The 71915-nt window shown below is 45.6% G+C and overlaps 3 protein-coding genes across 3 annotated transcripts; all 3 read left to right on the top strand.

Annotated features, from left to right (window-relative positions):
* Nucleotides 1–24002: 24002 nt before the first annotated feature.
* On the top strand, nucleotides 24003–24551 carry LOC122526162. The gene has a single exon (XM_043649373.1). It carries the CDS (start codon nucleotides 24003–24005, stop codon nucleotides 24549–24551), a length of 549 nt encoding a protein of 182 aa, XP_043505308.1.
* Nucleotide 24552: 1 nt separating this feature from the next.
* Nucleotides 24553–25323, top strand: LOC122526161. Its single transcript, XM_043649372.1, has one exon. The coding sequence runs from the start codon at nucleotides 24553–24555 to the stop codon at nucleotides 25321–25323; it is 771 nt and encodes a 256-aa protein (XP_043505307.1).
* Nucleotides 25324–35675: 10352 nt separating this feature from the next.
* LOC122526160 lies at nucleotides 35676–52816 on the top strand. The gene is made up of 6 exons (XM_043649370.1): nucleotides 35676–35782; nucleotides 41642–43314; nucleotides 43449–43737; nucleotides 43848–43872; nucleotides 49018–49508; nucleotides 52398–52816. The coding sequence occupies exons 2-6, from the start codon at nucleotides 41647–41649 to the stop codon at nucleotides 52814–52816; spliced, it is 2892 nt and encodes a 963-aa protein (XP_043505305.1). The 5' UTR covers nucleotides 35676–35782; nucleotides 41642–41646.
* The last annotated feature ends 19099 nt before the right edge of the window (nucleotides 52817–71915 follow it).

Raw genomic sequence — 71915 nt, 5'->3', positions numbered from 1 at the left:
GTTCCACGCGTTGTGTTGTGAGAAGTAAGATTCCCTGATGCTGAAGATGTAGGGGATTTTGACATGATACAATTGCGAAAGAGAAGTTAGAAGAAATGATAAGCATTTACTGGAGGAAGAATTGAAACTCGTACGACGTGAGTTAGAATTGGTTAGAAGTCTTCGCGGTGCAAGTATTAGTACAGAGCGACGACAATTGGTTGAAACGCAAGAACAAAGTTACAGTAATCCAGATTTTAGAGAAAGGGTTGATATAAGGCTTGTTGCTGACCTTTTGAATGTTTTTAAGGGAGAAATGGGTGAATACGAAAATTGGGAAAGACAGCTGAGAATGTTACGAGCAAAATAGTCTCAACGATAATCAAGTGCGTATGTTAATCAGCATGAGATTAAAAGAGAAGGCACTTGAATGGTTCTATTCAAAATCAGATTATGTCACAATACCCATTGAGGAATTGCTAGCCGATTTAAGAAGCACATTTTGTCATCGGCAAATCGTATAGTTCTACGAAAAATTTTTGAAGAGCTGTTTGGAGAAAAGATGAGTCATTTCGTGAGTACGTTCACAACAAGGTGATACTCGGAAACAAAGTTCCGATTCATGAAGATGAAATTGTAGATTATATCATCGAAGGTATTCCAGATGCAAATCTTAAAAAACAAGCTAAGATAAATAGGTTACGAACGAAGGCAGATATCCTAGAAGCTTTCGAAGGAGTGACCTTGCAGGAAAAGAATCGAATTCCGGGTGATACGAGATTCGTTAGAAGACCTTACAACTGAAGAATTGGAATACGGGAGGGTGAAATCTACGAAGCAGACAAGAAGTTGTTTTACTTGTGGATCATTTGACCATATGGCTGATAGTTGTCCAAAGAAGAAGGAAGGACCAACGTGCTACAATTGCAAAGAGCGAGGACACATTGCATCGAATTGTCCGAAGAAATATCCCGTAGTAAAAGAAAGTTTAAACACATTTAGAATTCAAGAAAAGAAGTGCGTTATTGACGTTCGAGTGAATAATTGTTGCATCAAGGCATTGATTGATACAGGTAGCGATATTGTCTTATGCGTTTTGATCAATACATAGAGTTAGGATCTCCACGGTTAATGGATAGAGAATTGAAATTTAGTGGTGTAGGTGGAGGCACAAATACAACAATAGGTGAATACTATGCACGGTTAACAATTGACAATAATTTATATGTAGTTCTAATGCGTGTAGTACCGAATACAGTTATGAGTCAAAAGTTGATATTAGGAATCGATTTTCTCAGTACGGTCGATGTAGCAATTAAAGACGGAAACGCTATTATTACACCGAAAGCAGGTAACGATTTAGATCGCTCAGAAATATTTAAAATAGATCTTATTGAAAAGTCTCTGGAAATAGAAGTAGATCATGTAAACGATGTTAAATGTCAACAAGAAATTAAGAATTTAGTTGCTGATATAATCCTAGGAAAACAAAAGATCGGTGTTAAAATGTCTATCGTAGTTAAGGATAACGAACCGGTATATCAAAGGGCGAGACGGCTTTCCCAATCCCAAAAAGATATTGTAAATCAACAGATACAAGAGTGGATGGAAGAAGGTATCGTACAACCATCTCTTTCTGAATATGCAAGTCCGATAGTTTTAGTGGAAAAACGAGACGGTTCATTTAGATTGTGTGTTGATTATAGAAAATTAAATCAAAAGATAGTTAAAGATCGTTATCCTTTGCCTCTTATAGAAGATCAGTTAGATCAGTTGCAGGGCGCTAATTACTTTAGTACTCTTGATTTAAAGAATGGATTCTTTCACGTGTCGATAGAAGAAGAAAGTCGAAAATACACCGCGTTTATAGTTCCTGATGGACACTATGAATTTTTAAAAGTTCCTTTTGGACTTTGTAATTCGCCATCCGTATTTCAAAAATATATAAATGCAGTTTTTAGAGATTTGACTCGCCAGAAAATAGTATTAACATATTTAGATGATTTGATTATACCATCAATTAATAGTGATGACGGATTAGAAAGATTGAAAATCGTGTTAGATACTGCTAGTCAAGCAGGTTTGCAGATAAACTGGAAGAAGTGTTCCTTTTTACAAAGTAGGGTCGAATTTCTAGGCCATATAATAGAGAATGGAAGGATACGACCATCTGAACGTAAGACTGAGGCTGTTAAAAATTTTCCCACGCCAACGAACATTCGACAGGTTCAAAGTTTTTTAGGTCTAAGTGGCTACTTTAGGAAATTTATACCACATTATTCGTTAATAGCTAGACCGTTGACAGATTTGTTGAAATTGGATGCTAAGTTTACGTTTGGTGAGGAACAAGAGAACGCATTCATTCAATTGAAAGAAATATTAGTCGAGAAACCGGTGTTGAGTTTGTATAGGGTTGGTGCAGAGACACAGTTACACACTGACGCGAGTATGCATGGGTATGGAGCGATATTGTTACAAAAGAGCGAGAAAGATAACGCGTGGCACCCTATTTTTTATGCTAGTGGTAAGACTACACCGGCAGAAAAGAAATACACAAGTTACGAGTTGGAAGTACTTGCAATAATTAAAGCGCTTAAGAAATTTAGAGTTTACCTATTGGGAATTTCTTTTAAAATTATTACGGATTGTCGCGCTTTTGCTCTTACGATGGGAAAAAAAGATTTATGCGTGCGAATTGCTAGGTGGGTTTTCTTTTTACAAGATTTTAATTATGTTATCGAGCATCGTCCAGGAAAAAATATGCTGCATGTAGATGCTTTAAGTCGTCAGCCGTTACCATCTTGTATGATTATTGAAGAAAGTAAAAATGGATTAATGAATCGCTTAAGACAGGCTCAGCGGAGCGATAGTGATGTACAAAAAATAATAGATTTAACTAAAGACGGAAAAATTAATGGATACGAAATGCGAGGAGATTTGTTGTTCAAAGAAGTTGATGATGATTTTAAATTAGTAGTTCCGAAACAGATGTGTTTACAAATAATTCGTCAAGCGCATGAGGTTGGTCATTTTTCTGTAAGTAAAACAGAGGCATTAATTCGAAAAGATTATTGGATTCCAAATGTTAAAATGAAAATAGAAAATGTTATTCGAAACTGTGTTGCGTGTATTAGCCGAAAGTAAACAAGGTAGAAAGAAGGATATCTGAATCCCATAGATAAAGGGGAAGTGCCCCTTGATACCTATCACATAGACCATCTAGGACCGCTGCCTTCTACAAAGAAGAGTTATCGACATATATTTGTAGTTTAGATGCTTTCTCAAAGTTTACCTGGCTTTATTCAACAAAAAGTACTAGTTCGTCTGAAGTAGTGATGAGACTGCGAAAACAAGCTGCGATTTTTGGCAACCCACGGCGTATTATTTCCGACAGAGGAACTGCGTTTACCTCTGCCGAATTTAAAAACTATTGCACTGAAGAACGCATTGTACATTCTCTTATTACGACTGGTGTGCCGAGAGCAAACGGACAAGTAGAGCGTGTTAACCGAACATTAATACCACTGTTAACAAAATTATCTGATACATCGAAAGAAGAATGGTATAAATATTTAGATACGGCTCAACAGTTTTTGAATATAACTTTACATAGGAGTATTGGTATGTCTCCATTTCAGTTATTGTTCGGAACAAACCCGTTTTAAAGAAGATTTGCAGATAAAAGAAATGATAGAATCAGAATTGATTAGTATGTTTGAGGATGAGCGTAATGAACTACGAGAGCGTGCGAAAGAAAGTATTAGTAAAGTACAGAGGGAAAATCGCAAAACGTTTAATAAAAAAAGAGTCGAAGCTAGGGTTTATCGCGACGGAGATTTGGTTGCAATAAAGCGTATGCAACAAGGACCAGGCCTGAAGTTAGCGAATAAGTTTTTAGGACCGTATACGATAATAAAAGAAATGCGTAACAATCGTTATTTAGTACGAAGAGTTGGAGAGCATGAAGGTCCGTTGCAAACATCCACAGCAGCCGATTATATGAAACCGTGGATTAGTGAAGAAGGTGATATGTCTGACAGTGAGAGTGAGAGTGATATATCCGATAACGAGCGTGTGTGTGAAAATTACAATGTAGTATGTATGCATGTTCTGTAATGTTCAATGTAGTATGCATATATGTTCTGTAATGTTCTATTCGGAGAGGGAACATTCGTTTTCAATAAAATCCTGTATGTATGAGCTTGTTCGAGGGACGAAACAAAATTTTCAGAATGGCCGAGTGAAGGATAGGAAAGAAAGAAAGAATACTCTCGCCGGCATTCGTTTGTGGGCAATATCGGGAGAAATGCGGTTCATGTTTCGGTCGCATGGAAACCACTCGATGTTCTCGGGATGTAAATAGAGATATTCGAGAAGGACCGAGGGTTTCTTAGAGCGATAAGAGGAATTTTTCATAGTTTCGTTCGGTTCGAACCGAGTTCAGTGTAAGGCCAGCTACGGTATAATCAAGAGTTAGTGGTATATTAATAAAATGTGAGTCTGATCGCACTCCTCACGATGTTGAATAAAACAGCCTACATATAGAGAAAATATAGATAGTAGATTATATGATATTGTCTATATGTGTGTATAAATTTATAGTATAAAGGTACCATACTCAACATGCTTCCTTACCGTTATACGATAGCCCACTATCAGTTATATCATTTCAAATACAACTTTTTTTAATTAACTTTTTCTAAATTTTTCAAATTCTCTACATAACGCTTTGTAAACACATATCTGCCTAGATTTTTTCAGATTCTACTTTGAGTACCTCGATAATCTTTTGTTCGACACTCTCATGTACATCGTGATAGTGAATTTCAATGTGTTTTGAGTTATCGTAAATTACCGTATTGCTAATTTATTACCCTGAATTATCTTCGTCTATTTTAATCGGTTTTTCCATTTTAATTTCAAATACTTTTATCGTTCCTTGATATTTATACTGCAGTTACCAATTCCGATAGCTACATATTCGGCATCTGTTGACGCGTTGGTAATGCACTTGCCTGTTTTCGCGATTTCCAAATAAAGGTTCCAAAAATCGATATCGCATATCCTGGGGTTGACGTTTCTATCTGAACGTAGCCACCTGCCCAATCAGCGTCTACATAACAATCAACAGCTCATAGGCTCAAATGAGTGTAACTAACTTTAAAGCTTGGGTACCATAGAAATATTTCAAGATTCGCAAAGCATATCTAAATGTGTACTCGGACAACGGGGGAAATCGGCTAAGGTAGTTACACTAAACGCCTATATCTGGCCGTGTGCCCGAACGACTAACAACAAGGCCCCTAGTAGGTTTTTATACAAATATGTCATGGCAACAACGGTTTGCTACAAATCGGGGCTATTGGAGTAGAAACACTACTAACGACACATATTATCGCTAGCTTTTCTATATGATGTACTTGACTGAATTTGCATTGCATGCTCTCTATATTATAGTCTATCTCTACCTAAGTATTCTACTTCTCCTATGTCTTTTGAATTTTAAATTTTCCCCTAATAATCTTTTAAGTAACTTTAATTTATTATTACAACATATTATTATCGTCAACATAATTCATTAAGTAGACTTATTATCTCCTGTACCGTGTACATATAAAATAATTCTATACCATTTGTCCTAAATCCTAAGCTTTCTACATACTTATTAAAACATCTATACCAATCTCGTGGACTCTACTTAGACCATACATTGACTTTACTAATTTCATAACTCTATCTGTGCCATCACTAAAACCTTTAGGCTGTTCAATGTATACCTCTGAGATTACATCTCCATACAAGAAGGCTGAATCTACGTCTACTACTTCAATTGTCAATCCATTAATGCAACAGAAAGATAACAAAAACTTTATAGCCTGATTGCTCGCTACAGGAGCATAAATATCATCAATTGCATTTTTTGTTTAAACCCTCTGGCAACCAATCTTGCCCTAAATCTACCATTCACCTTTTTAGTATATACCCATTTGGTATCAATATATTCTTACTATTTTTCCTATTTACTAAAACCCAGGTTTTGTTTTCATTTATATTCTTAATTTCGTCTTTCATCGCTACTTCCCATTTCTCATGTTCCTCGCAATTTAATGCTTCCTCAAATGATTGAGGTACATTTATATCCATATAGTTTACAGAGATGCAATACGTTGTAGGATCTCCAAATCTTTTTACCTTATTTCTTGTTCTCTGTGATACACTCTCTGGGTCTCTATTGCTTTCATTTTTCCACTCATTACTTCCAATTTTCTCATTAGTGTTTTCTACTTCATTATTCTTCATCACTATCTCTAAGTTCCTCCTTGGTTTGCACAGAAATAGGAGTACCATTTTCTAAATTTACAAAATTAAATTTTTCATTTTCATTCTTTTCGTTTCTGTCTTTGGTTCCATTTTCACCATAAATCAAATCATTCTCATTTTCAATTACTTCAACATGTCTTGCATCTAAAACTTTATTATCGACTAGAACTCTGTAACTATCATGATTGTACCCAACCAAAATCCCTAATTTTGATTTATCATCCCATTTTCCTTTTCTTAAAACTTCTGGGACTCTTACAAAAACCTTACTTCCGTATATTTTTAAATGTTTAATATTTGGTTTTGTACCAAAGAAAATCTCATAAGGAGTTTTATTTTCCAGCGTATTGGCTATCGTACGATTTTTCAAATACGCTACCGTTTTCATTATTTCAGGCCAATACTTAATATTAACTTTTGCTTCTCTTGCTAAGCATCTGCCCATGTCCATTGCTGACCTATTGTACCTTTCTGCTACTCCATTGAGTTCATGAACATATGGGGGACAATTTAATATCTCAATACCCTTACTTTTTACGAAATCATAAATTCTCTTATTTAAGTACTCTGTACCATTATCACACCTTAATTTTTTATACCTTTACCGAATTGGTTTTCTACTAAGTTTACAAATTCAATTAGACAATCAGCTGTCATCTTTACTTTTAATACATATATCTTAGTACATCTACTATAATCATCAATGAAACTTAAAATATCTTTCTCCTTTGTAACCAGGAGTCCTATGAGGCCCATTTAAGTCTGTGTGAATTACCTCTAATATTTCTTTTGACCTAGTCCGCTTATTTTCAAATGGTACATTAGCCATTTTGCTTTGCTTACAATTTATACATTTCTTTCTATCTTATCTGGTAACCCATCGAGCATTTATCCCTTACTAGTTTAATACTACCTAAAATTTCATATGGCCAAGTGCCTCTATGCCATTTTTCTTACTTGTTATTTTTAACAGAATTGGGTAAACATTATCCTTATTATTCTTACGTATAAAGCTAGTCATATGATACAAACCATCAGTCTTTTCTGCTACTGCTGTTAATTTATGATAATTATTATAAATTTTTGCATATTTACCAGATGCTACTACTTTATTCTTCTCGGTTATTTTCGATATGCTTAATAAATTTCTTTATCCCTTCTACAAAAATACATTTTTTAATTCAACATTTGTTTCATAGTTATACGTTTTGAACACCGTATTTACGCTTCCTATCTTAGTAGCTTTTAACTTTTTATCATTTGGGAGGATAACTTCTATTGGGTTTCTCAAATCTGTTATATCACATAGATATTTCTGATCATTTACGATATGATCTGTGCAACCACTATCAAGTAACCATTCTATAATGTTCTCATTCTCGTTTTCACTCTCACTACACTGGTTTACATTTCCTTGAACTACCTGTGTTGCCCAGGATTCGTGCGATGATTTCTGTTGTTGTTCATGACCTCTTCCTCGACCTCTGTACGTGTTGCCTCTGCGAGACCCCATTTGTCCTCTCGATGACTTCTGATATTGTCTTTGTTTGTTATGCCAGCAATCTTTTATATGATGTCCTGTTTTGCCACAGTTAAAACATTGACCTTTAGTTTTAACATTAAATGTACTCGTATTTATTTTATTTTCACTATCATTGGCATTTATCTTCTTTTCTCGAATCTTAGATTTTATTAAATCAACAGTCTTTTGATCTTCTGGCACCAAATCATAAAATCTCCAATATGTGCATAACTAGATGGAAGTGCTTTTATAATATATCTCATTTTCTCTTCTTCTAATAATTTTCCGCCAGCCTGTTTAAACTCATTACAGGCTTTTTCAAATTCAATGAAAAATTCATCTACTGTGTGATAGTTTTCCAATTTTATTTTATCTAACTTATTCCGATTGATTATTTGCAGTGCAGTTGATTTACTTGTGTATAAAGTTTCTAATTTATTTATCATTTCAAACGTCGTCGTACACTCACTAAGATATTCTAATTGTTTATCTGATACAGAACTAATTAATATCGTTTTCGCTTTTAGATCTAACTTTTTCCAACTAGCTTCATTTCTGTATCCAACCTTTTCCTTATTGCAGGCTTATCACATTCTTTATACTCTAATAAAGTCAAAAATCTAAATTTCCATGCACTATAATTAACTCCATCAAATATTGGAATACGAATATCATCAATTCTTGCTTGATCAGCCATTTATTCTTCCTTTTATTATCTTTAATTTTTAATTAATCTCTTTAGCCATATGTTAATTAAACACTTACTTTTATATCGTAACCACGCTCTGCTACCATGTTGTTGTTAGGTGGATTAAATAAAATAGTTGTGGGTTAATAAACTCTAAAAATAACTCTTTATTATAATCCTAGATTAATTTCTTACATTCTAAGTGTTACGACTAGCCGCTTGCTCTCTACCAACTGAACGTGCACACGCATGCTGGCTACAATTGTAGCTCCCTACCATAGGCTCTCGACACACACTCATATATATATATATATGTGTGTATAAATTATAGTATAAAGGTACCATACTCAACAAAGCGTACTTATTTATTTTTCTCAGCGTTTGAGGTTCTATGCCAACTTTTTAATGCTCACCGCCCGGCTACTACCTGCCACAGATTTGCATTAAAAAGTTGACATAGAACCTTAACAGCTGAAAAAAATTAATAACTGCTTTTAATTGTTTGCTATTTGCTAACTAATAATCCTATAATTTGCTAACTTTACTAATTAATTATTTAATTTATATCTTTATATAATTTTTTTCTGTATATATTTAAACATTATTCTTATAGAAAAACAATTTTGTTTTATCTCTCTTATTTTGAATTTTTCAAGTTTTTAAAGTCAGATGTATTTTTAATAGATTTCTACAACGTGAACTAATATAATTTTACCAAATGAAAGATAGAAAATATAAAAGAGTGTATTGATTTGAATCATGTTGTACATTTAAAGACTGTCACAAAATCGCAAACAAAAGGCTCAGAAAGTTTTAAGTATTGTATCAAAAAATTAAATATAAATGTTCAAAAAAAGCCAATGCTCATGCTTGCAAATAAAGGTAATTAAAGTGTAGTATATACTATTTTTAAGATTTATTCGAATTAATAGTTTGTTAGTGTATTTTATGAGTAGAATAATGTACTGTCTCAATTAATTAATGAGCTAAAATTAAAATGTGCAGAAGTAAAAACTGAAAGAACTCGAACAAGCAATAGCTGACCTATTGAAAATCCAACAAAAAGTCGTTCTAGCCAGTTTCGATTCCGCTAAAGTTACAAATTTTAAGACAGCAAAGATACGATATAGAATTGATATATAAGTATCTTCTAATAAGAATTAAAAGCCTCGCAATATATGACCATCTTTGAAAAAGATAAATTTTAGTCCTTCCTTGCAAATAAACTTCAAATTCTTACATTCAAAAATTAGATAGTGTTTTCGGTTGCCTAAATTATTCTTCATGTAACTATCGAGTTGCTGTTGTCTCTTCCTCTTTTAGCTCTATCTCTTCTGTAGATTTGCTTGAGTGGCTTTCTTCTTATCAACTTTCCATTCGTTTTCAAATAATTACTTTTTTATTCTTTGTAATAATGTTTGAATATAATTTATTTATCTTATTGAAAAAAGTAACTTAAGTACTATACAATTGGATGGCATTGTTAATTTGAAAGCTTATATGCCATAGCTTTTAATGAACACTAGAGCTGCTCAAGATTTAGTTTTCATGTTACCGTCTTTCCAAGGTGGATAGGTACAAGTTATTGAAAGTTTCTTAAATAAAAATGCAGTGACTAATGATATTCTACTCAAGCTACTTATAGAATGGGTACTTTTACTTTAAAAATCAGGATTTAATGTTGATTAAATAACTTACGATGGTGCACAATGGAACCACAGAGTATGGAAACTGTTTGGATTAGATCATAAATTTAGTTGTACGCATCCTTTTGATTTTATTAAATACTTATGGTTTGTGCTTGAATTTTCACATTTGCTGAAAAGTTTGAGAAATAAAGTCATTGATACTCCATCTTTATGAGTAAGTAATTGAATAAATAACTAAAAAATCGCTTTTAAATTCTTAATAAATTCTTAACCCTTAATTGCATATAAATTCTCTTCCTATCATTTAAGGCTCGAAGGTTTTCAAAAAATGAATGTACTTCTTGCAAATACAAATATGTTGTACATTGTTATCAGTAACTGATGATTTATTTTTATATTTTTCATTCGTAAAATTCCATGTTTGAATTGCTTGTTATTTATATTTCTTAGCTCATACAAATTAATCCATCTTATTAAATTTTTATTTAAGTTGTTATTACGCCAATTAAGAGTTACAATGTCTATGTATAAAGACGATTTTTATGAATTGCATGACTGTAACACAACAGTTGCATTTATGGAAAAAATTGACAATTCAATTTCAGCTATGAATTCTCGAAACTCTAAAACTGCTTTACGTTTGGATATAAATTGTCAAATGCAAGAAAATAATTGTAGATTAAATAAATTGAGTTAAAATAATTCCATATTTTCAGTCAATTAACACGTTAAAGGTCACGCTGTCTGAATTCGGATGATAGCAAAAGTTCTCATCATGTCACACACGTACTAACACACGTCCTTTACTATATTCTATATGACACTTTTCTCCATCTTCGGTTCGGAAATATGATGGCACACGCGAGCACACATCCAAACAACGCTTAGTAGAAAAGAGTAGGAAGGCTACGAACCACCGCTTAAAGAGGAGATCGAGATAATAGAAAGCCCAGTATACTGTATTCTATCTCATTCTCTCGAAAGCTAAATCCTATAGTTATAAGTATATGTTTGTCTCCTTTTAATGTCAGTACGTCATTCTCGTTTAATCGGCTGCGTCTCAGGTATGTATTACTATTTATTAGTTTTAATTTGTTTCATTATTTCTCTACAGTGATCATCAATTTAGGTTTAAAATTAATAAACTGGATAACATGCTGTGCGATTTTTTATGCCTTGACAACTCAATGACAATTTACTGAATAAAATCTAAGAATACAGATGAGAAAAACAATGATTCTCTTTATCCTGATATTATAACAAACAATTGTAGGTAGAATAGTAATATTCTGTTCAATTAAAATACTTTACCGAGTAAAATATATGTATTATATTATTTTTTTATTCAATTTATGGGTGCTCTACTTCTCTTTTTATATTTTTGATATTTCATACGAAAACTGCTTTCTTAAATAGTTTTATCTAATTATGCAGTTGTACATTTTTTATTCCAATCAAAGACCGTAACACACCCAAGAAAAAGACTTTATTGCATTATCGGATCTATGCATATAAATTTTATTTTTCAATGGTGGTTAATGATATAAAAATTTCTGTTAACAATTTTTTCCTTCGTGGAGATTTCATGTGAATTATTATGCGAATAGAAGACATGAATCTGTTAAAAGAAGAAAATAATAATCTTACTTCTAAAATAAACATAAAATATGTTATATTTTATGTGCATTATTATTTTATCAAAAGAATAAAGGATCTCTTAGCTATTTATAAATTATTTTCTACAATAATTCTTATTAAACAATAATCCCTTGTAACTATTTGACTAGTGTCAATCACATTTAAATTTCTTTTTCAGTTTTTGAGATTTTTGAAACTAATACAGAAAAGTGTAATGCCTATTTCTATGGTTACAAAAATGTATCTAATAGAATGTATCAATCACAAACAAACGCGGAACGTTGTAAGGCGTATAGGCTGCGAAGAAAAATGTTTTGTTATGCAAAAGAAGTATAACCTCTTACATGCGTACTTGAGTAAGTACACCAGTTTTTTATCTTTTCTAACTTCCCTGTGATACATTTATTTATAATTTTATTTTAAGACGTAATAAACAACTAGTTTTTTAGATTTATATACTAATATTATTATTAGTAGCTATATTTCGTTACCTTTAGTAATTATTTAAACTTGCTGCTGTCTTAAAGTTAGGACACACATGCGTATTAGAGTGAGCGAGACATAGAAAGATTTTGGAATGCTGATAATAGGACAGGATACATAGAAACTTTTAGCAGTTCCCTAACAGAATTCGTTAAGCAGAGTTCGAATTGCGAAACCTGTAGAAATAAGTACAATTACCTGAAGTAATAAGACAATTAAACGAGAGTGAAATATTAGCTGTAAATGTTGTTTCTTTTATTTGCAGGTAATGTAAACTAATGTAAATAGTGTAGTTTTAAGGGTAATTTTTATTTACAGAATGTAAAGCATAGCGGATAATGTAGTTTTTATTGTAAAAAATATTTAAAAAAAAATTGACTTTTATTTTTGCAGAAACTCAATGCAGTTATTTAATAGAATATAAATCCTTATAAGAATCATTTAAAAAATATATCTTATATATATGTAAGTTTAGGGATAAATCCAAACTGTAAGGCGACTCGCTAGAGGGAGCCGCTTGACACTCAGACCAAGCTTAAGTCGTCTGGCCGTGGCACTTGAGAGTCGTAACTACGTGAGACGAGAAGTAAACTCGTAGAGATATTTTTGTTATAACCTATGTGTATTGATTTAGGTTATATTTGTTTTAATCATAATAAAAGGAAGCTGTACATATTGTTGATTCAGTTTCAACTTAGCATCAACCGTTGTACTAATTATTCAACCGTAGTTACCATCATTACCAAGACAAAGAAATTGTCTTATAAATCAACAATACAAAAAATGGCTGTTGTTCGAGCAAGATTCTGCTATGTCTCTGAGGCATTAGACATTAAAACTACCATTTTGAGAGTTTGTTCGATTCAATTGGAAGAAGAGGACATAACCTATGAATTTCCGGAAAATTTTTCAACGAAAGAGAAACATCAAGACCTTTTCGAAACCGGAATCGTGGAAAACATAGGCAAGAGTTTAAAAACACGGGGAAAGTTCCGGAAGGTGTGGATTTCTCTTATAGATGATCTTAAAAGTCGATACTTGGATGAAGAGGGTAACGTATGTTACGACGGTATTTATTTGGATGAGTGTCGGGCATATGTTGATCCTAGTTCCGTTTCTCCCAATAACCTCGAAACCTTCCCGTATGAAAATATCACGTCGCGAATAAAGAACATGGTTCTTGATAAATATTCTGGAAAAAATCAGAACGCGGATACATTTATAGATCAATTTGTGAGTGAGTGCACTCGCATAAATTGTAGAGAAGAGAATTACGCTGAGACGTTGCGTTTTTTTTAGGGGGACCGGCTCTTGACTGGTTCCAAAGTTTTCTGAAGACTAATAAGATTACACTACCATGGGAGCATTGTAATAATTCCTTTCTAGATACTTTTGCTGTGATTGGGTGGCCAGAAATAAAGTATGCATACGATTTTCGATATTTAAACGGATCACTATTAGAATACGCGCTAAAAAAAAGAAACCTACTTTTAGGCACAGACCCGAAAATATTAGAAAATACTCGAATAAGCCTAATCGTTTTGGGCTTACCAGAAAAAATACTACCGCACATATCCAGGAAGGAATTGAATACAATTGATAACCTTATGTCACGCATAAATCACTTAGAAGGTCTTATAGAGATAGAAAAGAAAAGAAAAACAAGAATTCCAGAGGAAATTAAATCAGATTGGAAACCTTGCTCTTACTGCATAAAAAAGGGTTTTCCAAACAGATATCATCCAGAAGAGGTGTGTAGGCTAAAACGATCAGATAAAGAAAAAACGAGAAATGACAAAATAAAAATAATAAATAACACTAGTATGGAAGAGAGCGTAGCGTTTTCGGACGAGTCAAAAAACGGAGTGCGATCCCACTTATTAGATTAAAAATATGCATCGAGAATAATCCAGTCACTGCGGTATATGACTCGGGAGCAAATGTATCAATTATAAATTACAATACAGTTGTAAATTTAAAATTAAGCAAAAAGATAAGTTGGGTAAATAAACTTAACACATTCGCAGGAACTACGAATACGTTAAGCTCAATATAGCTAGAAACTAAAGTCATGAGTATTTCTAAGACAATATGTTTTTATATTGTAAAAAGTGACTCTTTTCAGGATGACATTTTGCTGGGTCTAGATTCAATTAAAGAGTTTAAACTTTGTCAGGACGAAAATTTGAAAATTTTTCAAAAAAATACAAAGAAAGATCGGTTAAATGGGAATATGAAAACAGAGTCAACATCAACAAACATAATTATAAGCAAGGAAAGCTCGTTGGAAGAGATAATAAATAAACACAAAGAGTTGTTCACGGAAGATAAGTTTGAAGTAGGAAAAATAAACGGTTATGAGGCATCACTAAAGCTTTCGGTAAATAAATATATTGCACGCACGCCGTAGAAATGCTCTATAGCAGATAACGAAGAAATAAAATTACAAATAAAATCGTTATTGAGAGTAGGCTTAATTGAACGCTCTACTAGTCCTTTCGCAGCTCCGGTAACTCTTGTTTTAAAGAAGGAAGAAGGAAGAAAGTCACGATTGTGCGTAGACTATAGTGAACTAAATAAAATTATCATACCAGAATGCCATCCATTCCCAATGATTGATGATATGTTAATGCGAGTACGAGACTGCAAATTGTTTTTAAAACTGGATATAAACTCGGCCTTCTGGTCAATCCCGATTAGGGAAAAAGATAGATTTAAAACCGCGTTTATTACCCAAAACGGGCATTGGCAATGGAAATGCTTGCCTTTTGGCTTAAAGTCTGCTCCAGCGATTTTTCAGAGAATTTTGAGCGACGTTTGAGCGAAAAATAATCTCGAATCTTTCGCGATGAATTATATTGATGATATTCTGATTTTCTCAGAAAATTATTCAGATCATGTACGTCATATTAACGAAGTTCTTATTGCCATGGGAAAAGCGGGTTTAAAGTTAAACAAGAAAAAATGCGCTTTCGCAAAAAAATCAATTACCTATTTAGGACACGAAATCAAAGAAAATATGATAAAACTCGTAAATTACAATTTAATAGCAATCAAAGACTTTCCTACACCGCGAAATCAGAAAAATGTTAGACAACTTTTGGGGAAGATAAATTTTTATTTAAAATATATACCACAAGCTTCAATAGAGTTAGAACCACTGCATAAATTACTCAGAAAAAATGTAAAATTTGAATGGACACAAGAATGTGAAGACAGTCTAAGGAAGATAAAAAACTACCTCTGCTCGGAACCAATATTAAAAATTTTCGACCCGAAACTTCCTATTTACATTTTACAGATGCATCTAAAAAAGGAGTAGCAGCAATTTTAAAACAACCTAAAAAGACAACTCTATAAAACCAGTCTTCTACTTTTCAAAAAAATTAACAAAATCACAAGAATATAAACGCGCTATTTTCTTGGAAATTCTGGCAATAAAAGAGTGTATCTTATATTGGCAATACAAGCTTATAGGAAACAAATTAACGATTTTTACAGACCACAAACCACTGGAAAATTTTAATGTAAAAAAGAGTAAAGATCCTGAACTTTTAGAGTTATTACACTACATCTCAAATTTTGATTTCGAAATAAAGTACAACCCGGGAAAAAATAATGCAGAAGCAGATAGCTTTTCTAGAAACCCAGTGTTAGATGAAAGCATGAGCAGTGAAACAGCTATAGAAATAGCAAACTTCTTGTCAATGGAGGAATTGTTGAAAGATCAAAAACAATTAAATATAAAAAAAGAGGATAAATTAGTAAGAAAAAATAACATTTGTTATAAAATTCTAAATAACAAAGAAAAGATATGGGTCTCGGAAAATTTGGGAATTCAAATGATAAAAAATGTTCACAATAAAAGTCAGATTGGAGTCAAGCAGTTAAATCTAACATTAACTCAAAAATACTATTTTAAAAACATGCATAAACATATAAAACTTATTTGTCGAACATGTGACACATGCATAAGAAACAAATCGAGATTTGGTAATTTTACTCAACCCCTCTCGCAATTGGGTCCAGCGTCTGAACCTTATGAAATAATTTCCATAGATACAATAGGAGGGTTCAGTGGAAACAGGTCACCAAAAAAATACTTACATTTAGTCGTAGACCATTTCACAAAGTACGCCTTTATAGTGACCTCAAAAACACAAACAGCAAAAAATTTTATTAACTTGATAAAGAAAGTTCAGAAAAAGGGGAAAATAAAGTTACTCCTAACAGATCAGTACGCTGGAATAAATTTAAGAGAGTTTAGGAATTTTCTAAGAGCAGAAAACATAACAAACATTTTCACTGCAGTAGACTGCTTTTTCTCAAACGGGCAAAACGAACGGACAAATCAAACTTTGGTAAATTCAATGAGGTGTAAAATTTTTGAAAATAAAGACAGGCCGTGGTCAGTCATAGCGGAACAGTGTGTAGAAAACTACAACAATACAATACACACCACAACAAAGTTTACACCAAATTATTTATTAAACGGAATAGACAGATCTTTCTATCCCTCAGAACTTAACGAAAATAATTTAGTAAATCTAGAAGAAAACAGAAAAATAGCATTTTTAAATACGGAGAAAATTCATAATCAAAATAAAGTTTATTATGATAAAAATAAACGTGAGATTACATACAGAGTAGGGGACCTAGTTTATATTCAGAACGGAAATCGCTTAAATCGGAAGAAACTGGATCCAGTCAGGGTAGGTCCTTTTAGAATAAAGAAGAAAATCTCCGATCTGATTTATGTTGTCGACTCGGGATTTAAAACACCAGAGTCAAACATCTACCATGCGAGTAAGATGATTTCCTATTTCCAGTCTCCTGACATATGTCTGGGGGGGGAGGGGGATGTAAGTTTGGGGGTAAATCCAAACTATAAGGCGACTCGCTAGATGGAGCCGCTTGACACTCAGACCAAGCTCAAGTCGTCTGGCCGTGGCACTTGAGAGTCGTAACTACGTGAGACGAGAAGTAAACTCGTAGAGATATTTTTGTTATAACCTATGTGTATTGATTTAAGTTATATTTGTTATAATCATAATAAAAGGAAGCTGAACATATTGTTGATTCAGTTTCATCTTAGCATCAACCGTTGTACTAATTATTCAACCGTAGTTACCATCATTACCAAGACAAAGAAATTGTCTTATATATATATATGTTACCGTCAAAGCTGGAAATCCGCCATTGGTAGCAGTTCCTAGGCACAGTCAACAATGCAAAGACCTTTTAGACAAAGTCGGAAACATGAGAATTCCTACAGCTTTTCCTCAGCATTGAACATAATATTTTGGTATCCTATAGAATATCAAATTACTATTTAAGCAACGTTGAAGGAATGCATTATCGGGTACTGGCACAGCAACATACGGAATAAACAACCCATTATTCGCACCCATACACACACCCATACACTGATTTTCAAACACAAAATTTATTATAAAAAAATAGGAAAAAAAGAAAAAATTATTCTTTCAGAAAGCTTCAGTAAAGAATTTATAAAGAAAATACACTCGCTCTACTGTCATATAGGAATAAAACAAATGAGAGCAAAAATCAAACCATTTTATGTAGCAAAGAATCTGGATCAAAATATAAAAAGAATTTGTGAAAATTGTGAAATCTGCATAAAGAACAAATCGAGAGGAGGATATAAAATTGGATTGATGTCACATTTGGGTCCGGCTACTTATCCGTATGAGATAGTTTCTATAGACACGATTGGAGGATTCGGGGGCTCCCGTTCAACAAAGAAATATTTACATTTTCTGGTAGACCATTTCACGAGATATGCTCATATTCTGACATCAAAAACTCAAAATGCAAACGATATCATACGATTAATACAAAATATAACAGCAGACAACAAAATAGGTATGATCTTGTCAGACCAATATCCGGGCATTAATTCGGAAGAATTTAAAAACTTCTTAAACAGGAAAAACATTATATTAACATTCACGGCAGTGACCGCACCCTTTTCGAATGGATTAAATGAGAGGTTAAATCAAACCATAATAAACAAAATTAGATGTAAGATAAATGAGAAAAGAGGAAAAACTGCTTGGACTACAACAGCACATGAATGTGTAGCAAAATATAATAAAACCGAACACACAGTGACAGGATTCTCCCCACAATACTTACTAGAAGGCACAAATACAGCAATAATTTTTGAAGAACTAAAATACACAAAAACGCATAATGATCTACTCAGAGATAGGAAAATTGCCCTAAAAAACACGATAAAATCGCATGAACATAATAAAAAGATATTTGATAAGAACAGAAGACATCACGAATTTAATATAGGAGATTTAGTATATGTAGAAAATAATCATAGGTTAAACAGAAAAAAATTAGATAAATTAAAAATAGAACCGTACAAAATTATAGAAAAGATTTCAAATACTATTTATAAAGTACAAACGGACCGAAAAAAATCAGAGTCATTGTTTCACATCACGAAACTAGTACCATTTATGTGTGATGATCAAGAAAGCTAGTATATTGTCTTTCGTTTTTCCTTCCCCGGGGAGGGGTGATGTAACGAAATATTACTATTTATATTTCGTCCCCTTTACTATTTAAATTTCCCGTCGTCCTACAGTTAAGACACGCAGGCGTATTAGGCTTAGAAGATTCGGGAACGTTAACAAAGAGACCGAAAGAATAGAAACGGTTAGGAGTTCGCTAAGCAGAGACGGTTAGAATTCAAATTGCGTAGCTAGAAATAAGACAATAAAATAAGAGTTAATATTAGCTGTAAATGTTGTTTCTCTTATTTGCAGGTAATGCAACTAGTGTATATAGTGTAGTTTAAAGTGTAATTTGTATTTATACAAGGTATCGCAATGCAGATAATGTAGGTTAGTGTGAATAATATTAATAAAATAATCGAGAGAATCTCTTAATTGCAGAAACTGAAGGCAGTTATATTTCCAAGACATTATCCCTATAAGAACCATATAGAATATACCTTATATATATATATATACAAATCGCACGACACTTGATGGCCAAAACGTAAAATGCTCGCTACCGAGAATAAAAAAATAAAAAGAGAGAAATATCGGTATTTTGTCTCACTCGCACTCGTATACAGGACGCTCAACAATCGACGGCTAAGACAAAAATACTCGCTATCGCCTAAACATATAGAAAGTGAGAAATATCGGTTTCTTCTTTCAGTCGCACTTGCACTTAAGGCCGAAAGACCCGAAGATTACCGAAGATAGTTCGTTTGTGTATTAGTACACACGGACGCTCGCACTTACACTAGCCCGCTCGCGTGTAAAAGCCGACTGAGAGGCGGAACTTGCTTCCCCACTCTTACAATTATTTTAACCATTTTTTTCCAATATTTCTCGCTTATTTATGCAAATACGAAGATAAACCATACAACAATTTTTATTTATTTTTTAATTCTCCGCATTTTTCGTTTGAAACTTTTTTTGATTAAATGCCTAGATTCTAAGAAAAGGCTATTTTTTACCAATTTTAACCTTTTTTACCCTTTTTTTTAAAGCTTACACATTAAGTTGCAAAAATAATTGTACCATTCGAATTAGCGTCGTCAAGTTTTCTTTAGTTCAAATTCGCAGGCTGATAAGAAATTTTCGAAGTTTGGCTCTTTTTGACTGGCTTAAAAGGGAACTTCTATTTTTAATTTTTGGGCTTCCTCTAAATGATAAGGAGAAACAGAAAGCAAGCTAAGGGTATCGGTATCGGAGTCTACGTATCACTACATATATTCTCTTCGTTTTTTACATTATTTCACATAATTTGTATTCAGTATAAAGTAACTACTTTTTTTCTCAATCAGTCAATCAATCATACAAAAATAGCATCAGATTCTTATTATCCATATTATCACTAGATTGTGGCTTAACTTGCTGCGAATTCGTGTGTATTATTATTTAAATAAAATTTCTTGAATAAATACTGCGACTTCGCACAGTTATCTCATACAGCTATAGTACGAAAGATGGTCCCGATAGGGATATTATATAAAAAAATGTGCATTACTCCATAATATAAATTTTATTCTGAAAATATAATGAAAGTTTTTAAAAACGAATCGGAGATGTATTTTTTACCTTATCGATTTCTCATTTGTCCTTCGACAGAAGTTTAGTTTTATGGTGAATTCACTTCTACCGCGTATGAACTGCACGCATGAATTTTTTTTGGATTTATTATCGTTACTTCGAAGTAGGAAAGCGGTTACGTAAAGCCGTAACGAAAGGAATGGATCGAATCGAGCAGTGTATTTTTTGAAACCGTTCGGACAGTGAGAATCAAACTCGAAGATGCAGAGAAAAGACTTACTCTAAACTAATAACTTTATATTAATTTTAAAAATTACCATACGATAAAAAATTTGACTTCTATGAATAAAATCAAATATCCTCAATATACCCAAATTATCGATAAAAGCAACTTGAGTATCTCTTGAGTTATTCTGTAAAATACTTACTTTTTAATTTAATGTGTTTATTTTTCAGTCTATTTGTGATATTGTATACTTTGCTACTAAGAATACGAATACCGATATACTTAATAAAAACTGGATAATCACATAGTTTTTAAAAATTAGTTTTTATTTGTACAGTAAATTAATACAGTTATTTTATTGGAAAAATAGTATCGACAATTATGATAAATATTATCGCTTGTTAAATCTCAAGAATTTAGTTTCAGTTGGTTGTGTCAGGGTTGCGTCAGGGTCCCCCCCGTGGGTAGGGGGTCGAAGAATTCTCCCACAGTATTCCCTGTTTGTCGTAAGATGCGACTAAAAGGGATGGTATGAATGGTGTGTGATTGCTCTTTGTGTGGCTATTCCTCTCTGTAATTCTTTCTATCCCCTCTTTTTCTACTCTTTTCTTCGTCTCTTGCTTCTTTCATTTCTTTTCCTTTCTGCTAGCTTGTGCCATCCAAAAAATTATTAATTATGATGATGAGTACAAGTTCAGCAATTACACTGTGGGGAAGGGATATCCACACAACGGCGGTGTCTAGTGGTGAGAGAGCAGGCCATCCACCGTCGACAACCTGCAACTGCTATGAATCGAGGTTAGGCGACCCGGCCCCGATTCTGGATAGAGCTACGGGAAGTTGTTCGCGGGTAGGCGACCTGGCCCGCGAATTGACCAATGCGTCAGGAAGTCAAGGGTGCTCCTTAGAGAGGCTGACGTGTACGACCAGGTGCACAAGGGATAGCGAATCTCCTGAGTTGAATGTTCCGGCCAGAGCAGAGAAGAGGGCGAGCCCATTAATCTTCACCTCGTCCTCAGATGAGGAAGGTATGGATCTAACTAATGCAGAAGCAGTTATCCCGGAGGGTCTGTTGGTCTCCAGTTTAGAAACTGGCAGACTGATTGAGAGGATTCTGGAGCATGCGTTCGAGTCTGAAACCAAAAGGAAAATATGTGGAAATCTTAAGGGGGATATATCTGGCAAGATGAAGAGCTGCAATTTGGGAATAATAGAACTGGCCAGAGAATTGCAGGCTCGTAATAGACCCAATTGCGGCCCTGACGTGCAAGTTTTGCTTGAGCAGCTCAGGGCAGAGACTAGGGCTACAAAAGACAGGTTGAAGCAGGTGGAGGAGGAGTGCTCACGCCTCAAAAAAGAACCAAGGCGGAAGAATGCGCTCCTTGAAAAGCGTACAATTGACAGTGTTGTAAGCGCCCCGACAAGGGTAGCCGTAGCAAATCAAAACCGATCTCTCGGTGAAGAGAGAATAGCTGCGGCTAGAAAAGAGGAGGGTATGGACAGAAGGGCAATTTGAAAAGTCCTCTTAGAGTTGTCTAGGTCTATTACCAAGTTGCAGGAAGACGTGAACGATTTCAAAAAAGGACAGGGTTCATACGCCCAAGTGGCAGCCCGACCGCGGGTTGCTCCACCGCCGGTGATGCCGACGCTACTAGCCCATGTCTTAGAATAGGACAGGTTTATATCCCCCCCCGTGGGTAGGGGGTAGTAGAATACTCCCACAGTATTCCCTGCTTGTCGTAAGAGGCGACTAAAAGGGATGGTATGAATGGTGTGTGATTGCTCTCTGCGTGGCTATTCCTATCTTTAATTCTTTCTATCCCCTTTTTTCTACTCTTTTCTTTGCCTCTTGCTTCTTTCTTCTCCTTTCCTTTCCTACTGGCTTGTGCCGAAAAAAATTTAATTAAATATGAAAGGTACAAAGTCAGTCGATAACCTGTGTGGGAGGGAGACCTACACGCCGGCGATGACAGGTGGTGCGAGAGCAGGCAACCCATCGTCGTTAATATGCAACTGCTATGAGTCTGGGGTAGGTGACCCGGCCCCGACTCCGGAAAGAGCTACGGGCAGCTGTTCGCGGGTAGGCGACCTGGCCCGCGAACTGACTAATTCGTCAGGAAGACAAGGGTGCTCCTCAGAGGAGGGGCCAGGGTGCACTTTAGAATGCACCGCGGAGATGGAGACTGGCATACTAACAGCCAGAACACATAAGAGGGCGAGGCCGTTATATTCCTCATCCTCAGAAGAAGAGGTCATTGATTTGACCAATGCGGAAGTGGTCTTCCCGGAGGGGCCATCGATCTCCAGCATTGAGACTGGTAGGCTGGTCGAACGAATCTTGGACAATGCAATGGAGGCTGAGTCCAAGAGGAAGACATGTGATAATATTAAGGGTGAAATTTCAGGTCGCATGAAGCGTTGCAACCTGGGAATTATGGAGTTAGCAAAAGAATTGAAGGCAAGAATTAGGGCGAATTGTGGCCCTGATCTCCAAGCCGTATTGGAACAGTTAAGGGCGGAAAATAAAGCCACCAACGACCGGCTGAGGCATGTGGAAGAGGAATGCTCGCGCCTTAGAAAGGAGCTAAGGAAAAAGGATGCGCTCCTCGAAAGAAAGGCGACGGCAAAGGATGTGGCGAATGCTCCAGTAAGAGCATCCGGGACGAGCTAAACTCGATCCATTGGGGAGGAGAGATTGGCTATGGCTAGAAGGGGGGAGGATTCGGACAGCGGGGCGACCACAAGGATCCTCGCTGAGCTGTCCAAGGCGATTGTTGGAATTCAACAGGAGTTTAAAGAGATGAAGGAGGGGCGGGGCTCATATGCCCAAGTTGCGGCCCGACCGCGGGTTGCCCCCTCACCGGTGACACCGACGCCACTAGCCCCCATATCAGACGGGGATGGGTTTGTGGAGGTCAGAAGGAGGGGCAGGGCTCCTGCGCCTGCTGGGAGACTCCTCCCTGTGCGAGCGGGAGTTGGAGGGATAGCTCCTTCTGCTCGACCTCGCGTGAGGGAGGGGGTGTCTGCCACGGGAGAACAGAAGAAAAAGAAGAAGAAGAACAAAAAGAGTAAGGCAAGAAGAATCAGGGAGACGGCGGCAGTCTCCCTGACCTTTGAGGGAGGGGCCTTATATCTAAAGGCCCTCCAGAAGATCGAAGAAAAAGTGAGGCTTGATGACATTGGCGTCAGCAGCCTATCATATAGGAGGGGCCTGACGGGCTCCTTCATTTGGGAAGTCCGAGGGAAGGACGCCAATGCTAAAGCGGACAGAATAGCAAAGGCGATGAGGGGGGTCCTCCCTGAGGCAAAAATTGCGAGGCCTCAGAGGACTGCCCCAATTAGATTAGTGGGGGTCTACACGACTACCACCCTGACAGCGGTCAGGTGCGGGTTGCTGGGGGGTAGGTCGGGGGTGGACCCCAATTTAATCTCCATGGGAGAAATTCGCCTGGGCAGGGGCGGCCGTTACGAGGCCACTGTTGTGGCTCCGACGGCTCTAGCCCAGGCAGCCATAGAGAAAGGAACAATCGTAGTGGGGTGGGGGAAGGTGCGAGTTTTCCCCATTAGGCCTAGGCCTTTAAGGTGCCAAAGATGCCTGGCAAGGGGTCATGTAGCGGCCTCTTGCCCGGCTCCCAGTGCGAGACTTAGTCTTTGCTTCAAGTGCGGAGAACCGGGACATGTGGCGCGAGTGTGCGAGGACAAACCAAGGTGTCCGGTCTGTGCGGAAGCGGGGCGTTCCCAGACGTCGCATAGGGCGGGCTCCTGGGGGTGCCCACTGGTGCCTCCTATTAGGGGAAAGGACAAAATTTTGGAGGCAGCCAGCCGGCGGGTCGGCGATACGGGTAGTGCGGGAGCCGGGGCCGACTCAGGCGCTGCCTCGTTTGTAAATATTGTAAATACGTGTGTAAATAACAATAACGGTATGAAGGTGGAGCAGGCGGACCCTGCCCCTCAATGCAACCTCGATATAGTTCTAGGTTAATATGGCGATGATCCAAATTAACCTCAATCACGCGCGTAGGGCCCAGGATTTGCTGGGCCAGCGAATGAGGGAGGTTAAGGCGGACATCGCCATAGTATCAGAGCCGTGGTGGGTCCCCCCTGGGGATGAGAAATGGCTCTCATCCCTGGGGGGGTCGCCCCTCGCTGCGATTCTCGTGAGCAAAGGTGGAAGAACCTGTAGCCTAGTGCGCAGGGGTTTGTTTTTTGTGGCCGCTAAATGGGGGGACTCGCTGGTAGTTTCAGTCTACTTTCCCCCCAGCGAGGATATTAGCAAATTCTGTAGACTCCTTGATGAGCTCGAAGAGCTCTTAGGAACATTTCCTACTCTTCAAGCGTTGGTTGCCGGAGACTTCAATGCCCGGTCCCAAAGATGGGATCCGGAAGGCAGGAGTAACCTAAGGGGTGAGTTGCTCTGCATGTGGGCCAATAGGTTGAACCTAAGCCTGGGCAACCAGGTTGGCCAACCCACGTGCGTTCGGCCGCAAGGGTCGAGCGTTATAGACCTTACGTGGGGATCTCCGACAGCCATCGTCCGCTTATCGGATTGGAGAGTGGATGAGGCCGAGTCCCTTTCGGACCATATGTACGTTATATTTAATTATAGGCGTGAGGCTACAGGCTTCCGAAGCCTTTGCTCTAGGTATAGAATTTTCCCTAGGTGGAATGCGAAGGCTGTGGACGAGGATAGGATCGCCGCAGCCCTCGTATCCGCTGACTGGACACGGGACCATTGTGCCAGTGGGGAGGACTAAGTGCGGTGGTTAAACAACTCTCTGACTAGTGCATGTGACATTGGCATGTCTCGGGTCAGAACAGGAGTGAACAGGGGTAGAGTAGTGTTATGGTGGTCTCAAGAGATCGCAGCCCTTAGGAGGGAGGCCATGTTTACGAGAAGACGCTACAAGAGGGCTCGACGCAGCGGCGACCTGGCCAGAATGAGGGATTGCCTTCATAGCAGGAGAGAGGCCAAGAGAGGTTTGGTGCGTGCTATCAGGAGGGCCAAGGCTTTGGCCTGGAGGGACTTCCTCACTACCATCGAGGAAGATCCCTGGGGGAGGCCATATAAGCTTGTTATGAACAAGCTCAGAGCTCGGGGTCTCCCCTCCCCCTTACTGAGGCACTGGACCCCTCTCTTTTGGCTGGAATTGTGACTGCATTATTCCCAGGGGACGGAAGACCGGTGTCCCCAAACACCGAAGTAGCTAATCCGGCGGAGATCAGGGTCTCCGAAGAGGAGGTGCGCAGGGCTGCTGCGAGGATAGGCCTCGGGAGAGCGCCGGGTCCTGACAAGGTTCCAGGACTGGTGCTAAAGAGGGCTGCAACCTTCTGTAACAAGGGACTGGCGGACTGTTTTTTAGTGCTATTAAGGAATGGTGTGTTTCCGTGTGCGTGGAAAAGGGCCAGATTGGTCCTTGTGAGAAAGAAAAACAAAAATCATGACGACTCTCCGGAATCATTTAGACCTATATGTCTATTGGACGAGGTGGGGAAGCTATTCGAAAGGGTGATCGTCTCCAGGGTGAGCGAGTTCTTGGAACAAAGTAGTGTACTTTCGCCACACCAACATGGCTTCAGAGTGGGCCGTTCCACCCTCGGAGCCATTGGGGAAGTTAGAGATTATATACAGGAGTGCGCGAGTGATGGACGGGTGGTTGTGATGGTGTCGTTAGACATCTCCAACGTATTCAACTCGCTCCCCTGGAGAACTGTCGTGGATACCGTGGTGAGGAGTGGCTTCCCCGCCTATATTATTAACATTATTAAAGACTATTTTAGAAATAGGCTCCTGTCCTTCATAGGAGGATAGGGCACCGTTCATAACGTAAGTGTGACGTGTGGGGTCCCACAGGGCTCTGTCCTGGGCCCCACACTGTGGAACATCGCCTACGACCGGGTCCTCCGGGTCCCGCTGCCGGGGGGGTCTCGTGTCGTCTACTATTCGGATGACACGGCCCTCCTGTCAGCAGGGCGGGACCCGGCTAGTGCGATGTTAGCGTGTGAGAGGGACTTTGAGGTCCTTGTGAATGAGATAGAGAGTTTGGGCCTTAAATTGGCGCCGCACAAAACGGAGGCGATAGCCTTCCCTGCCTCTGCCTTCCGCAGACGCAGGATTGCTCCCCCTTCTGTGATCAGACTCAGAGGGGTTTGTATTGCGGTGAAGCCCAGCGTGAAATACCTGGGCAAAGTATTAGATTCAGATATGACATTTAGGCCCCACTTCGAGGCCTTAATTCCAAAAGTGCAGGGGATCCTTCGGTCCATTGGGAGGATCCTTCCGAAACTTCACGGGCCGAAGGAAAAGATGCGACGCCTCTACAGCAGCGTGATCCACTCCGTGCTCCTTTATGGTGCTCCGGTGTGGTGGCGCGCTGTTGTGGAAGATCAGAGGGTTAGGCGGGCTGTTCGGGCCCTGCAAAGAAGGGTAGCAATCAGGGTGTGCTGCGCGTATAAAACGGTGTCCTTCCATGCGGCAATGATGGTCGCGGTGATTATTCCCCTCGATCACCTTGCGCCGCAGCTGGCGGATGTCTACGATGCTGTCCGGGAAGCGGAGGATCTCGTTTCCCCTAGGACAAGGGCCGTGCTGGGCGCTATTGCCAAGAGAAGGACAATTGCCTCATGGAAGGAAGAAGAACAAAACCTCGTTGGCGCAATCGGAGCAACGGGGGTGCGCGTGAGAGCGGCAATCGCTTCCAGGTTGGAGGAGTGGGTTAGAAGGCCGTTTTCTTTGGAAACGACCTTCCACACCACTCAGCTGATGACTGGCCATGGCTGCTTTCCCGCGTACTTATACGGTATTACAAGAGCAGATTCCCCGCAGTGTTTCAACTGCGGCGCGGAAATTGATGATGCCGAACACACCCTGATTGAGTGCCCTGCGTGGATGAATGAAAGGGCCTCCTTGGTTGGGGAACTGGGGGGGTGCAGCTCACTCTCCCCGGGATAGTCGGGCGATCCCTGGATACCCCAGGGGCGTGGGCTGCATTCCAGTCCTTCTCAGGACTAGTTATGAAAGCCAATTAGGATGCTGAAAGAGAGAGGGAGAGAGCATTGAGAAATAGAAGAAGGATAAATGCTAGGCCGCATAAGAGAGTAGCTCCTAGGCGGCCCCCCCGGGCGAGGCTCCGGGCAGCTTTGGCTGCGACTCGACCGGTCTAGTGCGTCGCTTTCCCCTGATGAGAAGAATGAGCATGCTTATGCATGGGTTGTATGAATCCGACCATTGCATCATGGGATGGATGGTCGGGTTAGTGTATATAATTATAAATAGTAGTTTTAGGTTGCGCCTCACCGAGAGGCGCAATAATTAGTTATAAGGTGTATGTGAGTGTGCGTGAATGGAGAGAGCCTGGCAAAACACCGGCCAGGCTCATCGGGATGGGAGTAGGTGAGGTATGTGGATGTAGCACGGTTCCGCCGCTCCCATCCAATGAATGAATGTGTTTGCACCAGGTGGGTTTTTAGTCGGTAAGAATCCGACACTCCCTTGAGTACCGGGCTCAAGGGGCCTATTGAAGGTTTTCCCCCTGACGAAAAAAAAAAAAAAAAAAAAAAAAAGGGTTTCGTCAGGGTTGCGTCAGGATTGCGTCAGGGTCCCCCCCATGGGTAGGGGGTAGTAGAATACTCCCACAGTATTCCCTGCTTGTCGTAAGAGGCGACTAAAAGGGTTGGTATGAATGGTGTGTGATTGCTCTCTGTGTAGCTATTTTTATCTTTAATTCTTTCTTTCCCTTTTTTCTAATCTTCTCTTCATCTCTTACTTCCTTCATTTCCTTTCCTTTCCACTGGCTTGTGCTATCTAATTTGAAAAATAAACATGATGAGTACAAGTACAGCAATTAAACGGTTTGGAAGGGATATCCACACAACGGCGGTGTCTGGTGGTGAGAGAACAGGCCACCTACCGTCGACATCCTGCAACTGCTATGAATCGAGGGTAGGCGACCCGGCCCCGATTCTGGAAAGAGCTACGGGAAGTTGTTCGCGGGTAGGCGACATGGCCCGCGAATCGACCAATGTGCCAGGAAGTCAAGGGTGCTATTTGGAGGGGCTGAGGTGCACGACGAGATGCACGGAGGACATGGAGTCCGACATGATACCGGTCGGAACCATGAGGAAGAGGTCGAGGCGAATCGCATACTCCTCGTCGTCAGAGGACGAGATCGTCGACCTGACCAATCTGGATGGTACTGTTCTGGAGGGTCTATTGGTCTCAAGTATTGAAACAGGCAGAATCATAGAGCGGATTCTTGAACACGCTCCTGAATCAGAAAATAAAAGGAAAATATGTGGAAATATAAAGGGGGATATTTCGGGCAGAATGAAAAGTTGTAACTTAGGCATTATTGAATTAGCCAAAGAGTTACAGGCCTGAGACAGATTGAATAGTGGTTCTGACGTGCAGGTTTTGCTTGAGCAGCTTAAAGCAGAAATTAGGGCTACGAATAAAAGATTGAAACATGTGGAGGAGGAGTGCTCACGCCTCAAAAAAGAATTGAAGCGGAAGGATGCGCTCCTTGAGAAGCGTTCAACTGACAGTGGTGTAAGTGCCACGACGAGGGTAGCTGTAGCTAATCAAAACCGATCTTTCGGAGAAGAGAGAATAGCTGCGGCTAGGAGAGAGGAGGGTATGGATTGTAGGGCAATTGGAAGAGTCCTTTCAGAGTTGTCCAGATCCATCACAAAATTACAAGAAGACACGAACGATTTCAAAAAAGGACAGGGCTCATACGCCCAAGTGGCAGCTGCTCGACCGCGGGTTGCTCCCCCGCCAGTGGTGCCGACGCCTCTGGCCCCCGTCCCAGAAAGGGACGGGTTTATAGAGGTTAGGAGGAGGGGCAGGGTTACGGTGCCTGTTGGGGGGCCCTTGCCCACACAATCAGGTGTCGGGAGGGTTGCCCCCCCCCCTGGTTGTCCTCGCGCGGAGGGACGTAACCCCGTGGAGGACCAGAAGAATAAAAAAAAGAAGAAGAAGACCTTAGGAAGGATCAGGGAGACTGCGGCTGTCTCCCTGACATGTGAGGAAGGGGCTTCCCATGTAGAGGCCCTGCAGAAAATCGAGAGTAACATCAAATTAGATGACATCGGTGTAAATGGACTTTCATATAGGAGAGGACTCACAGGTTCATTTATATGGGAAGTGCGCGGTAAAGATGCGAACACCAAGGCGGAGAGAGTCGCGGAGGCGATGAGGGGGGTCCTCCCTGAGGCCAAAATTTCAAGGCCTCAGAGGACTAGCCCCATCAAGTTAGTAGGGGTTTACCCGACTACAACCCTGACGGCGATCAGATGTGGGTTGTTGGAGGGCAGGACTGGTATTGACCCAAATTTAATTACAATGGGGGAAATTCACTTGGGAAGGGGCGGCCGCTACGAGGCCACCGTTGTGGCCCCGACGGCTCTTGCTCAGTCAGCGGTGGAAAAAGGGAATATCTTAGTGGGATGGGGAAAAGTGCGGGTGTTCCCTGTAAGACCCAGGCCCCTAAGGTGCCACAGGTGTCTAGCGAGGGGTCACGTGGCGGCCTCTTGTCCGGCACCTGGCGGAAGAATGAATGTTTGTTTTCAATGTGGTGAGCCAAGACATGTGGCGCGCACGTTCGGGGGAAAGCCAAGGTGTCCGGTCTGTGTGGAGGCGGGGCTCTTCCAGACCTCGCACAGGGCGGGCTCCTGGGGGTGCCCACTAGTCCCTCTTATCAGGGGGAAAGATTCTATTTTGGAGGCAGCTGGTCGACGGGTCGCGCCGGTGCGTGATGTCGACGCTCCGGGTAGTGCAGGCGTCGGGGTCGGATCGGGTGTAAATAGTGAAAATACTGTAAATAGTGTGAATAAAGACAATTGCATGGAGGTTGAGCAGGCGAATCCTACCCCTCCGTGTAGTTTGGATGTTACATTAAACTAAAACATAATGTCTAGCGTTGTCCAGGTAAATCTCAATCATGCGCGTCGGCCTCAGGATTTACTGGGCAAGCGAATGAGAGAGGTGGAAGCGGGCATCGCTATAGTGTCGGAGCCGTGGTGGGTCCCTCCTGGGGATAAGAAATGGCTCTCATCCCTGGGAGGGTCGCCACTTGCCGCGATTGTTGCAAGCAAAGGTGGAGGAACCTGTAGCTTGGTGCGCAGGGGTTTGTTTTTTGTAGCCGCTAAGTGTGGGGACTCGCTGGTAGTTTCTGTCTACTTTCACCCCAGCGAGAATATCAGTAAATTTTGTAGACTCCTTGATGAGCTCGAAGAGCTCTTAGGAACATTTCCTGCTATTCCAGCGTTGGTTGCCGGAGACTTCAATTCCCGGTCCCATAGATGGGATCCGGAAGGCAGAAGCAACCTAAGGGGAGAGTTGTTCTGCATGTAGGCCAATAGGTTAAACTTAAACCTGGGCAACCAGGTTGGCCCCCCTACTTGCGTTCGGCCGCAAGGGTCGAGCGTTATAGACCTTACGTGGGGATCTCCGACAGCTAGCGTCCGCTTAACGGATTGGAGCGTGGATGAGGCTGAGTCCCTTTCGGACCATTTGTATATTATATTAAGTATAGGCACGAGGCTGCAGGATTCTGAAACCTTTGCTTCAGGGATAGAATCTTCCCTAGGTGGGATACGAGGGCTGTGGACGAGGATAGACTTGCCGCAGCTCTCGTATCTGGGGAATACACACGAGACAATGGTGCTAGTGTGGAAGTTTCTTTCAAATGGTTGAATGACACACTAATGAGTGCGTGTGGGATTTCAATGACAAAATTAAAAACTTCCGTAAATTGGAGTCGATCGGTGCAGTGGTGGTCGCCGGAAATTGCGGCGTTGAGAAGGGCTGCTATGGCAGCAAGAAGACATTATCTAAAGGCAAGGCGCAGTGGAGATCAGGCCAGGATAAGATCTTGGTTAGAGAATCGGAGAGAAACAAGAAGGAACCTGGTCCGTGCCGTCAGAAGGGCCAAGGCTTCGGCCTGGAGGGACTTCCTCACTACCATCGAGGAAGATCCCTGGGGGAGGCCCTATAAGCTTGTAATGAACAGGCTTAGGGCTCGTGGTCTCCCCCCCCTTACTGAGGCACTGGACCGTTCTTTTCTCATAAGAATAGTGACGACATTGTTTCCGGGTGGTGACCAATTAATAGCCCCTAATATCAACTTGGTGGACTTAGACGAAATCATCGTCACTATAGAGGAAGTACGTGAGGCCGCACTAAGGATCGGTCTTGGGAGAGCTCCATGACCAGATGGGATCCCTGGCCTAGTGGTCAAAAGAGCAGCCATCCATTGTGGTAGGGGCCTTTCCAGATGTTTTACTATGCTGCTAAGAAGAGGAGTCTTCCCGCGACCATGGAAGAGGGCGAAACTTGTTCTCATCAAAAAGGGAAACGACCATAATGACGACTTGCCCAGCTCTTATAGGCCTATTTGCCTACTAGATGAGGTGGGGAAGCTGTACGAAAGGGTGATTGTCTCCAGGGTGAGCAGGTTCTTGAATCAGGAAGGGATCCTCTCTCCCTGCCAATATGGCTTTAGGGTGGGGTATTCCACCATTAGGGCCATAGAAGAAGTAAAACGGTACATACAGGAGTGCGCAAGTGATGGACGGGTGGGCGCTCTTGTGTTGATAGACGTTGCGAACGCTTTCAACTAGCTCCCCTGGAGGACAGTGATAGAAACAATGGAGGGTAGCGGCTTCCCCACCTACCTGGTAAATATAAAAAGAGACTATTTTAAGGATCGACTCCTGTCCTTCATTGGAAGTCAGGGCATTGTAAATAATGTTAGTATGACGTGTGGGGTCCCACAGGGCTCCGTCCTGGGCCCCACACTGTGGAACATCGCCTATGACAGGGTCCACCGTGTCCCGCTGCCGGGGGGGTCTCGTGTCGTTTGCTACGCAGTGACACGGCCCTCCTGTCAGCGGGGCGGGACCCGGCTAGTGCGATGTTAGCGTGTGAAAGGGACCTTGAGGTCCTTGTGAATGAGATAGAGAGTTTGGGCCTTAAAGTGGCGCCGCACTAAACGGAGGCGATAGCCTTCCCTGCCTCTGCCTTCCGCAGACGCAGGATTGCTCCCCCCCTGTGATCAGACTCAGGGGGGTTTGTATTGCGGTGAAGCCTATTGTTAAATACCTGGGCATAGTTTTAGATTCAGGTATGACTTTCAGGCCCTACTTCGAGGCCTTAATTCCAAAAGTGCAGGGGATCCTTCGGTCCATTGGGAGGATTCTTCCGAACCTTCACGGGCCGAGGGAAATGAAGCGACGCCTCTACAGCAGCGTGATCCACTCCGTGCTCCTTTATGTTGCTCCGGTGTGGTAACGCGCTGTTGTGGAAGACCAGAGGATCAGGCGAACTGTTCGGGCCCTGCAAAGAAGGGTAGCAATCAGAGTGTGCTGCGCGTATAGAACGGTGTCCTTCCATGCGGCAATGATGGTCGCGGGGATTATTCCCCTTGACCATCTGGCGCCGCAGCTGGCGGATGTCTACGCAGTGGTCCGGGAAGCAGAGGATCCCGTTTCTCCTAGGACAAGGGCCGTGCTGGGCGCTATTGCCAGGAGGAGGGCAATTGCTACATGAAAGGAAGAAGAAGAAAACCTCGTTGGCGCAGTCGGAACAACGGGGGTGCGCGTGAGAGCAGCCATCGCTTCCAGGTTGGAGGAGTGGGTTGGAAGGCCGTTTTCTTTGGAAACGACCTTCCACACCACTCAGCTGATGACTGGCCATAGCTGCTTTCTGGTGTACCTATATGGTATTAGAAGAAAAGATTCCCCGCAGTCTTTTCGCTGCGGCGCGAAAAATGACGATGCCGAACACACCCTGATTGAGTGCCCTGCGTGGACGGATGCGAGGGCCTCCTTGGTCAAGGAACTGGGGGGGGTGCAGCTACTCTCCCCGGGATAGTCGGGCGATCCCTGGATACCCCAGGGGCGTGGGCTGCATTCCAGTCCTTTTCAGGACTAGTTATGAAAGCCAAGGAGGATGCTGAAGAGAGAGAGAGAGAGTATGGAGAAATAGAAGAAGGATGAATGCTAGGCTGCATAGGAGAGTAGCTCCTAGGCGGCCCCCCCGGGCGAGGCTCCGGGCAGCTTTAGCGGCGCCTGGCCCGGTCTAGTGCGTCGCTTTCCCCTGCTGAGAAGAAAGAGCATGCTGATACATAAGTTGTATGAACCCAACCATTGCATCATGGGATGGATGGTCGGGTTTGTGTATATACTTATAAATAGTAGGTTTAGGTTGCGCCTCACCGTGAGGCGCAATAATTAGTTATAAGGTGTGGGTGAGTGTGTGAATGGAGAGAGCCTGGCAAAATACCGGCCAGGCTCATCGGGATGGGAGTAAGTGAGTATGTGTATATAGCACGGTTCTGCCCCTCCCATCCAACGAATGATTGTGTTTGCACCAGGGGGTTTTTTAGTCGGTAGAAATCCGACACTCCGTTAGGTACCGGGCCCAAGGAACCTTTTGAAGGTTTTTCCCCCTGACGAAAAAAAGAAAAAAAAAAAAAAAGGGTGGCGTCAGGGTTCCGTCAGGGTTGCGTCAGGGTTGCGTCAGGGTTGCGTCAGGGTCCCCCCTGTGGGTAGGAAGTAGTAGAATACTCCCACAGTATTCCCTGCTTGTCGTAAGAGGCGACTAAAAGGGATGGTATAAATGGTGTATGATTGCTCTCCGTATGGCTATTTCTATTGTCACGTCATAGTGACAACTAATTTCGAAAATTCAAGTATTTATGGTAAATCTGAATTTTGTCATAATTCTATATTTAGCGTTAATATTTGCTTTTTCTTCATTAACAAATTTGTATCCATATTGTTTTGTATTCTAATATTTTAGTACGCGATGTTTTTCTCTACATATTGTATAATTTGCACTTTTATCTAGTGGGTACTCTTGTGAACGACCATCGATGTTTGCATTTTTGTTAGCATATGGAAATTAGAATGGTACGGATCAATTGTCGTTCATGTGGAGACCTACCTTACCTACCAATAGGGTCGGTAAGCAGTTCTGTCGATAAGTGGAAGTCTGTAATACCGACTTCGTGCTCCTACATTACCGACACTTGTTATTAACATTTGGTTGATATAACAGTTGCTGTTTGCATTCATCTTTAATTAAATGGTTGCTGCAGATAACGTTGTTATATATTTTGTTGTTCTTTTAATTGGGAATAAATTTTAACGGTTATTATTAATTAATAGAACAAATAGTTAATAACATTTATATAAAGTAATAATGTTAGCTGGAACATAAAATCCCCACAGTCGTAATAAAGCAAACGTGCAATGAAAGGAAATCTCTTGGCTCAAGTATAAGGCGCACGTGCAGTTCTGGGAATTTCTGCCTGATAGTAACCTGATACTTTAGTCGCTACCGGGAATTAGCGCTTGATGGTAAATGATATTTTTCGAGGCAAATTCCATTCCCAGCTGACGACAGCAGTTTAGAGCTTGATTGTAACTAATATTTATTCACACGTGCAAACATAAAAGATCAGCAGATTCCTTTCCCACGGGTTGGTAAAAGTCGGTAGTGGAGGAAGCACCTAGCGCGAGTGGGGTACCTCCCACTCGGCCGTACGGACTCGACGTGGGGAGCTTAGAGACTCCTCGCCGGCAGTCTACCGGCAACCATTAAACTTAAAACACATAAAAAGTCTACTACAATACTTGATTAGTTCGCTTCATAAATTAGTCTATTGCGTGAACCTTAGTAATTTTGACGGTTTTTACAATTTAATATCTGTTACCGTGAGTCGATCAGTAAGACCTAACACCGTAAGTCGAGTGTTTCGCGTCGAACCTTTGTCTACTATTTCTGCGTCGACTAAGTTCGATATTTGTTTCGTAGTATGACAATTGCTATTAGGTTCGACATCTGTTATTGAATTCGACATCTATTACTAAGTTTGCTACGTTTGTAAACGAGTTTTTCGATAATTGTTTCTTAATCTTTACATTTATAAAAGTTTTACATTTGCTATTGTCTGTGTTCGTATTGTGAGTTATACTGTGCATAACCTTGTGTTGTTTATTGTTAAAGTTTACTTAAGAATATACTGTTATTTTACCTAAAATTTTTGGAATTGTTTCGAACCAACAACTAAGCTCCTTTTGCACCTGATTCCTTGTACCTATCTTCAAAATTCAACACTAGCACAATTGGAATTAAGGAGCTCCGGAAATCAGCACAGGGGACCACACTCCGAGGATTCCGTAAAATCATAGAGCAATATTAACATCAAGGTAAGTTGTCATCTCTTACTCATTAAGGGGGTTAAGTTCCGCTTCTAGCCCAGATCCCGGGTAAAGTACTGGCTCTACAGGCTGACCCAAAATAGGGCATTTATTCTCTTTGCCGAGAAGACAGCAAGAAAGTCGGTATCGGATCGGAGAATTATCTAAAATTGTTCTTGCTCCTTGGCAGTCCTCTTCTAGGACGTCACAGGAGGGCAAAAACTGGTGGCAGCGGTGGGATAGAAAAAGGGAAGTGAGAATCTTAACCTAATTTAGCTCGAATCCTCAGTGTGGGATCATTGCTATAATTCACATATAAAAAGAAAATATTTCATAGTAGTTAAAATGGCAACAGACCGTACACGCGTTAGAACGGATTCTCCCATCTCTGACGGGGCGATGGGTGGATTCAATGACGAATTAGCGGAAAAAGAATTATTAATAAGAAAAAGAATGGAAGAAATCATTTTGTTCCAAGAACAGTTAAATAATTTGCAGTTGGAAACTTATAAAAGACAGGAGGAACTAGACAGGAGAGAGAGTGAGATTGAAAATAAAAGAAAAGAGTTAGCACATAGAGAACGTAAACTAGAATTAAGGGAAGAAGAAATTCGTAGGTCTATGGGCGAAGATTTTAGCGGCTTTCGAGGATTTGAACGATCGCGAACTCCGGTAGACTCATTTATCACCATATCAAGAACACCAAATTTGTCGCCATCCAGTTCTCCACGGCCTGTTCCACCGCGTCAAACTATCGTTACTCCTTTGCCAAATAGTAACGATTTGAAAACAGAAAATGAGCGACTAAAGCGCGAATTAGATTTATTGAGGGGAGTAGTTGCTGCATCTCGTCCGCCCTCTCCTCCTCCGCGTACAACGAATGCTTCGGTCAAATTGCGTGAAATTGTGGAAGCGGTACCGAGGTTCGATGGTCACAACATCTCGGTTATTCAGTTTGCGAGAGCTTGTAAAAGAGCTCTTGATTCTTTGCCCGCTTGTTATTCTGCCGAAACAGAAACTTCACTAACCAAGCTGCTTATCTCGAAATTAAACGGACACGCATACGTTGTTGTAGAGGATCTGAAAATAACTAAAGTAGAGCAATTAATAGATCGGCTGAAAGATGCTTTCTTGCCAGCACACGGGACGAATTACTATCGCGGACAACTAGCAACCGAGTTTAAAAAACCAAAGGAGCACGTTCTTGATTACTTTAGTCGCGTCCGTGGTCTAACTCAGTCAATAATTGATGAGGAATCTAAGCAGGTTGGGCGTTTAGAACGATCTGTTGAGCGCAAAATAGAAGAGGAAGGCCTTGACGCCTTCATTCGCGGTCTTCCGTCAGATTACCGAACTGCATTGCGATTCGAACGGTATACCGATTTTAGTTCAGCCTTAATTTGTTTGCTGCGAATTGACAAACAGATTCAAGACGACGCAAAAAGAACTGCTTCTCCTACTTATAAGAGCCGTGTCGCGAATGTCAGACAAATTAAGGAAATAATAGTCTGTGATCACTGCAAAAAGCAGGGTCATAAGGAAAACAATTGCTGGCTAAAAAGAAAGTCAGGAAAAAATTCACCAAGTCCACCAAATTCATCTAATAAATCGGTTAAACGAAGAGAAGGTCATTGTAATTATTGCAAGAAATTAGGCCATTGGAAATACGAGTGTCGATCATTAAAATATAATAATGATAAACGAAATAATCAGAACCAGGGAAACGACGGGAAGGGTCCGGCGGCGGACGCACGCCGTTCCCCCTCTCCCAAACCGCGTCCAAAATCTCCGCAACTGAAACCGGAACAATCGCAATCAGGCAAATAATGTACGAACCGGTTATTAGGGCTCCATGTGTCACTGGTACCTCTCAAGAACTGACTGGCACCGTGACATTGATGATCGACACTGGCGCGGAAATCAATTTGATAAAATCTAACGTACTACGTAAATCGACAGAAACAGACGCTACGGAGACAGTACAGTTAACGGGTATCTCCCAGGACAGACATAACACGCTTGGCACTGCCAAGGTTCGCATATTTGGGGAGAACGTTAAATTCCACTTAGTAGAAGGAAATTTCCCTATTCAATCGGATGGTATTTTGGGAACCGAGTTCCTACAATCAAAATCTGCTACCATTGATTATACTAGTGGATGTCTTAAATTTCGCGAAAAGGTAATTCCGTTTGTCACAGACGAGAGTGTTTGCATTCCTTCAAGAATGTCTCAAATTTGCTACTGCTACGTCGCGAACACTGAAGTAAAAGAGGGATATATCCCTCAGTTACAGCTCCCACCTGGAGTCTATGCAGGTGAAGCTTTAGTTAAAAACGAAAACGGGAAAGCATATTTTAAGGTATAAACACGACTTCGAAACCTGTCTCTTTAGCAATTCAGAGATTGGAATTATTTGATTATAGTCTAGGTACTCTTCCGAATTCTGCACCAAATAACTCCGATCCTTTGTCCGAAATCTGCGATCCCGATCAATCCGAATATTTGCATTATGTACATACCATTTTTGCATCCACCTCCGCTAATGAAACTCCGAAGAGGGGTGATCCGAAATCTGAATCAACCTTACCACCCTCTCGAGTAGAATCCGTAAAATCCCTCCTCCGTCTCGAACATTTGAATACGGAAGAGGCTGAATCTGTTTCAAAATTAATTGCAGCAAACGCTGATATCTTCCATTTGCCAGGCGAACCGCTTGGATGCACCGATATTTTGCAACATAAGATCATTACTAGTGACAGTGTTCCGGTGTACACAAAACAATATAGATTCCCTCCGGTTCACAAGGAAGAAGTTAGGAAACAGACATCTGAATTGCTGAAAGACGGAATAATTAGGCCATCTCTCTCACCGTACAATTCTCCAATATGGATTGTACCTAAAAAGGCGGATTCCAAAGGAAATCCCAAATGGCGGATGGTGATCGATTATCGGAATTTAAATGAAAAAACAGTAGGAGACGCTTATCCTATACCTAACATAACCGAAATATTAGACCAACTCGGCGCGGCAAGATATTTTTCGACATTTGATTTGAAATCCGGATTTCACCAAATTAAAATGCATCCGGATGACCGAGAAAAGACAGCGTTCTCGACCCCGTACGGTCATTTTGAATTTAGTAGAATGCCATTCGGCTTAAAAAACGCTCCAGCAACTTTTCAACGGTTGATGGATCATGTCTTGACCGGTTTACAGGGCGAGGAAATGTTTGTTTACTTGGATGATGTCGTTCTTTACGCAAGGTCACTTAGCGAGCATGAAGCAAAATTTGATAAACTCGCGCAAAGACTCCGTAAGGCCAATTTGAGGTTACAACCCGATAAATGTGAATTTTTAAGGCGGGAGGTAATCTATTTGGGACACATCATCGGGGAGAACGGTGTTAAACCTGATCCAAAAAAATTAGACGCTGTCAGAGAATTTCCGCGACCGAAAAACGCTAAATCTGTTCGACAATTTTTGGGACTTGCCGGATATTATAGAAGGTTTATTCCTGCCTTTTCTAAGGTTGCTAAACCATTGACAGATTTATTAAAAAAGGATGTTTTATTTCGCTGGGAAAGTACCCAAGAAAATGCATTTTGCTCGTTAAGGGACTCATTGTGCAAGGAACCGATACTACAGTTTCCAAATTTTAACTTGCCCTTTAACGTAACAACAGATGCATCCGGCTATGCAATTGGTGCCGTCTTGAGTCAAGGTCCTGTCGGGAAGGATCTGCCTGTCTCATACTGCTCGCGAATTTTGAATAAAGCAGAAATAAACTACTCTACAATTGAAAGAGAACTTCTGGCAGTAGTATATGCGACAAATTATTTTAGGCCTTATTTATACGGGCGAGAGTTTACTCTGATAACTGATCACAAACCGCTAGTTTGGCTCAAGTCAATTAAAGATCCGACTTCGAGACTCGTAAAATGGAGTTTGAAGTTAGCTGACTATTCGTTCAAAATTGTGTATAAGCCCGGAATTGCTAATGCTAACGCAGATGCCTTATCCCGAAATCCAGTGGAGACGAGGAGCGTACTCCCTGTATATGCGGACGATTCGGACGACAGCCCTATTAGGTTCAATGTCAGACGCGCATTAACAGAAAACGAAGACTATGACCTCGACGAAACAGCTGACGGGACAGACGATCTCGACGTGACGTTACCCTCGACAGCTGACGCTAAGATAACAGAAACAGACAATGAATACTCTGACGTCGAGAGTGCCAGTGACTCAGCTGACTACGATAAATTGTTTCTCCGTACACACCGACGAGAGTAGATATGCGTTCAAGAATGATAACGGAAAATATATTCGAGACAAGGGACTCTCTGCATTTAAGGCGAGATAACTTGATAGTATTTACGGATCTTAGCGGTACACCTTGTGACGATGGCGCCAAACTTTTGATAAAGCCAAACGGCTCCCGAAATCAGAACATTTAGTGTTAGCTCGAGCTAGGGTAACTAACATCGGAAAATATAAACTAGTAATAATACCTATAAAGGAACAAGCTGAGAACTCTACAAAATTCGAAACTCTGGTAGAAGCAATTGGCGCTTTACTTTCTGTTACCCGCGAATTGGGACTTAAATCTGTAAGTATTTCTAAGACAAATAATATCGATGGCATCCCATGGTCGCACGTCCAAAGGAAACTTCAAAATACTTTTGAATCTGAAATTTGCAAAATAGTAATTTGTCTTAATGAAATTCTAATCCCAGAACAGGAAAAGCGTAATGACATTCTTGCAGAATGCCACTCTTCGGCTATCGGTGGACATAAGGGTGTAACAAAAACTTATAACAGAATTAGGCAGAAGTATCATTGGCCCAATATGAAAAAAGACATACAAGAATACATTAGAAATTGCGAAGGATGTCAATTAAAGAAATTAGTTAGAATAAAGTCTAAAGAGCCAATGATACTAACCGATACGCCAGGAGCGGCATTCGACAAAATTGCCATGGACATTGTTGGACCACTTCCAGAAACAAAAAAGGGCAATAAATATATTCTCACCATACAGGATTCACTAACAAAATTTTTCGTTGCAGTAGCTCTGAAGACAGCTACATCAGTTGATATTGCGAAAGGCATGGTCCATAATTTTTGTAATATATTCGGAGCGCCACGCTCAATTCTGACGGATCAAGGGAAAAATTTCACAAGCTCCTTACTAAGGGCAATTGCTAAACAGTACCGTTGTAAGCAAATAAAAACCACAGCATTTCACCCACAGTCAAATGGGTCACTTGAGCGTTCGCACATTGTATTAATAGAATACTTAAAACAATTTATTAGTAAAAATAGCAAGTGGGATAATTGGCTCACTCATGCTATGTTCGCATACAATACTAGCACACATGAGGGAACTAGGTTCACACCTCATGAATTGGTATTCGGAAAACAAGCGAATGCTCCCTCGGGAGAGGTGCTTACGAACGTTGCCCTAGAGAATACCTATTTAGAATACTATTTAGATTTAGTTCATAAAATTAGGTCAGCTCAGAAAATAGCAAGAAGGAACCTGGTGGGCGCAAAAATAAAATCCAAATTTTATTATGATCAAAATTCTCGCGGCCAAAAACTTGAGGTCGGAAATAACGTCTATTTGTTGAAACAACCAACTTCTAAGTTTGGAGACCAGTACACTGGCCCCCACCAGATTCTAGAGATTCTACGTAATAATAACATAAAAATTAGTTATAAAAATGGAAGTAGGATTGTCCATCGAGACAAGGTTAAATTAACTAGAAATAAAAATTAGGACAATTCTGCATAATTATCACATATATAACCTTTGTATGAATCTATTATAAGAAATTTTGTAAAGACCTGTACATCTGCAACAGAAAGGATGCATTCCGAACTTTGCTGCATCATCATCGGTTACGTCACCATAGCTTCCGCATTGTTGGGTTACGATTGCGGCGGGACAGCTGCGAATATAACATCTGTGTCACTGCTGGAGACGGGGGACTGCAATCTCCCCACCACAACACCCAATAAGACGAAGACGTACATACAGCTGTTGCAGCTGACTGACTACGATACAACACCGGTATACCAGTGTCGGATTGAAGTTGACCGTGTCATTTATTACTGCGGCATGAGCTCGCATATATCAGCTGTTCATAACGGGCGCCGCGTATATCTGATGGACGTGTCTGCCGACGTTTGCAAATCGATTATTAATACCGGTACACTTTCTTTAAATTCGTTCACTCAATTGACTGGACTTCGAGTAAATACGACCGATTTTCGGAGTGTTACATTAGCAGGCTCCATAGCCACCGACGGTAAGTGCCTCGGCACACAATACGCAGATACCGACGGAACATGGGACGGTGTAGTAGTGCAAAGTGTAGTACGAACAAATATAAGAACATATACGGGAACAGTGAGAGTGAAGGATAATGTGATCTCACTACGGGGAAATGTGCGGTGCACCTTTTCGGAAGGAACATGCCTCACGGACGAAAACGGGAGTGCATTTTGGACAATAATTCCTAAATCGGCGTGCAACTTCGAACAATACACAGCTTTATACGAAGGCACAGCAACAAAAATAGTTTCGCCTGTTACCATTTCACTACTGTCAACAATGTATACGGTGACAGAGGGGGATACGACTTTCGCATTAATGGGCAAGGAAGAACACCATCTCTGTGGGTATAGTTTGATCACGACAGAACATCCGAAGCTGTTCATTTTAGAAACACAGCGGGGAAGAACGTTCACATCAAAGGCGAAAATAACACCTAACAATATGGATTTGTTCGCCTACGTGAACTCGAAATTTGTGTATGTTGAAAGGCATCATCGTGACCAGTTGGAAGCTCTATACCACAGTGTACTACAACAAAGATGTAATCTGGAACAGCAAGTAATCAGAAATGCGTTAGCCTTGGCCGCGATCCTTCCTGATGTCTTTGCGTATACAGTAATGAAAAAACCAGGATACATGGCAGTGATAGGCGGTGAAGTTGCACATATTATCAAATGCACACCGGTTCCTGTAAAGGTTAGACACGCGGGAGAATGTTATCGTGAACTCCCAGTGACATATCAAAACACCAGCATGTTCCTTAAACCAAAATCCAGAATTTTGGTAAGTAAGGGCACCGAAGAATCCTGCAGCGCACTACTACCACAAGAATATCTGGTTGAAGGTGTTTGGTACCAGTTGCTGCCAAAGCCAACTTACGTAAAGGATCCGCAAATTTTGGAACCAGACACGGAAGTGTTGTGGAAATATACCGACGCGGGATCCTTGGCAACCAGTGGTATTTACACACAGGCGGATCTGGACAATCTTAGGGACCACGTAATGTTCCCTATAGAACAGCCCTCTATACTGAACAATATTGCCAGGGGGGCAACCGGTCAAAAAGTGCAAACAGAAACATTAAATTTTATGAACTTTGTGAGTAAGAACGAATTTAACAAATTTGCGGAAAGTGTTACCTCGAAAGTGTGGAACGGACTTTTGAAATTCGGGTCAGTCAGTGCGGCAATACTAGGAGTAATATTATATTTAAAATAATAAAATTGGTCGTTGATTCCATCTTGCGTGGTTACGCCCTACACACGGTATATGGGTGGAGCATCCATCTATTGGGCGCTATTTGGGGCTCAATAACGGGCCTACTTCTCCAGTTAAAGAACAGTAAGGATCGCCGAGCTGCATCAACCGAAACCGAACTCCGTGAAATCACCACGGAGCAGTCCGAAACAGTAAACAGTTTAGCCGATAGCAATCAACCAACTACGGCTACAAGCAGCTCGCAAACCGAGGAATCACCCGGTAAGCAATTGCGGTTTTATGCGGACGACGAAATCTTCAGAAATTTCGCTCTTTACGAAGCAGTAGAAAATGAATTCCTACGTGCTTCTCTTAAAGGGGGGAGGTGTCACGTCATAGTGACAACTAATTTCGAAAATTCAAGTATTTATAGTAAATCTGAATTTTGTCATAATTCTATATTTAGCGTTAATATTTGCTTTTTCTTCATTAACAAATTTGTATCCATATTGTTTTGTATTCTAATATTTTAGTACGCGATGTTTTTCTCTACATATTGTATAATTTGCACTTTTATCTAGTGTACTCTGTGAACGACCATCGATGTTTGCATTTTTGTTAGCATATGGAAATTAGAATGGTACAGATCAATTGTCGTTCATGTGGAACCTACCTTACCTACCAATAGGGTCGGTAAGCAGGTCTGTCGATAAGTGGAAGTCTGTAATACCGACTTCGTGCTCCTACATTACCGACACTTGTTATTAACATTTGGTTGATATAACAATTGCTGTTTGCATTCATCTTTAATTAAATGGTTGCTGCAGATAACGTTGTTATATATTTTGTTGTTCTTTAATTGGGAATAAATTTTAACAGTTATTATTAATAATAGAACAAATAGTTAATAACATTTATATAAAGTAATAATGTTAGCTGGAACATAAAATTCCCCACAGTCGTAATAAAGCAAACGTGCAATGAAAGGAAATCTCTTGCTCAAGTATAAGGCGCACGTGCAGTTCTGGGAATTTCTGCCTGATAGTAACCTGATACTTTAGTCGCTACCGGGAATTAGCGCTTGATAGTAAATGATATTTTCGAGGCAAATTCCATTCCCAGCTGACGACAGCAGTTTAGAGCTTGATTGTAACTAATATTTATTCACACGTGCAAACTTAAAAGATCAGCAGATTCCTTTCCCACGGGTTGGTAAAAGTCGGTAGTGGAGGAAGCACCTAGCGCGAGTGGGGTACCTCCCACTCGGCCGTACGGGACTCGACGTGGGGAGCTTAGAGACTCCTCGCCGGCAGTCTACCGGCAACCATTATACTTAAAACACATAAAAAGTCTACTACAATACTTTGATTAGTTCGCTTCATAAATTAGTTTATTGCGTGAACCTTACTAATTTTGACGGTTTTTACAATTTAATATCTGTTACCGTGAGTCGATCAGTAAGACCTAACACCGTAATTCGAGTGTTTCGCGTCGAACCTTTGTCTACTATTTCTGCGTCGACTAAGTTCGATATTTGTTTCGTAGTATGACAATTGCTATTAGGTTCGACATCTGTTATTGAATTCGACATCTATTACTAAAGACTTATTACTTATTAAAACTCCGCCTGCATGATCGCAGATCAGCGATCATGTTGCCGGTCCTAAGCCCGGGAAAAGGAGGAAGGTTGTTGGATCAGGTTAGCTCCCTACCCACGTAAAAAAAAAGAAAATTGCTCATAGAAAAGAGTTTTGGCCTCGGAACAGGACGGAAATACAGATGACGACACACGCAAGAAAATGGACAAAGAAATGGAAGAAAGAACACATAATGCGACTGGCTACATGGAACATCAAGTCATTCAATAATAAAGATCAAGAGACCCTGAAAGAACTGAAGGATAATAACATCGATATTTGCGCCTTACAAGAGACCAAAAAGAAAGGCAAAGGGCAAATACAGTACGAAGATTACTTAGTGATATATAGTGGGGTAGAACAACAAATCAGGGCAAAAGAAGGGTAGCCATCGCAGTGTCTAAGAAGTATCAAAACAACATACAAGAATGTAGATACGTATCTTCACGAATCTTGGTTGTAAAATGGAAGCGGATGACAAAAGTTAAATATAGTGTCAATTTATGCACCCGAAGATAACAAATCGAAGGAAGAAAGAGAAGCCTTCTACGACCAACTACAAAACTTAGTCGGATCATTACCAAGTAATCAACAAATAATAATCCTTGGAGATTTTAACGCCCGCATCGGAAACGAAATAATACCTGGAATTAAACAAAGGTTCAACGAAAATGTGTTAAATGATAATGGAGAACTTATGACACAATTGTGCACATTTAACGAGCTAAGGATTAACAATACATTTTATAACCACAAAGAGCACTACAAATTCACATATAGCAACACCAGAGGCTTCAGGTCTACAATTGATTACATTGTTACTAACAGATACGTCCAACCAAACCAAATACTAGATGTTAGGACATTAAACTCCGCGGATGTAGGAAGCGATCATAGCCTGCTATTAGCAAAAATAAGAATGAAGTTTAAACCACAAAGGAATCTTGCACGAGCAACTCAAGAATCAAAATAAACATCGAGTCACTATGGAACTTACCAACCAAACAACTATACGAGAACAGGTTGAAAGAAAAAATCGAAAAAGACCCAATAAAAGAAGAAGATAACATAAACATAGCCTGGAAGAAACTAAGAACCAACATGTTAGAAGCTGCATACGAAGCCCTGGGAACACGAACTGTAAAAAACCGGGCTAGAATGATCAAGACTCCTTGGTTCCGCCCAGAGATTAAGGAAATATGCAAAAAAAAGAAAATGGCATACCTTAACTATAGGACATTACGAACACCTGAATCATACGAAATGTATAGACGAATCCGGAATCAAGCAGCGACATTAGTAAGGCAAACAAAACAACATCATTGGGAGATTTTTTCGAAGAGAATGGAGAGTGACTTCTATGGACTACAAAAACAAATCTGGCGATTTATTAGAAATCAAAGAAAGGAGGTCAACGAAATGATCGAAACAAATCAGATCACAAGAGAAACCTGGATTAGTTACTTAACAGAACTCTATAAATCAGAAGAACCTCAAGTGGAACTAAATACGCCAGAAATAGTAACTAAAAACGACATACAAATTGAGTCCAGTGATGTAGAAACAGCTATTCGAAAACTAAAGAATAGGAAGAGCTCAGGGCAAGATGGCATCCCAAACGAATTACTAAAATATGGTGGCCAACGTCTCACACAAAGTTAACATTCCTAATCCAAAAAATACTATGCCAACACAAAATACCTGATGAATGGCGAATCAGCACAACTATAGTTATGTTTAAAAAAGGAGACAAAAAACTACCTACAAATTACAGGGGAATAAATCTTTTAAATACTTCATTGAAACTAACAACAAAAGTCATAACGAATAAAATTAACAGCTTAACGAATCTAGAAGACGAACAGCAGGGATTCAGATCAGGTAGATCATGCACAGACGCGGTTTTATCATAAGACAGATAACAGAAAAATCAATTGAATACAACAGACCAGCATATATGTGTTTCATTGATTGGAAAAGGCATTCGACCGATGCAGCTAAAGGATGTTATACACCTCCTCTATAACCGGCAAATTCCGAACAATCTTATCAAGACCATAGAGGACATCTATAGAAACAATAAGATCCAAGCAAAGATAAATGGCGCCTTGACTGAACCGATTGATGCAGGTCGCGGTATCCGACAAGGGGATTCCTAAGTCCCCTGCTTTTTAACATCATTATGGACGAAATAATAAGAAACGTAAGATGCTAAAAGGATATAAAATGGGCAGCGAAGAAATAACCATCCTATGCTATGCTGATGACGCTGTATTAGTGGCCGAAAATGAGGATGATCTACAACGTCTACTACACCGATTTAATGCATAGCCAAATCATTCAACATGAAAATATCGGCCCAGAAAACTAAATGCATGACAACATCAAAGACGCCGTTAAGATGCAAACTGGAAAAAGGAAGGTTATTCAGCAGGAAATGAGATTTAAGTACCTAGGAATAGAAATCTCAGGATATGGTGATGTTGAAGCAGAGGTAAGAGAACAGACAATGAAGGCATCCAGAATAGCGGGTTGTTTGAATGACACAATATGGCGAAACAAAAACATTGACATAGAGACCAAAGCAAGAATCTACAAGGCAATGGTAAGACCTATTATGTCACATACCGCAGAAACTCGACCAGACACGGCGAAAACGAAACAGTTACTAGAGACAACCGAAATGAGAATTCTTCGCAGAATAGCTGGGAAAACACTACTGGATCGAGAGAGAGTGAAGATATAAGAAGAACATGCAAAGTGGAAAACATCAACGAATGGATACTAAAAAGAAAAAAAGAATGGAACGAACATATTAACAGAATGGACAACGGAAGAATTGTCAGAATTGCACGGGATAAGTCACCTGTAGGCCGCAGAAGCACGGGACGCCCACGAAAACGATGGTGCGACAATTTAACAGTGCAATAGGCAGAAAAACGTCTTTTACGAAACAGGCAATTTGCCTAAACTAAAGAAAGAAGAAGAACATCTATTACTAAGTTTGCTACGTTTGTAAACGAGTTTTTCGATAATTGTTTCTTAATCTTTACATTTATAAAAGTTTTACATTTGCTATTGTCTGTGTTCGTATTGTGAGTTATACTGTGCATAACCTTGTGTTGTTTATTGTTAAAGTTTACTTAAGAATATACTGTTATTTTACCTAAAATTTTTAGAATTGTTTCGAACCAACAACTAAGCTCCTTTTGCACCTGATTCCTTGTACCTATCTTCAAAATTCACACTAGCACAATTGGGATTAAGGAGCTCCGGAAATCAGCACAGGGGACCACACTCCGAGGATTCCGTAAAATCATAGAGCATATTAACATCAAGGTAAGTTGTCATCTCTTACTCATTAAGGGGGTTAAGTTCCGCTTCTAGCTCAGATCCCGGGTAAAGTACTGGCTCTACAGGCTGACCCAAATAGGGCATTTATTCTCTTTGCCGAGAAGACAGCAAGAAAGTCGGTATCGGATCGAAGAATTATCTAAATTGTTCTTGCTCCTTGGCAGTCCTCTTCTAGGACGTCACACTATCTTTAATTCTTTCTATCCCCTCTTTTCTTCTCTTTCCTTCTCTCTTACTTCCTTCTTTTCCTTTCCTTTCCGCTGGCTTGTGCCATTTATTTAAAAAAATATGAATGAGTACAAATTCGGCGAAACCCAGTGTGGGAGGGATACTCACACAACGGCGGTGATGGTGGTGAAAGAGCAGGCCACCCCCGTCGTCAGCCTGCAACTGCTATGGATCGAGAGTAGGCGACCCGGCTCCGATCCTGGATAGAGCTTCGGGAATTTGTTCGCGGGTAGGCGACCTGGCCCGCGAATTGGCGGATGTTACAGGAAGTGGGATATGCTCCGTTGGGGGGCAGAGGTGCACGATTAAGTGCACAAAGAAGTCGATACCGACATGGTACCTGTCGGGGCTGTAAGGAAGAGAGCGAGACCGATCGCCTACTCCTCGTCTTCAGAGGAAGAGGTCGTCGATCTGACAATTTGGACGGGTTCTTCTGGAGGAACCATCGATCTCCAATATAGAAACTGGGAAATTGATCGAACAGATACTGGACCATGCTGCAGAAGCCGGGGTCAAAGAAGAACTTGTGGAAACATAAAGGGGAAATCTCTGGTAGGATTAAGAGTTGTCATCTGGAGATTGCCAATATTGCTGTGTCTGGAGGCCTGCAGGAGACTAAAAAACAATTGAAGAGGGCCATTAGGAAGGCCAAAGCCACTGCCTGGAGAGACTTCGTGGGGACGCTTGAGGCAGATCCGTGGGGCAGACCATATCGCCTGGTCATGGGGAAGTTGAGGCCATACTCAGCACCCTTGACGGAGGTACTCGAGCCAGAAGTGATGGCCCGGTGTTGGGGGGCCTATTTTCCCAAGTGGAGCGGAACATTAGTAGGGACTTGCGCGGTTGTTCAAGTGGATGGTGCGGCGGTAACGCTGGAAGAGGTGCTGACTGCGGCAAGAAAGATCGCCGGTGGAAAGGCCCGGGACCGGACGGCGTCCGGGCATAGTGATAAAGGCAGCAGCGGTCCACTGCGGGGTCAGTCTAGCCGAACTATTTACGGAGTGTTTCAGGACAAGCAACTTTCCAACAGCCTGGAAAAGGGCTAGGCTGGTCCTGATAAGAAGAAACAGGACGCCCAACCGGATCTGCCTGGCTCCTACAGACCGATCTGCCTGCTGGATGAGGCCGCGAAACTGTTCGAGCGGTGATTGTGGCAAGGATAAACAGGTGCCTGGAGGCAGGGGGTCTGCTGTCGCAGGCGCAACATGGCTTTCGCGTTAGACGCTCAACGGTCGGTGCCATAATGGTGGTGAAAAACTTAGTGCGGGAGTGTGTGGACAGTGAGTGCGTTGGGATCCTTACTTCGCTGGATATCAGAATGCATTTAACTCACTGCCATGGGAGACCATCTTCAGGGCGCTGGATGGAATGGGCCTTCCCATATATATTGTGAACATTATAAAAAGTTTATTTGTACAACCGAACATTATTGTTTGTCGGGAAGCGGGGACATTAGAGGAAAGACAAGTTTCGTGCGGGGTTCCGCAGGGTTCGGTGCTGGGACCAACCCTGTGAAACATCGCCTATGACAGTGTCCTCCAAATTCCGATGCCGGGGGGTTCCCGGGTCGTCTGTTATGCAGACGACACGGCCCTTCTGTCATTGGGGCGGGACTTGTCGGAGGCAATCGCGAACGCGGATCGCGACCCTGACGTGTAGTGGGTGCGATTGAGGAGCTTGGCCTCGAGGTGGCGCCACACAAGACGGAGGCAATGGCCTTACTGCCTCTGCCCTCCGCAGACGCAGGAGTATTCCGGCCCCGCCATTAGGGTAGGGGGTCTAGGGTTGTTATAGGTCCCAGAGTCAAGTACCTGGGCGTGGTGTTAGACTCTAGCTTCACATTTAGGCCCCACTTTGCGGCCTGATTCCGAAGGCGAAAGGGGATCGTCCGTCTCTTGGAAGGCTCCTTCCGAACCTTCATGGACTGGGGAGAAAAAGAGACGCCTCTACGATAGCGTAGTGCAATCGGTGCTTATTTATAGGGCACCGGTCTGGTGGCGCGCTGTTGTGGAGGACATGCGTGTTAAGCGGGCCATTCGATAGTTTCAGAGGAGGGTGGCGATCAGGGTGTGTTGTGCATATAGACGGTGTCGTTCCATGCGGCGATGATGGTTGCGGGGATCATCCCTCTCGATCATCTTGCGCCCTGACTGGCGGAGGTGTACGTGACCCTAATGATGCGGAGGGACCTGTTCCTCCAGCCGTTAGGGCGGCGCTGGGCGCTGAGGCCAGGATGGCGGTTGCTGCATGGAAGGAAGAGGAGTTAGGTTTGACAGGGGTAACGGGAGAAACGGGGGCGCGGGTTAGGGCAGCTATTGCCGATAGGTTGGATTAGTGGGTTGAAAGGCCGCACTCCATCAGTACGACCTTTCACACCACTCAGCTGATGACCGACATGGTTGCTTCCCTGCATTCCTTTGTAGAATAAGGAAGGCGGTATCTTCGCAGTGCTTTCACTGCGGAGCGAATGTAGACGACGCTGACCACACCCTGGTCGACTGCCCTGCGTGGATGAGTGAGCGGGACGGTCTTGTTGGGGACTTGGGGGGGGGGTGCATTTCTCCCTCTCCGGCATACTCAGGGCATCCTTGGATGCCGGGGGGATGGGATGCATTCCGGTCTTTCGCGGGGCGCGTAATGAGGGCGAAAAAGGATGCGGAGAGAGAGAGAGAACGGAGGTATGAGAGAAGGTTGCGTGCGGTGGCCGCAGAAGATACCTGCTCCTAGGCGGCCCCCTCGGGCGAGCCTTCGCGTGGCTGGGGGACGAATGGCTGACGGCTGTGCGTCGATTCCCCCTCATTGTATGGAGTTTCTTATATTATACTGGAGTGTGAGAGCTGTGGTGTAAATACGGTGTAAGAGTGGAGTGGGCCTGACCGGAACATTGTCTTATTGTAAGGTCAGGCCAGGAGTGAGTGAGTGGTCTGCGTCTCCAGTTGTATCTGTCGAGTGCGCCTAGGTATGAGAGATTGCGCCTCCGGGGAGGAAACTATACTGTTGAGAGCGCGGATGTAGGAGTGTGTGTGTTTGGCGGGAGAAAGCGTAACGAAATTCCGGCCGGGCCTATTAGGGGAGAGGCACATAGGTAATTTGAACTCTACAGACTGTGCGTTGCGCTTGCCTCTTCTCCTCGCGGGAGATTTTGCACCAGGTGGGTTTTTAGTCGGTAAGATTCCGACACTCCCTTAAGTACCGGGCTCAAGGGGCCTATTGAAGGTTTTCCCCCTGAAAAAAAAAAAAAAAAGGGTGCGTCAGGGTTGCGTCAGGGTTGCGTCAGGGTTGCGTCAGGGTTGCGTCAGGGTTGCGTCAGGGTCCCCCCCGTGGGTAGGGGTAGTAGAATACTCCCACAGTATTCCCTGCTTGTCGTAAGAGGCGACTAAAAGGGAGGGTATGAATGGAGTGTGTATGCTCTTCGTGTGGCTATTTCTATCTTTAATTCTTTCTATCCCCCTTTTTCTACTCTTGCTTTGTCTCTTACTTCCTTCATTTCCTTTCCTTTTACTGGCTTGTGCCATTATAAAATGATTAATATGATGAGTACAAAGTCAGTAATTAAAGGGTGTGGTTCGGATGTCCACACACCGGCGGTGTTAGGTGGTGCGCTAGCAGGCCACCCTCCGTCGTCAACATGCTACTGCTATGAGTCTGGGGTAGGTGACCCGGCCCCGACTCTGGTAACCAATACGGGAAGCTGTTCGCGGGTAGGCGACCTGGCCCGCGAACTGACCAATGCGTCAGGAAGGCAAGGTGCTCCTCAAAGGAGGGGATAAGGTGCACTCTGGAATGCACCGAGGAATGGAGACTGGCACACTAACAGCCAGAACAAATAAGAGGGCGAGACCAGTAACAATTCCACATCTTCAGAAGAAGAGGTCATTGATTTGACCAACGCGGAAGTGGTTTTCCCGGAGGGGCCATCGATCTCCGGCATTGAAACTGGCAGGCTGATCGAGCGCATCTTAGATCACGCAATGGAGGCTGAATCCAGGAGAAAGACTTGTGGAAATATAAAGGGCGAAATCTCAGGTCGCATGAAGCGCTGCAACCTGGGAATCATGGAATTAGCCAGGGAACTGAAGGCGAGAAATAGGGCGAATTGTGGCCCTGATCTACAAACTGCATTGGAACAACTAAGGGCGGAAACTAAGGCCACCAATGACCGGTTGAGGCATATTGAAGAAGAATGCTCGCGCCTTAGAAAGGAGCTAAGAAAAAGGATGCGCTCCTCGAAAGACAGGCGACGGCAAAGGATGTGGCGAATGCCCCAGTTAGAGCTTCCGTGACGCCAAACTCGGTCCATTGGGGAAGAAAGCTGGCTGCGGCGAGAAGGGGGAGGATTTGGACGGCGGGGCGACAACAAGGATCCTGCTGAGCTGTCCAAGGCGGTTGTTGGTATTCAACAGGAGTTGAAAGAGATGAAGGCGGGGCGGGGCTCATACGCCCAAGTTGCAGCCCAACCACGGGCTGCCCCCTCGACGGCTACACAGATGCCACTGACCTCCATCCCAGATGGGGATGGGTTCGTGGAGGTCAGGAGAAGGGGTAGGGCTCCGATGCCTGTTGGGGGGCCCTTGCCCAAACAGTCGAGTACTGGGAGGGTTGCCCCCCCCACTGGGCAAAGAAAGAAGAAGAAGAAGAAGAAGAAGCAAACTGCGAGGACCAGGGAGACCGCCGCAGTCTCTCTGACCTGCGAGGGAGGAGCCTCCTACCTGGAGGCTCTTAAAAAGCTGGAGGGAAGCATAAACCTTGACACCATAGGTGTCAAGGGGCTTTCTTACAGAAGGGGCCTCACGGGCTCCTTCATTTGGGAGGTCCGCGGCAAGGACGCCCAAGCGAAGGCGGACAAGGTCGCGGGGCGATGAGGGAGGTCCTCCCTGAGGCCAAATTTTGAGGCCTCAGAGGACCTCCCCCATCAGGTTGGAGGGTTTATACCCATCAACCACCCTCACCGCGATTAGTGTGCGCTTTTGGAAGGGAGGTCGGGCATTGACCCGAACTTAATAACTATGGGGGAAATCCGACCGGGCAGGGGTGGCCGCTATGAGGCCACGGTGGTGGCACCGACGGCCTTGCCCGGGCGGCAATAGACAGAGGTAACATTCTGGTGGGGTGGGGAAGAGTGCGGGTCTTCCCTGTTCGACCCAGGCCCCTGAGATGCCACAGGTGTCTCGCAAGGGGCCACGTTGCGGCCTTCTGCCCGGCACCTTGCGCGAGAACAGATGTTTGCTTTCGGTGTGGTGAGCCGGGACACGTCGCTCGCGAGTGTGGGGCCGGCCCCAAGTGTCCGGTATGTGCGGAGGCGGGTCGCTCCCAGACCTCGCACAGGGCGGGTTCCTGGGAGTGCCCATTGGTGCCTCCTATTAGACGAAAGACCTAATTTTAAGAGTTGCGGACAAAGATGCTACACAAGTGCGTGGATCTAGTGTCCGGCCGCCAATAGCGTGGGACCGTGTGTAGGACCTAAGGGTCCGGAAGATAGTGGCATGGAGGTGGAGCAGGCGGCTCCTGCCCTCCATGCAATTTAACATTACTTTAAACTACATGGCGATGATCCAGATCAACCTCAACCATGCGCGAAGGGCCCAGGATTTGCTGGGCCAGCGAATGAGGGAGGTTGGGGCGGACATCGCCATAGTGTCGGAGCCGTGGTGGGTCCCTCCTGGGGATGAGAGATGGCTCTCATCCCTGGGGGGGTCGCCCCTCGCTGCGATTCTCGTGAGCAAAGGCGGAGGAACCTGTAGCCTAGTGCGCAGGGGTTTGTTTTTGTGGCCGCTAAATGGGGGGACTCGCTGGTAGTTTCTGTCTACTTTCCCCCCAGCGAGGATATTAGTAAATTTTGTAGACTCCTTGATGAGCTCGAAGAGCTCTTAGGATCTTTTCCCGCTCTTCCAGCGTTGGTTGCCGGAGACTTCAATGCCCGGTCCCAAAGATGGGATCCGGAAGGCAGAAGTAACCTAAGGGGTGAGTTGCTCTGCATGTGGGCCAATAGGTTGAACCTAAGCCTGGGCAACCAGGTTGGCCACCCCACGTGCGTTCGGCCGCAAGGGTCGAGCGTTATAGACCTTACGTGGGGATCTCCGACAGCCATCGTCCGCTTATCGGATTGGAGGGTGGATGAGGCCGAGTCCCTTTCGGACCATTTGTACGTCATATTCAATTATAGGCGTGAGGCTACAGGCTTCCGAAGCCTTTGCTCCAGGGATAGAATTTTCCCTAGGTGGGATGCGAGGGCTGTGGACGAGGATAGGCTCGCCGCAGCCCTCGTGTCTGCTGACTGGACACGTGACTATAGTGCCAGTGGGGAGGATCTAGTGACGTGGATAAACAACTCACTTGTTAGTGCGTGTGACATTGCCATGTCTCGAGTCAGACAGTGAACAGGGGGAGAGTAGTGTCGTGGTGGTCCCATGAAATTGCAGCGCTTAGGAGGGAGGCCATGGTAACAAGAAGGCGCTACCAGAGGGCTCGACGCAGCGGCGACCTGGCCAGGATAGGAGTGCCTTGAAAGCAGGAGAGAGGCCAAGAGGGGTTTGGTCCGTGCTATCAGAAGGGCCAAGGCTTCGGCCTGGAGGGACTTCCTCACTACCATCGAGGAAGATCCCTGGGGGAGGCCATATAAGCTTGTTATGAACAAGCTTAGAGCTCGAGGTCTCCCCCCCTTACTGAGGCACTGGACCCCTCTCTTTTGACTGGAATAATAACTGCATTATTCCCGGGGGACGGACACCGGTGTCCCCAAACACCGAAGTGATTAATCCGCTGAGATCAGGGTCACTGATGAGGAGGTGCGCAGGGCTGCTGGGAGATTGGCCTCGGAAGGGCGCCGGGTCCTGACGGGGTCCCGGGTCTGTACTGAAAAGGGCTGCAACCTTCTGTAGCAGGGGACTGGCGGACTGCTTCTCTGCTTTACTGGAGTGGTGTGTTCCCGGTGAGTGGAAAAGGGCCAGATTGGTCCTTGTGAGGAAGAAGAACAATCACGACGACTCTCCAGGTTCGTTTAGGCCTATATGCCTATTGGACAGGTGGGGAAGCTATTCGAAAGGGTGATTGTCTCCAGGGTGAGCGAGTTCTTGGAACAAAGAAGTACTTTCGCCGCACCAACATGGCTTCAGGTGGGCCGTTCCACCCTCGGGGCCGTTGGAGGTTAAGATTATATACAGGAGTGCGCGAGTGATGGACGGGTGGTTGTGATGGTGTCGTTGGACATTCCAACGCATTCAACTCGCTCCCTGGAGAACTGTCGTGGATACTATGGTGAGGAGTGGCTTCCCCACCTATATCGTCAATATTATTAAGGACTATTTCAGAAATAGGCTCCTGTCCTTCATAGGAGGACAGGGCATCGCTCATAGTGTAAGTGTGACGTGTGGGGTTCCACAGGGTTCTGTCCTGGGCCCCACAGTGGAACATCGCCTACGACCGGGTCCTCCGTGTCCCGCTGGGGGGGGTCTCGTGTGTCTGCTATGCGGATGACACGGCCCTCCTGTCAGCGGGGCGGGACCCGGCTAGTGCGATGTTAGCGTGCGAGAGGGACCTCGAGGTCCTAGTAGTGAATAGAGAGTTTGGGCCTTAAAGTGGCGCCGCACAAAACGGAGGCGATGGCCTTCCCTGCCTCTGCCTTCCGCAGACGCAGGATTGCTCCCCCCCCTGTGATCAGACTCAGGGGGGTTTGTATTGCGGTTAAGCCCAGCGTGAAATACCTGGGCATAGTATTAGATGCAGACTTGTCATTTAGGCCCCACTTCGAGGCCTTAATTCCTAGAGTGCAGGGGATCCTTCGGTCCATTGGGAGGATCCTTCCGAACCTTCACGGACCGAGGGAAAAGAAGCGACGCCTCTACTGCAGCGTGATCCACTCCGTGCTCCTTTATGGTGCTCCGGTGTGGTGGCGCGCTGTTGTGGAAGATCAGAGGGTCAGGCGGGCTGTTCGGGCCCTGCAAAGAAGGGTAGCAATCAGGGTGTGTTGCGCGTATAGAACGGTGTCCTTCCATGCGGCAATGATGGTCGCGGGGATTATTCCCCTCGACCATCTGGCGCCGCAGCTGGCGGACGTCTACGCAGCGGTCCGGGAAGCGGAGGATCCCGTTTCCCCTAGGACAAGGGCCGTGCTGGGCGCTATTGCCAAGAGGAGGGCAATTGCCTCATGGAAGGAAGAAGAAGTAAGTCTCGTTGGCGCAATTGGAGCAACGGGGGTGCGCGTGAGGGCAGCCATCGCTTCCAGGTTGGATGAGTGGGTTGGAAGGCCGTTTTCTTTGGAAACGACCTTCCACACCACTCAGCTGATGACTGGCCATGGCTGCTTTCCCGCGTACCTATACGGTATCAGGAAGGCAGACTCCCCGCGGTGTTTTCACTGCGATGCGGGGAACGATGATGCCGATCACACCCTGATTGAGTGCCCTGCGTGGATGAATGAGAGGGCCTCCTTGGTCAGGGAACTGGGGGGGGTGCAGCTCACTCTCCCCGGGATAGTCGGGCGATCCCTGGATACCCCGGGGGCGTGGGCTGCATTCCAGTCCTTTTCAGGACTAGTTATGAGGGCCAAGGAGGATGCTGAAAGAGAGGGAGAGAGTTGCGTAACAGAAGAAGGATGAATGCTAGGCCGCGTAGGAGAGTAGCTCCTAGGCGGCCCCCCCGGGCGAGGCTCCGGACGCTTTGGCGGCGACTGGCCCGGTCTAGTGCGCCGCTTTCCCCTGAGAGATGAATGAGCATGCTCATGCATGGGTTGTATGAACCCGACCATTGCATCATGGGATGGATGGTCGGGTTAGTGTATATAGATACATAGTAGGTTTAGGTTGCGCCCCACCGTGGGGTGCAACAACTTAATTATAAGATGTATGTGAGTGTGTGTGAATGGAGAGAGCCTGGAAAACACCGGCCAGGCTCATCGGGGTGGGAGCGGGTGAAGTATGTGCATGTAGCACGGTTCCGCCCCTCCACCCAACGAATGAATGTGAATTGCACCAGGTGGGTTTTTAGTCGGTAGGAATCCGACACTCCCTTGAGTACCGGGCTCAAGGGGCCTATGAAGGTTTTCCCCCTGACGAAAAAAAAAAAAAAAAAAAAAAAAAGGGTTGCGTCAGGGTTGCGTCAGGGTTGCGTCAGGGTTGCGTCAGGGTTGCGTCGGGTCCAGGGTCAGGGCCCCGTGGGTAGGGGGTAGTAGAATACTCCCACAGTATTCCCTGCTTGTCGTAAGAGGCGACTAAAAGGGAGGGTATGAATGGTGTGTGTATGTTCTTTGTATGGCTATTTCTTCTTAATTCTTTCTATCCCCCATCCCCTTTTTTCTACTCTTTCTTCGTCTCTTACTTCCTTCATTTCCTCTCCTTTCCTCTGGGCTTGTGCCTACCTGAATTATAAATAATATGGAGAGTACAAGTTCAGAGATTAACCCGTGTGGGAGGGATACCCACACAACGGCGGTGTTTGGTGGTGGTAGGACAGGCCACCCACCGTCGTCATCCTACGACTGTCATGAGTCTGCGGTAGGCAACCCGGCCCAGACTCTGGTTAATGCCTCGGGAAGTTGTTCGCAGGTAGGTGACCTGGCCTGCGAATTGACCAAGGCATCAGGAAAGGAGGTACAGATGGAGGAATGGCAGAAGGAGGCCAGAGCCATGGAACAGTTGCGGTTGACGGACCCGGAGTCACCGATAAAGACCAGGAGCAACAAAGATTGAGGAGCATATCACGTCGTCGGATGAGGACGACTGCCTCATCGTGGAAGAGGACGCGCCGGGAAGAAACCAGACGCCGCTGACCTGGAGCGGGAAGGCTGCCAGAGAAGCTCAGGGCGTATTAAGAGGAATAGAAAGGAGAGAGCGAGATGCTCTAATATAAAGGAGAAGTGTCGGGAAGGATAAAGCGACTTGTTAAAGAGTCGCTCATCATTGCCGACGTAATGGAGGAAAGGATGGAGAAACAATCCGGCTCCCGGTTCTCAAGGGCTGAAGCAATATACCAGCTGAGGACGGAAGCTAAGATCAGAGACGAGCAGATTCGTCAAATGGAGGAGAAATCGCTAGGCTCCAAAGGGAGCTTAAAAAGCGAGAGGCAGAAAAACAATGCCATGGAGTGAAGGCGGTTGCTACCCCGAACCAGGGAAGGCAGGCGCCTACGAAACAAGGTAACCCCATCTCTGGAGAAGAGATTGGAGGATGCCAGGATTGGGGATGATATGAGCTGTGTGACGGCGGTGCTAAGGGACTTCAGCAAGAGCATTGAGGCCCTGCAGAAGACACAGCTCGAAATGTGGAAGGGTGCAGGGAAACCAACAAGCCACCCCAGCGGGAAACGGGGGGGACTGCGGTAGGGGGGAAGGGAAGTGCTCCCGCCCCGGGAACCTCGAGGGCTCCTGCCCAAAGGGTCCCTGTCGTAATAATGCTGTTCCCCCCTCACAGGATGGGTTTGTCGAGGTAGTCGGAAGGAAGAAGCGACGCCAGCAGACAAAGCCAACTGTCGGACAAGAAAACCACCACATCGGGGGATCGAGGTGCCACAGGAAGTGGCACCAAGAAGAAAAAGAAAAGAAGAAGAAGAAGAATCGCAACGGTGGGACCAGGGAGACAGCTGCGGTCTCACTGGCGTGCAATGAGACATTGTCGTACCGGGATGCTCTCGCCAAGGCCAGAGAGAGCATTAGCCTCAAAGAGTTTGGGGTAGAAAAGGTGACGATGAGGAGGGGTCTAACGGGGGCCTTCATCTTCAGCATCAGGGGGAAGGAGGCTGCTATTAAGGCAGACCGGGTAGCCGATGCCTTGAAGAGGACGGTGCCGGAGGCTAAGATTGCTCGGCCACATAGATCGCGGTCCTTTAGGCTGGTGGGTATTGACCCAAGCCTGAATATGACCGTGATTAGGAATGCCCTCCTCGCCATAAAGGGGAATTGACCCAAATAAAATGGGTTGGCGAGATCAGGGCGGGCAGGGGACGTCTCTGGGAGACGGTTGTCTCTGCCCCGGTAGAAATGGCCCAGGCTGTCATCAACAGGGGAGGGGTAGACTTCGGTCTATACCGGGCAAAGGTGGTCGAGCTTCGGCAAAGGCCACTGCGTTGCCACCGCTGTCTGGCCAGGGGGCATGTCGCCATGAGTTGCCCTAGTCCAATCCTAGGGCGAACCTTTGCCATCAGTGTGGCCAACCGGGCCACAACGCAAAGGATGCAGAAACAAAATAGAGTGTCCGGTATGTAGGGACGCTGGGCACAGGAACAGGAGCCATCGCGCGGGGAGCTGGGAGTGCCCGGTGGTCCCTCCGCGAAGGCGAACAGAAGCGCGCGCGTCCGCGGGTAGTGAGGCTCGGGTGCCTAGTGTTTCGACGGGGGAAGAGGGTATGGAGGTGGACGCGGACCTATCCACCCTCACAGGAACAATGAACGATAAAGCTGCGCAGGGCAAGGGCTGCGATAGAAACAGGTGTGCGGGGCCTGCAGAAGTAGCGGGGGTCAGTGGTGTAAACACCAACAATGTCCCTTGCCCCCAGTGAGTGTTGCGTGCAGGTGAACCTGAACCATGCGCGGGGTGCGCAGGATGCTGATCCAGCGTATGCGCGAGTGTGGGGCGGGGATCGCGATCATCGCAGAACCGTGGTGGGTTCCGCCCGGTGATGAGAAATGGTTCTCATCCCTGGGCGGGGCTCCGCTATCTGCGGTACTGGTGGGTGAAAGTGGAAGACCCTGCAGTCTGGTGCAAAGGGGTAGCTTCTTTGTAGCTGTCAAGTGGGGGGACTCGCTGGTGATTTCTGTTTACTTTCCCCCCAGCGAGGTAATTAGTAAATATTGTAGGCTCCTAGATGAGCTCGAAGAGCTCTTAGGAAGATTTCCTACCTCTCCAGTGCTGGTGGCTGGCGACTTTAATGCCCGGGCCCACAGATGGGACCCGGTGGGTAGGAGTAACCTAAGGGGTGGGTTGCTCTCTACCTGGGCCAATCGGTTGAACTTGCACCTCTTCAACCGAGCTGGCTCCCCCACGTGCGTTCGGCCGCAAGGGTCGAGCGTCATTGACCTCACGTGGGGCTCGTCAGCTGCTAGTATCCGCCTATCGGAGTGGAGGGTAGATCAAGCTGAGTCCCTTTCGGACCATGCATATGTAGTCTTCAATTACTGCCATGAGACTGCAGGGGTCCGAAGCTTGAGCCGGCCAGGCAGGACTTTCCCTCGGTGGAATGCGAGGGCTGCGGACAAGGACATGCTTGACGCTGCCCTTATATCGGGCGACTGGACTCGTCCCAGTGGTGAGTGTAGTGCGCGAGATTTCGTCAAGTGGCTACGCGGAATGTTGGCGCGTGCATGTGACATGGCACTGCCGAGAGCGGGGAACACGAGGAACAGGAGGGGGAAGGCATGCTGGTGGTCGCAGGAACTGTCTGCTATCAGGGCAGAGGCGACGGCGGCCAGGAGACGCTTTCTAAGGGCCAGGCGCAGTGGGGACCAAAGAAGAGTGGAACTGTGCCTGGAGGACCGCAGGGAGTCTAAAAGACAGTTGAAGAGGGCCATTAGGAGGGCCAAGGCCGCTGCCTGGAGAGACTTCGTGGGGACGCTTGAGGCGGATCCGTGGGGCAGACCATATCGCCTGGTCATGGGGAAGTTGAGGCCATACTCAGCACCCTTGACGGAGGTACTAGAGCCAGAGGTGATGGACCGGGTGCTGGGGGGCCTGTTTCCCCAAGTGGAGCGGGACAGCAGGGGGGACCTCCGCGGTGTCCAAGTGGATGGTGCGGCGGTAACGCTGGAGGAGGTGCTGGCTGCGGCAAAGAAGATCGCCGGTGGAAAGGCTCCGGGACCGGACGGGGTCCCGGGCATAGTGATAAAGGCAGCAGCGGTCCACTGCGGGGTCGGCCTGGCTGAACTGTTCACGGAGTGTCTCAGGACCAGTAACTTTCCAACAGCCTGGAAGAGGGCAAGACTGGTCCTAATAAAGAAGAAACTAGACGCCCAACCGGATCTGCCTGGCTCCTACAGACCGATCTGCCTACTGGATGAGACCGCGAAACTGTTTGAGCGGGTAATGGCAAGGATGAACAGATGCCTGGAGGCAGGGGGTCTGTTGTCGCAGGCGCAGCATGGCTTTCGCGTCAGACGCTCGACGGTCGGTGCCATAATGGTGGTGAAAAACGCAGTGCGGGAGTGTGTGGACAGTGAGTGCGTCGGGATCCTGACTTCGCTGGATATTAGGAACGCTTTCAACTCGCTGCCGTGGGAGACCATCTTCAGGGCGCTGGATGGGATGGGCCTTCCCACATACATAGTTAACATCATAAGGAGTTACTTGTCCAACCGAACATTATTATTTGTCGGGAAGAGTGGACAATTAAAGGAAAGACAGGTCTCGTGCGGGGTTCCGCAGGGTTCGGTGCTGGGACCAACCCTGTGGAACATAGCCTATGACAGTGTCCTCCGGGTTCCGATGCCGGGGGGTTCCCGGGTCGTCTGTTATGCGGACGACACGGCCCTTCTGTCATCGGGGCGGGACCTGTCGGAGGCGATCGCGAACGCGGAACGCGACCTGGATGTGCTGGTGAGTGCGATCGAGGAGCTTGGCCTCGAAGTGGCGCCACACAAGACGGAGGCAATGGCCTTCCCTGCCTCTGCCCTCCGCAGACGCAGGAGTGCACCGGCCCCCGCCATTAGGGTTAGGGGGTCTAGAGTTGTTATAGGTCCCAGGGTCAAGTACCTGGGCGTGGTGTTAGACTCCAACCTTACATTCAGGCCCCACTTCGCGGCCTTGATTCCGAAGGCGGAGGGGATCCTTCGGTCCCTTGGAAGGCTCCTTCCGAACCTTCATGGACCGGGGGAGAAGAAGAGACGCCTCTACAGTAGTGTGGTCCAGTCGGTGCTCATTTATGGGGCGCCGGTGTGGTGGCGCACTGCTGTGAGGACATGCGTGTCAAGCGGGCCATTCGATCGTTCCAGAGGAGGGTGGCGATCAGGGTGTGCTGTGCATACAGAACGGTGTCGTTCCATGCGGCGATGATGGTTGCGGGGATCATTCCTCTCGACCATCTTGCGCCCCGGCTGGCGGAGGTGTATGTGACCCTTAGTGGTGCGGAGGAACCTGTTTCTCCGGCCATTAAGGCGGCGCTGGGCGCTGAAGCCAGGAGGATGGCGGTCGCTGCATGGAAGGAAGAGGAGATAAACTTAATAGGAGTAACGGGAGAAACAGGAGCGCGGGTTAGGGCAGCCATTGCTGATAGGTTGGATGAGTGGGTTGAAAGGCCGCACTCCATAGGTACGACCTTTCACACCACTCAGCTGATGACCGGACATGGTTGCTTCCCTGCATTCCTTCATAGAATAGGAAAGGCGATATCTCCGCAGTGCTTTCACTGCGGAGCAAATGAAGATGACGCTGACCACACCCTGGTCGACTGCCCTGCGTGGGTGAGTGAGCGGGATGATCTTGTGGGAATTGGGGGGGGTGCATTTCTCCCTCTGGCATACTCAGGGCATCCCTGGATATGCCGGGGGGGGGGATGCATTCCGGTCTTTCGCGGGGCGTGTGATGAGAGCGAAAGAGAATGCTGAGAGAGAGAGAAAGGGGGTTGCGTGCGGCGCCGCAGAGGAGACTTGCTCCTAGGCGGCCCCCCGGGCGAGACTTCGCGTGCCTGGGGCGACGAATGGCTAACGGCTGTGCGTCGATTCCCCCCATCGAATGGAGTTACTTGTAGATTGTACTGGAGTGCGAGAACTGTGTGTTAATACGGTGTGAGAGTGGTGTGGGCCTGACCGAAATATTGTTTTATTGTAAGGTCAGGCCAGGAGTGAGTGTGTAATCTGCGTCTCCAGTTGTAACTGTTGAGTGCGCCTAAGTATGAGAGATTGCGCCTCCGGGGAGGAAACTCTACTGTTGAGTGCGCTGGATGTAGGAGTGTGTATGTGTGTGTTGCGGGAGAAAGCGCGGAAAAATTTCCGACCGGGCTTACTAGAGAGAGGCACATAGGTAATTTGAATTGTACATACTGTGCGTTGCGCCTGCCTCTTCTCCTCGCGGGAGACTCTGCACCAGGTGGGTTTTTAGTCGGTAAGAATCCGACACTCCCTTGAGTACCGGGCTCAAGGGGCCTATGAAGGTTTTCCCCCTGACGAAAAAAAAAAAAAAAAAAAAAAAAAAAAAAAAAAAAAGGGTTGCGTCAGGGTTGCGTCAGGGTTGCGTCAGGGTTGCGTCAGGGTTGCGTCAGGGTTGCCAGGGTTGCGTCAGGGTTGCTCAGGGTTGCGTCAGGGTTGCGTCAGGGTCCAGGGTCCCCCCCGTGGGTAGGGGGTAGTAGAATACTCCCACAGTATTCCCTGCTTGTCGTAAGAGGCGACTAAAAGGGAGGGTATGAATGGAGTGTGTATGCTCTCGTGTGGCTATTTCTATCTTTAATTCTTTCTATCCCCCTTTTTCTACTCTTTGCTTTGTCTCTCTCTTCCTTCATTTCCTTTCCTTTCTACTGGCTTGTGCCATTATAAAATGATTAAATATGATGAGTACAAAGTCAGTAATTAAAGGGTGTGGTTCGGATGTCCACACACCGGCGGTGTTAGGTGGTGCGCTAGCAGGCCACCCTCCGTCGTCAACATGCTACTGCTATGAGTCTGGGGTAGGTGACCCGGCCCCGACTCTGGTAACCAATACGGGAAGCTGTTCGCGGGTAGGCGACCTGGCCCGCGAACTGACCAATGCGTCAGGAAGGCAAGGGTGCTCCTCTAAGGAGGGGATAGGTGCACTCTGGAATGCACCGAGGAATGGAGACTGGCACACTAACAGCCAGAAAAATAAGAGGGCGAGACCAGTAACATATTCCACATCTCAGAAGAAGAGGTCATTGATTTGACCAACGCGGAAGTGGTTTTCCCGGAGGGGCCATCGATCTCTGGCATTGAAACTGGCAGGCTGATCGAGCGCATCTTAGATCACGCAATGGAGGCTGAATCCAGGAGAAAGACTTGTGGAAATATAAGGGCGAAATCTCAGGTCGCATGAAGCGCTGCAACCTGGGAATCATGGAATTAGCCAGGGAACTGAAGGCGAGAAATAGGGCGAATTGTGGCCCTGATTACAAACTGCATTGGAACAACTAAGGGCGGAAACTAAGGCCACCAATGACCGGTTGAGGCATATTGAAGAAGAATGCTCGCGCCTTAGAAAGGAGCTAAAGAAAAAGGATGCGCTCCTCGAAAGACAGGCGACGGCAAGGATGTGGCGAATGCCCCAGTTAGAGCTTCCGTGACGAACCAAACTCGGTCCATTGGGGAAGAAAGGCTGGCTGCGGCGAGAAGGGTGGAGGATTTGGACGGCGGGGCGACAAAAGGATCCTCGCTGAGCTGTCCAAGGCGGTTGTTGGATTCAACAGGAGTTGAAAGAGATGAAGGCGGGGCGGGGCTCATACGCCCAAGTTGCAGCCCAACCACGGGCTGCCCCCTCGACGGCTACACAGATGCCACTGACCTCCATCCCAGATGGGGATGGGTTCGTGGAGGTCAGGAGAAGGGGTAGGGCTTCCGATGCCTGTTGGGGGGCCCTTGCCCAAACAGTCGAGTACTGGGAGGGTTGCCCCCCCCACTGGGCAAAGAAAGAAGAAGAAGAAGAAGAAGAAGCAAACTGCGAGGACCAGGGAGACCGCCGCAGTCTCTCTGACCTGCGAGGGAGGAGCCTCCTACCTGGAGGCTCTTAAAAAGCTGGAGGGAAGCATAAACCTTGACACCATAGGTGTCAAGGGGCTTTCTTACAGAAGGGGCCTCACGGGCTCCTTCATTTGGGAGGTCCGCGGCAAGGACGCCCAAGCGAAGGCGGACAAGGTCGCGGGGGCGATGAGGGAGGTCCTCCCTGAGGCCAAAATTTTGAGGCCTCAGAGGACCTCCCCCATCAGGTTGGAGGGTTTATACCCATCAACCACCCTCACCGCGATTAGGTGTGCGCTTTTGGAAGGGAGGTCGGGCATTGACCCGAACTTAATAACTATGGGGAAATCCGACCGGGCAGGGGTGGCCGCTACGAGGCCACGGTGGTGGCACCGACGGCCCTTGCCCGGGCGGCAATAGACAGAGGTAACATTCTGGTGGGGTGGGGAAGAGTGCGGGTCTTCCCTGTTCGACCCAGGCCCCTGAGATGCCACAGGTGTCTCGCAAGGGGCCACGTTGCGGCCTTCTGCCCGGCACCTTCGCGAGAACGATGTTTGCTTTCGGTGTGGTGAGCCGGGACACGTCGCTCGCGAGTGTGGGGCCGGCCCCAAGTGTCCGGTATGTGCGGAGGCGGGTCGCTCCCAGACCTCGCACAGGGCGGGTTCCTGGGAGTGCCCATTGGTGCCTCCTATTAGACGAAAGACCTAATTTTAAGAGTTGCGGACAAAGATGCTACACAAGTGCGTGGATCTAGTGTCCGGCCGCCAATAGCGTGGGACCGTGTGTAGGACCTAAGGGTCCGGAAGATAGTGGCATGGAGGTGGAGCAGGCGGCTCCTGCACCTCCATGCAATTTTAACATTACTTAAACTAATGGCGATGATCCAGATCAACCTCAACCATGCGCGAAGGGCCCAGGATTTGCTGGGCCAGCGAATGAGGGAGGTTGGGGCGGACATCGCCATAGTGTCGGAGCCGTGGTGGGTCCCTCCTGGGGATGAGAGATGGCTCTCATCCCTGGGGGGGTCGCCCCTCGCTGCGATTCTCGTGAGCAAAGGCGGAGGAACCTGTAGCCTAGTGCGCAGGGGTTTGTTTTTTGTGGCCGCTAAATGGGGGGACTCGCTGGTAGTTTCTGTCTACTTTCCCCCCGCGAGGATATTAGTAAATTTTGTAGACTCCTTGATGAGCTCGAGAGCTCTTAGGATCTTTTCCCGCTCTTCCAGCGTTGGTTGCCGGAGACTTCAATGCCCGGTCCCAAAGATGGGATCCGGAAGGCAGAAGTAACCTAAGGGGTGAGTTGCTCTGCATGTGGGCCAATAGGTTGAACCTAAGCCTGGGCAACCAGGTTGGCCACCCCACGTGCGTTCGGCCGCAAGGGTCGAGCGTTATAGACCTTACGTGGGGATCTCCGACAGCCATCGTCCGCTTATCGGATTGGAGGGTGGATGAGGCCGAGTCCCTTTCGGACCATTTGTACGTCATATTCAATTATAGGCGTGAGGCTACAGGCTTCCGAAGCCTTTGCTCCAGGGATAGAATTTTCCCTAGGTGGGATGCGAGGGCTGTGGACGAGGATAGGCTCGCCGCAGCCCTCGTGTCTGCTGACTGGACACGTGACTATAGTGCCAGTGGGGAGGATCTAGTGACGTGGATAAACAACTCACTTGTTAGTGCGTGTGACATTGCCATGTCTCGAGTCAGGACAGGAGTGAACAGGGGAGAGTAGTGTCGTGGTGGTCCCATGAAATTGCAGTGCTTAGGAGGGAGGCCATGGTAACAAGAAGGCGCTACCAGAGGGCTCGACGCAGCGGCGACCTGGCCAGGATGAGAGAGTGCCTTGAAAGCAGGAGAGAGGCCAAGAGGGGTTTGTTCGTGCTATCAGAAGGGCCAAGGCTTCGGCCTGGAGGGACTTCCTCACTACCATCGAGGAAGATCCCTGGGGGAGGCCATATAAGCTTGTATGAACAAGCTTAGAGCTCGAGGTCTCCCCCCCCTTACTGAGGCACTGGACCCCTCTCTTTTGACTGGAATAATAACTGCATTATTCCCGGGGGACGGACAACCGGTGTCCCCAAACACCGAAGTGATTAATCCAGCTGAGACCAGGGTCACTGATGAGGAGGTGCGCAGGGCTGCTGGGAGAATTGGCCTCGGAAGGGCGCCGGGTCCTGACGGGGTCCCGGGTCTAGTACTGAAAAGGGCTGCAACCTTCTGTAGCAGGGGACTGGCGGACTGCTTCTCTGCTTTGCTGGGGAGTGGTGTGTTCCCGCGTGAGTGGAAAAGGGCCAGATTGGTCCTTGTGAGGAAGAGGAACAATCACGACGACTCTCCAGGTTCGTTTAGGCCTATATGCCTATTGGACGAGGTGGGGAAGCTATTCGAAAGGGTGATCGTCTCCAGGGTGAGCGAGTTCTTGGAACAAAGAAGTATACTTTCGCCGCACCAACATGGCTTCAGGGTGGGCCGTTCCACCCTCGGGGCCGTTGTGAGGTTAAGGATTATATACAGGAGTGCGCGAGTGATGGACGGGTGGTTGTGATGGTGTCGTTGGACATTTCCAACGCATTCAACTCGCTCCCCTGGAGAACTGTCGTGGATACTATGGTGAGGAGTGGCTTCCCCACCTATATCGTCAATATTATTAAGGACTATTTCAGAACAGGCTCCTGTCCTTCATAGGAGGACAGGGCATCGCTCATAGTGTAAGTGTGACGTGTGGGGTTCCACAGGGTTCTGTCCTGGGCCCCACACTGTGGAACATCGCCTACGACCGGGTCCTCCGTGTCCCGCTGCCGGGGGGGTCTCGTGTTGTCTGCTATGCGGATGACACGGCCCTCCTGTCAGCGGGGCGGGACCCGGCTAGTGCGATGTTAGCGTGCGAGAGGGACCTCGAGGTCCTAGTGAGTGAATAGAGAGTTGGGCCTTAAAGTGGCGCCGCACAAAACGGAGGCGATGGCCTTCCCTGCCTCTGCCTTCCGCAGACGCAGGATTGCTCCCCCCCCTGTGATCAGACTCAGGGGGGTTTGTATTGCGGTTAAGCCCAGCGTGAAATACCTGGGCATAGTATTAGATGCAGACTTGTCATTTAGGCCCCACTTCGAGGCCTTAATTCCTAGAGTGCAGGGGATCCTTCGGTCCATTGGGAGGATCCTTCCGAACCTTCACGGACCGAGGGAAAAGAAGCGACGCCTCTACTGCAGCGTGATCCACTCCGTGCTCCTTTATGGTGCTCCGGTGTGGTGGCGCGCTGTTGTGGAAGATCAGAGGGTCAGGCGGGCTGTTCGGGCCCTGCAAAGAAGGGTAGCAATCAGGGTGTGTTGCGCGTATAGAACGGTGTCCTTCCATGCGGCAATGATGGTCGCGGGGATTATTCCCCTCGACCATCTGGCGCCGCAGCTGGCGGACGTTACGCAGCGGTCCGGGAAGCGGAGGATCCCGTTTCCCCTAGGACAAGGGCCGTGCTGGGCGCTATTGCCAAGAGGAGGGCAATTGCCTCATGGAAGGAAGAAGAAGTAAGTCTCGTTGGCGCAATTGGAGCAACGGGGGTGCGCGTGAGGGCAGCCATCGCTTCCAGGTTGGATGAGTGGGTTGGAAGGCCGTTTTCTTTGGAAACGACCTTCCACACCACTCAGCTGATGACTGGCCATGGCTGCTTTCCCGCGTACCTATACGGTATCAGAAGGCAGACTCCCCGCGGTTTTTCACTGCGATGCGGGGAACGATGATGCCGATCACACCCTGATTGAGTGCCCTGCGTGGATGAATGAGAGGGCCTCCTTGGTCAGGGAACTGGGGGGGGTGCAGCTCACTCTCCCCGGGATAGTCGGGCGATCCCTGGATACCCCGGGGGCGTGGGCTGCATTCCAGTCCTTTTCAGGACTAGTTATGAGGGCCAAGGAGGATGCTGAAGAGAGAGAGAGTCGTAACAGAAGAAGAAGCTAGGCCGCGTAGGAGAGTAGCTCCTAGGCGGCCCCCCCGGGCGAGGCTCCGGACGGCTTTGGCGGCGACTGGCCCGGTCTAGTGCGCCGCTTTCCCCTGAAGAGATGAATGAGCATGCTCATGCATGGGTTGTATGAACCCGACCATTGCATCATGGGATGGATGGTCGGGTTAGTGTATATAGTATACATAGTAGGTTTAGGTTGCGCCCCACCGTGGGGTGCAACAACTTAATTATAAGATGTATGTGAGAGTGTGAATGGAGAGAGCCTGGAAAACACCGACCAGGCTCATCGGGGTGGGAGCGGGTGAAGTATGTGCATGTAGCACGGTTCCGCCCCTCCCACCAACGAATGAATGTGAATTGCACCAGGTGGGTTTTTAGTCGGTAGGAATCCGACACTCCCTTGAGTACCGGGCTCAAGGGGCCTATGAAGGTTTTCCCCCTGACGAAAAAAAAAAAAAAAAAAAAAAAAAAAGGGTTGCGTCAGGGTTGCGTCAGGGTTGCGTCAGGGTTGCGTCAGGGTTGCGTCAGGGTTGCGTCAGGGGTTGCGCAGGTTGCGTCAGGGTTGCGTCAGGGTTGCGTCAGGGTTGCGTCAGGGTTGCGTCAGGGTTGCGTCAGGTTGCGTCAGGGCCCCCCGTGGTAGGGGGTAGTAGAATACTCCCACAGTATTCCCTGCTTGTCGTAAGAGGCGACTAAAAGGGACGGTATGAATGGTGTGTGTGTTCTCTGCGTGGCTATTCCTACCTTTAATTCTGTCTATCCCCTCTTTTCTATTCTTCTTGCCCTCTTCTCTTTTCCTTCCTTTCCGACTGGCTTGTGCCAAAAAATTTATAATGAAAAATATGAAGAGCACAAAGTCAGTTTTTCAATGTGTGGTTCGGATGTCCACACACCGGCGGTGTTAGGTGGTGGTGTAGCAGGCCACCCTCCGTCGTCATCATGTGTCTGCTAGGGATCGAGGGTAGGCGACCCGGCCCCGATCCTAAAAATGCTTCGGGAAGCTGTTCGCGGGTAGGCGACCTGGCCTGCGAACCGACGTATGCTACAGGAAGAGAAGACGGGGAATTCGACTCTCCAGCGGTCGGTTCCATAAGGAAAAGGGCGAGGCCGATGGCCTACTCCTCGTCGTCCAGGAGGAGGTTATCGACCTCACCAACCTGGACGGTGATCCATCTAGACCGTCCACGGTTCAGCTGGAATCAGGGAGTCTGATCCAGAAACTGTTGGATCATGCCGCAGAGGCCGAGGCCAGGCGTAAGCGATGCGGCAATATAAGGGCGAGATCGCTGGTCAGATGAAAATCTGTCATCTGGAGATCGCAAACATCGCCAGGGAGCTTCAGGCTCGAAATGCCACGAGCTGTGGCCCCGATGTTAGGGGAGGCCCTGGACCAACTACGGGCGGAAACGAGGGCCACCAATGCCAGGCTGAAGCACCTGGAGGAGGAATGTTCGCGCTTAAGACGCGAACTTAAAAGAAAGATGCGCTCCTGGAAAAGATGAAATCGGGAGGGGGAGCAAACGTCCCACCTGGACCCAACGCTGGGGGTGGGACCCATACGGCTGCTCCAAACAACAGAAATCAGGAGAGACTGACTGCGGCTAGGAACGCAGAGGGGAGTCTGGATGGCGGGGCAACGGCTAGGATCCTTACGGAACTGGCGAGGGCTGTCGTTGCCATCCAGGAGGACATCAGAGGGATGAAACAGGGAGGTGGCAATACGCACAAGTTGCAGCTAGGCAACGGGTTGCCCCTCCGACGGCTACTGCGGCACCGCCGGTTCTGTCCCGGTCAGGGATGGGTTTACGGTAGTCAAAAGAAGGGGCAGGGGTGATACCTGCTGGGGGGCCCTTGCCGGCACAACCAGGCGCTGGGAAGGTTGCCCCCCCCACTGGGAATCCTCAGAAGAGGAAGAATAAGAAGAAGAAGAAAGCCAAGAGGACAGGGAGACCGCGCAGTCTCCTTGACCTGCGAGGGAGGAGCCTCCTACCTGGAGGCTCTCAAAAAGTTGGAAGGGAATATAAACCTTGAAACCATAGGTGTCAAGGGACTTGCTTACAGAAGGGGCCTCACGGGCTCCTTCATTTGGGAGGTTTCGCGGCAAGGACGCCCAAACAAAGGCGGACAGGGTCGCGGAGGCGATGAGGGGGGTCCTCCTGAGGCCAAAATTTGAGGCCTCAAGGACCTCCCCCATCAGGTTGGAGGGTTTGTACCCAACAACCACCCTCACCGCGATTAGGTGCGCCTTGTTGGAGGGGAGGTCGGGCATGACCCGAACCTAATTACCATGGGGGAAATCCGACCGGGCAGGGGTGGCCGCTACGAGGCCACGGTGGTGGCACCGACGGCCCTTGCCCGGGCGGCTATAGACAAAGGTAACATTCTGGTTGGGTGGGGGAGTGCGGGTCTTCCCTGTTCGACCCAGGCCCCTGAGATGCCACAGGTGTCTCGCAAGGGGCCACGTTGCGGCCTTTTGCCGGCACCTTCCGCGAGAACGGACGTTTGTTTCCGGTGTGGTGAGCCGGGACACGTCGCTCGCGAGTGTGGGGCGCCCAAGTGTCCGGTCCTGTGCGGAGGCGGGTCGCCCCAGACCTCGCACAGGGCGGGTTCCTGGGAGTGCCCACTGGTGCCTCCCATTAGACGCAGGGAACAGATGCTGGTGGTCGCGGACAAAAACGCCGCGCCAGTGCGAGTGAGTGATGTACCGGCCGACAATAGGTGCGGGACCGAGTGCGGGACCTAGTGCGGGCCCAGCGATCGATGCAATGGAGGTTGAGCGGCGGCTCTGCCTCTCCATGCAGACTAAATACTATTTTAGAATAAAATGGCGGTGACCAAGTC

The sequence above is a fragment of the Polistes fuscatus genome, unplaced genomic scaffold (assembly GCF_010416935.1).
Source record: "Polistes fuscatus isolate 324 unplaced genomic scaffold, CU_Pfus_HIC Scaffold100, whole genome shotgun sequence".
NCBI classification, from domain to species: Eukaryota; Metazoa; Arthropoda; class Insecta; order Hymenoptera; family Vespidae; genus Polistes; species Polistes fuscatus.
The sequence above is the reverse complement of the archived record's forward strand: the minus strand, read 5'-3'. Positions and strand labels throughout refer to the sequence as shown.

Coding starts and splice junctions, on each gene's coding strand:
- LOC122526162 (XM_043649373.1), top strand. CDS start 24,003: ATGGGAGAAATTCGCCTGGGCAGGGGCGGCCGTTACGAGGCCACTGTT.
- LOC122526161 (XM_043649372.1), top strand. CDS start 24,553: ATGGCGATGATCCAAATTAACCTCAATCACGCGCGTAGGGCCCAGGAT.
- LOC122526160 (XM_043649370.1), top strand. CDS start 41,647: ATGCATTCCGAACTTTGCTGCATCATCATCGGTTACGTCACCATAGCT. Junction 43,738..43,847: donor AACTAATTTCGAAAATTCAA/GTATTTATAGTA, acceptor CTAATATTTTAG/TACGCGATGTTTTTCTCTAC. Junction 43,873..49,017: donor GATGTTTTTCTCTACATATT/GTATAATTTGCA, acceptor TTGATCGAACAG/ATACTGGACCATGCTGCAGA.